A 72,089-nucleotide genomic window follows, 5' to 3' on the forward strand; every position below is an offset into this window, starting at 1 on the left:
TTACCACGAACGGAAATATGCATAGACACAAACGAACACACATAGCGAATAGAGGAGGACTTGATGGAGGCAATAACAACGGGGGTGTGGAGAACACTCCTCGAAGAGTTGGTCGGAAAAGGAAAACATCAGAAGAGAGGTTGAGACAACAGCAACAGCAACAACAACAGGCTGCAGCAAATGCAAGATTACTTAATTCCAAATCATCAGAAGCAACTCGAGAATCCACTAATAAATTCCTCGCCTCCTCCTTCAACAACAATTCCCCACTCTTGTGTCCCATTTGTGAGGATCCCTATTTCTCAGAGATCTCTTTAGAATCCCATATCATTTCAATTCATCCTGGAGTGGAGATGAAATGCTCACAATGTGAATATAAAACCATCAACTATGGGTACTTTAAGGCTCATCGTAGTGTTTTTCATCAAAGCTGCTTCAAAAAGGTCCAAAGGGATCCACTCAACAGCTCTCAATTTCCTCAATTAACCAAGGCATTAACACATATGGAAGAGAAGAAGGAAGATGAAATGGAAGATGAGGAAGAGCCACGGGGCAAAGCTCTCAAATCAGAAGAGTCAGACGACTCTTCCTCTCTCATCAATCCATCCATGAGCGACAATGACCCCCAGATTAAGGATATGAAGCTCAAAGGAGAGTTTCCCTGTCGTCTCTGTCCTGCCATTTACCCTAACCTTCGAGCTCTGAAAGGGCACAACAAGGAACATCTGAACAAGCCACCCTTCTACTGTAATGTGGGAGCTTGTCACTACGACAGCTCTGATAAAGTTGCTCTTACACGGCATATGCGTGGCCACACGGGAGAAAAACCCTACGAGTGTAAAGTATGCTCTTATGGTTTCACGACAAAAGCAAATTGCGAGAGACACTTACGAAATAAACATGGAAAAACATCTCGAGATCAAATAGGAGCCTTTATTGCCGTCCATGAAAACAATAAACGACGTCGACATAAAAAAGTAACCTGTTATAGATGTAAAGTTTGTAAAACATCCTTCCCGTCCAGTGTTGACGTCATAGAACATGCCTTAAAAGAACATCCTGCCTACTCTGAGGATGCTAGCAATATATATGAAGAGATCAGCGTCATCAAGCCTTCCTCTTCTGCTGACGAGGATGATGAAGAAGACTATTTGGATGATGACGAGGATGAAGAAGATGATGAGGATTATGAGGATGAAGAAGAAGAGGAGATGATTGACATCCGGAGCAAGACACATCCTGACTTGTCCTCTTCACACGTTATGAGTTCTCTCCCACCCCTTAAAAAAGCACCCACATATAATCTAGTCAATAATCATAGTCATAGACGAAATCATAGTCGTAATCATAATAATAGTAGTAATACTGACCTTGGACTCGAAGATGATACACCTCTGGATCTGAGTCAAAATAAGAAATATAAAGATCAGGATAATGAGCATTATGAAAATGGAAAGGATGACCATGAGGAACATGGAGCCTCATCATCTCTCATTCATCCTTCTCCTCCAATTTTGCCCAATGCAGCAGCCACCAGCATACCTCTGTTCCCATCTGGGTTCCCCTATATTATTCAACAACATCCGTCCTCATTGAGACCTGCATTTCCCTTCATTTTCCCTCAGTTTGGAGGAGGATCCACTGCCGCAGCCGCCGCAGCAGCGGCTGCTGCTGCTGCCATAATGGGTAATCACTCTTTAGAACCTCGTGATTTACTTCAAAGTGAATGGATGAAAACACGATTCGCACCTTTTAATTTCAACCCCATATGCTGTCCTCCACCGCTGCCGCCTCCTCCTCCAGTAGGAATTCCTTCAATGACAACAAAAGAGCTCAAAATCCCTCCACCACCTCCATTATTTACTTCCAACAACAATAATAATAACAATAGTAGTTCTAATGACCCACTCAGATCTAGTCCAATTAGTAATGGATCCATCACTGGATTAAATGGTCAATTCGAATCTAGTCAAAAAGATGCAATCAGTGATGAAAAGGTTGCAGTGGAGGCTCTCCAACGGCTCTCCAACAACAACAGCTCTACTAATCCTTCCCAAAGAAAGAATTCTCCATCTATTCCCCTTCTTATTCCAAAGGTATCTGAGAAACAAAGCAAGACAATCAGTAATTCTAAGCCCACTTCTCCTTCTGGTCAGGAGTCCCTTACTTCATCAAATTCCATGATTCGAGAAAAGGAGCTTGACGATCAGCAGCAACAACAGCTTGTGGAATACAAAATGGTCATCAAAAACGGAGTACTCATGAAAAAACAGAAGCAAAGGCGCTATCGCACTGAGAGACCATATGGATGTCAACACTGTTCTGCTCGCTTCACACTCCGTTCTAACATGGAGCGACACATCAAACAACAGCATCCTGACCATTGGTGTCAAAAGCCAAGAGGAAACCGTCGTCATCATTCTTCTTCTTCATCATCGACAGGTCGACTTGACTATGATAAAGGGGATGAGGATGGGGGAAGAGGAGTTCATGGATCAAAGTTAATCATTGATGAAGATCTAAAGGGAGATGAAGATGAAGAGGAGTCCCCACTTATGGATTGTTCCTCTCCACATCTCTTGCAAAAGGATGATGGTCTTGCAAGTGTCTCAAAACTTCTGAACGCAGTCTCAAAAAGACAAATGTTTCCAAAGCTTTTTGATCCCTCTGATGATGTGGACGTCGTAGGAAATGGATGCGGATCCGTCAAAACTTTCAAATGTCCATATTGTCGAGAAGCTGTTCCCTGGACATCCAGCTCAGCATTTCGGAGTCATTTAGCCAACACACATTTAGGTGGAAAGTGTGCGGAATGTTGCAAATGGCTCTCGTCCCGAGAGGAATTTGATAGACATTGTAAAAGTGAGCATGGACAATTAGGGATTCCCTCTGAAGATGAGATTCACAATCTCCAGTACTCTTGTCCCGTCTGTGAAATCTCTCAAGGTTTCTCCAAACGAGAAGATGGACTCCTTCATCTCCAAATCAATCATTGCTTTGATTATGAAGCATGGATGGCTCGAGGGGTCTTTAAAGGCGCTCTCAATGATGGAGATGAGTCACCTGGCGAAGAGCTTGAGTCTCAAAATCACCCAGAGGGAGACATCAAACGTTGCTCCCTTTGTGTACAAGGATTTCCCTCCAACTCTGAGCTCAAAAAACATTTTCTAGAGCATTTAGGCTCACTCGAGACCTGTCTCGACTGCGGACTCCTTTTTACTCTCCACTCTTCGTTTGAAAAACATCGTAAGAAAGTCCATGATGATCCTCTACCTCTGAGTCTGAGTGCACTCAAGTCCTCCTCCAAATTCAAGAAAAGAGCCAATCTCATGGATAAAATCAACAAACTCTCCATTTCCATTGCCTCTGGCGCACACACCTCATCCTTTTCTCCTCCAAAAAATTCTTTGCAAACACAAGATGAAACACCGTCTGTTTCTACAGTTGTTGCTGCTGCTTACACGGCTGTAGAAAACAACAAGGCAGACGAAAAAGTAGACGAATGATTTTGGTAAAAGTCAATACAGTTTTTAAGCTATAAATTTTTTACATACATACATACATTTTATCAAAACAGTGCATGTTTTAGTCAAATCAACAAACCAAAAACCATTGCGCCAAAATTGCATGTTATATTATTAACATTATTAAATATAATTATCATTATTACTTTTTATTATAATTAACTACTAGAAGAATCAAGGACAATATTCTATCTATATTCAATGCTCACATTACAAATATTACTATTATTTAATATTACCTACTTACAAACATAGAATTACAAATACAACAATAAGATAATTAATTTATATCTCCTCTTTTTTCTTCTTATTTTTCCGTACTTCTTTATTGATTACTTTTGCAAATTTGAATCTTAATTAATTATTATTTATTATTGATACGAAAATACGAATAGAATTGAAATAAATAAGGAAATCATATACATTCATTGGGTGAACCAAGAGTCTAGATACATGTTTTATTTATTTCAACTACGTAAATTAATAAAACAATAAAGTTGAAAAAATGGTGGATGGGTGGAGATTCTTTTTTGGACTATATCTGTAGAAAAAATGAATTATGCCTTCTACAATCTTCAGAGTGTGTTTTTATTTTGCATGGCTAATATCATTAGTATTTAATTCTTCAGGAGAGATTATTCATGTATAAAGTAATAACGAGTGTGTGTGTATTCATGAAAGATGCTTTAGAATTAGGAGTGTGACTTACATAGAGTAGAATTTTGGACCGGCATGGAGTAGTTCCTTTCTATATACGGTATTGATGGGACGATTAATCGGGATCGGCATCGGAAAAATAATGTGTAATTTGCAATTCCGGTTCTTATGTATTACTAGTATGTAACTATTTATTACTTTTCTACGTTATGGAGAAAAAATAGACCCCAACCCCCAAAGTAAGAATGTTTTCCTCTTTACTAGAATATTTAATATTTGAATTTTTTTTCTCCAAAAATTTAATATTATGAATATATATTTGTGTAATTCTTAATTCATTTTCAAAATTGTGAAGAAATAAATTGTCAATAAGAATATCGTAGTACTGAAGAAAAAATAGCATTTGGAGTTATTTGGTTAACTACCAGATATTTTTGGGCCTTTTATTTCTGTTTTTTTTTTTTGGTGGAAGAGGTTGCATGATACAACACAAGTAACAACGTTGGTTCCAGTTCTAGTTGATCAAGAACCGCTTGAACAGCTATAGCGATAAAGATACAACCTAGCTTATAACTCCTCCACTCGTGGTTATACTTAGATGTTATTTTCCTCAAAGATTGAGTGAATAATGAAGACAACTTTTGAAAAAAAAAAAAAAAACCTTTTCAGGTTACATACAACGACAAAAATCACACGCCAAAAAATGCTTATTATTTACAACTCTATTCATGCCCCTCGCCACAGTTGTAGATGCAGTCCCTTTTTAATTAAATATACATTCATGTCCCTTAATTAATATAAAAGCTTTATTTCCGAGATGAAACATATTTACGAACGTAGACACACACAGACATATAAGTATATGTATAGAACATGGTTGAGTTCCTCCACCCATATTATAAAACAATAGTGGTGATCCGCAATATATCAAATAGGTGTTGTTATTGTAGGTACTCTGGTTGGAATGGAATGGAAGAACATCCTACTTTTCTTTGAATATATGTACATATATTTGATAAATGGAAGAAAAAAACAGTCAATTAACTAATGAGATTCAAACATAATATGTTTGTACGTTGAATTAAGGATCTGTGTATTCAATGAGTACATTTGACCAGGGATTTGGAACCTTTTGCAACCAAAGGCACACTTGTAATATTCAAAACATTTTTTAGGGACACCTTCCCAAATATATGAGTAAATAACCTAAGATGTTTATACAACAATTAATGGAATAGTTTGTATATTTGCAGTGTGCCACTTTCAGCTGTAATGACCAATAGACATATTCTGCTTAGTCTCAGTGAAACACTTGGGCATACGGTGATGGGGTGAGAGGCTGGAACGTAGAGTAGCATTCAAAGTTGCTTCAGTTTGCTCTCTGCCTTTGATTTTGTGAGAGTCCTAATAGAAAATCCTTACTGACCTAAATAGGTACTGGTGACAGGCAAAGGACATTTGGTTTTACATTTTGACACAGAGAGATAATGACTGGCAGCAAGTATTCAGAATGAAGCAAGGTCTACTTGTATGCGTTTTACAAGGAAGTGGGAGAGTTGTTGGTTTTGCAGCAGTTGGTATCTTGACTCCTTTATTTTTTACCTGTTCACTTTGTTAATTAGTAATAACAGATAATCAATTGCACACTGGTTGAGAACCCCTGCAATATATCTCTTCAAATTTAACTTTTGAGGTCAAACTTATATAAACTTAAATTACTTTTTTTTTCAGAAATATAGATTAAATATTAATACCAGTTTCTGAGATCTTGTCTGTAACTATATTTTTGACGTCTTTCTCCCCAAAATAATTGTTCACGAGACACTTTTTTGATAGGTTCAATTACTCGAGTTGGATTGACTTAGTCAAATTTTAACACGACAGTCCTATGTATGTCTGCCATTGTTTGAATCTATTGAAAGGTTACATTTTCAAAATCAAATATTTAATGACAGCTCGATAATCGATTTTTTCCATTTTCACAAAAACACTCATATCAACTTTCTCAAACGACTGTCAAAATGTGCGTCCATAAGTCCCAAAACATTGGTGAGTAACTTTCAACAGATAGATTTAAATAGTTTTTATTTACGAGTGGTGCCGCTTTGTCATTGAGGTTGGAAACTGTTCAGACTACCCTCGTATATATAAAAGATGCAGGGACGTCCCATCTTTTACGACTGCATAGATAGGCATGGAGAGGCCTTTCCCTTTTGTATATCTATATATACAAAAAGACAAAGAAATATCTATGGGACTTTTAGTGTTGTGTCTCCGCCTGAAAATTCGAAACCAATTTTAGACCGTTATAATTGAAACTACGGCCTTGATTGGTCTAGTAGTATAATTCGGTCTTGATCCCAAGTCTTTTTATATGGAAAAGAAAAGTAGAGGAAAATGATGACGTATGTTTTTTGAGATAAGAGGCCAAAAAATTATTAATAATTTTTAGCTCACGGTTTGATTTCGAAAAGAAAAAGAGTCGATCTATAACCGTCGTACGTCCTTGTTTTAGAAAATAAATTTGAGTAAAATATTTTGTATTTTGGTTCACGATTTGATTTCGAACCCGGGAAAAAATTGGCGTTGGACGGAGTCTCCCCAATAGTGTATATATATGTAGATTGAATATTTTTTGATTTCCGAAAATGAGTATAATATGTGCCCTGATCTCCAGTAAAGACATAGGCATGTCAATGGCAAAAAAAACTGATCGATATGTATAATTTTTTTGAATTACTATGGGGTTATGAAATTTTTCTCATAATAAATTTTTTAGAGAAAAACTTAATATTTGTAATTAAATTTTTGAAATTTTTTCTATAAAATTAATTTTTTTGTTAACTTTTTTCAAAAGTTTCATATTTGAAATAAAACTTTTGAAAGTTATTTCTAAAAAATTTAACTTTTTGTTAACAACTGTAGATTTTTGGAATATTTTAGGAATGGCTATGGATTTTAAAACAAAATTTCTAACAATTTAATTTTTTTTAAATAGATGTAACTGTATAAATTGTTTCGTAGATAGCTGTTGGTTTTTGAAATATGTTTCGGAAAAATTTAATTTGATATAATATTTTCAAAAATTTTTACTTTCAAAAAAATTTTTCGAATTTTTTTTTCATAAAAACCAAAAAACATAAGAAAGAAAGAACATAACTATACATAATCCTGCGAAAGCCCCTGAAATGTGATCCACACTCTTTTGAAAATAGTCATTTTAGATTGCTTTTATGCTGACATATATTCATTTGATAGTAATCATCTTAATTCCTCAAAAAACTGCACATTTGTACAAAAAAGATGGAGTGTCTGGGCAAAAGAGGGTTGGTTATCCCATAACTAATTGGTAATAGCACAAATGTAAAGGAATTATTGTTTTTTTTTTGTTTTGTTTTTTTAAGACGAAGAAAAAGCGGAAGAAAAAAAAAAGAAGAATACAATCTTATATTGATAAGACAAATAAAAAAGTTGTTTACAGAGTTTAATCGATAAAGTATAATAGGAATATATCTTCAAGAAGAAAATAAATAAATATACGTACATACATATATATCAAATAACGAGAAAGCTATAATTTACTGACTTGTTTCTTATACCTACATGAATGTATGTATATATTTTAGTCAATCTTTCTTCTTCTATTCGTCTTTCTCTCTTTCTAAGTAGTATTCAACGTCTTAGGAGTGATCATTTTATATTTACACTGTACAGTCACATATACATACATACAACATTCTATAACTATCGACCTTGATACCTTCCTAAAAGACATACATATACAATATATAAATAATATTCCTTTCCATTGGAGTAAATGCCAAATTACAAAAATAGATAGATAGATATTATTTGATGATTATAATTGAAACTATCCATTGCTTTCTATAAATTAAGAATAATAGAGGAAAAAAATGTTCCTCTAAGTACAAGCTCCAATTTACAAATGAGTTTTTTCCGTCACTCCTAGAGAAGAATATATACCGTGACCGGCAATTTTGCGGCCTTATATGTTTTATATTATTTGCAGGCTTGTGAAAGAAACACAAAATTGAACGGCGTTCCATGGAATGTAGAAAAAAAAAGACGTGACAAAAAGGTTAGATTTTTCACCAAAAAAACCAAATTTGAACCAATGATCCTGAAGGACCACACACGCAGCGTTCAGTGGGCGATGAAGTTAGTGAACGAATAGAAGCTTTCCAGGCATTTGTGAGAGTCGGATAACCATTGGCACGAGATTTTCCAACCACTTGGGTAGACTATTTGACATGATTGATTATTTTTTTAAATCTTTTGAACGCAAATTTCAATCATTTTCGAACAACCTACTATTTCTCATGTCAACAATAAAGCAAACTAGCTAGCATGAGTTCTCTCAAAACTGAGTGTGGATTACATTTGTACTTTTTAACGACTTCCCCACATAGCCAACGCCATCAGGCAGTTCTTAACGTGGAGAAAGGTGGAAACGATCAAACAGAGTCCCCTACAGCCAGTATCTTAATCTCTGCAACTGATTTTTCTTCTGTAAGCTGAAATATCTGCTCTGGAATTACGATTTTGATAGCCATGAACTCCTCAAACGCGGTGTTCAGCGGCTGATGAAGTTATTGAACGAAGATGAGCTCTCCAGGCAGGGTTGGGGATTGGAGAACCATTCTCACGACGTTATCCAAGCGGAAGGAGACTATGTGACGTAATTGAGTACTTTTCTTTTTAAACCTTTGAATGTAATTTCTGTAATTACTTGATCAGTCTTAATCATTTTGGAACAAACTAACTTATATAATAGGAACCGATATTTCTGAAGTCTTCCACAAAGTTAAATGGATAAATTAGGAATTGAACACTATTAAAGGCGGCTTTGTAGATCCTAATTATGAAAGTAATTCTTCAAATTTTTTGAGGCTTTAATGATATGTACAATAAACATACTAATATTATGTACAAACATAATATTTCAAGAGAGAATACTTAAAAACAATCGAACTGAAGGAAGAAGATTAGTTATACTTATATTAATTTATTTAAAATCTCGTGTTTCAACAATATACATATAAATTTACTATATTATAGCAGAGAATAATAATATTAGGAGGAGGAAGAAGGAGGTGGGGGGGGGACAAAATAGAAGATATATTTTGTTGATAACTTCTTCTGTGTATAAATACTACTACTGCTAAGGGAGTAACCCTAGACGCACACAACAATACTTAGACGACCTGCGCATTGATGTATGTATATATTTTTATGATTATAATGATATAAACAATACGTATTTATCTATATTCTATCATCTCATGTTATTTACAGGGTGAGGACTCAAAAAATAGAAGATTTTAAAAGCCGTTTTCACTTCTACATATTATTTTGTGGCATTTTTATCAAAAACTTTTGAAGAAAAAGTTGTTAGACAAACAATCTTCTACACTTATTATTCAATATGTCCCCCTCTTTTCTGAATGATGGCTTCAATATGGGGACGAACAAAATCACAGCTGTCCTTGATGAAGTCTGAGGACAAGTTGCTCCGCTCCTCTGTGATCACGGCCTTCAAAGCATCGGCATTCGGTTAAGAAGTCTTGTTTGCCTTGCTCTGCAAGACACACCAAACAACAAAGTCCAGGGAGTTCACATCGGGTGAGGACGAAGGCCAGAAGTCTACCGGCCAGAAGGCAACCATTTTCTCCCTGCAGAAATACTGTACATTCTTGGATGTGTGTGCTGAGGCCCTATCTTAGGTGAACACATAGTTGTTCCTTGAGAATGTGCTCTTCAACTGGGGCAAAAATGGTCCATGAGGACCTTTAAGTAGATGTCTGTGTAGACTTTCTCATTGGCCTTGAAAAAGTAGGGATGCATCTTGCTTAATCGGGCACCACGACACCAAGGACCATGGCCTGAGTTGAATGTTTGGTCCTGAATGTTTCTTTGAACTAAGCTCTTGATTTAGCCAATAAACGATAATTTCTCCTCTTTAAAACAGCGATGGAGTTGTGGGCAGAGGAGATCGCACATCCTCTGCCGTATTGCTGGTTACTCAAACATTTTTGATCGCACAAAAACAAAACAAATATCAAATTGTAGCTTTTGGTCAGTTCTTTCCAATGATGTCAAGTACAAAATTGTCCAACTTTTAAGGGGAGGCTAGACGGTCACGAAGAGGACTCCAATTTTTGAGTCCACGCCCTGTTTATGGACGTATTCATTAGTGTTGAGACTCGGTCCAATACCGAATTTTTATCGTCGGTGTTGGAAAGATATTTTCTTCCAGGCAGGAATCTATGAGTGTGGACCCAAATTTAATCGTTTTCAATCTATTAACCGATTTGCTCCCGTATTCTCATTTATGAGTGTTAAAAATAGGATTTATGCAGGTCATTTACCTTCATATGACGTTAGTGTATGTAGATGTTCACCATTTTCAAATACACATGACTCCAACAATCATTGATCTATAGAATTGGTCTACAGTAAATTTTAAATGAGAGCGATCTAGACCAAGTTTTTGTAATGCCATTTTTAATTGTAGAAATTGGATTTTTGTTTCGAAAAGGGTCATTTTTAGACTTCTTGTACGACTTCAAGCTTGATAATACAGTGCGGAAAGAATTTTACATTTTTACTTCTTAGTATTTGCTTTTTCAGTCCAAAATATTGTAGACCTTCTTTATAATAATTTAATGGGTCTACCCAGATGTGCACAATAAGGGCTGAGAAGCCTCAAATGGTGTTAAAGTTAGTATAATGATTGTCCTAGTAGAAAGGGTTTTTGTAATTTATATATTTTTATTTATGTATTATAAAGATTTTATACAATATATAGAATTGCAGGACTTTGTCAATAAAAAATTGACTTTGCGAGGTGCAAAGAAAATAAAATATTCGAAAAGTTTAATAAAATCATGGAGACAATAAACCTTCGTTATTTTTTTATATTAGTACACTCACCACAAATATATATTCACAGGTTCAGCCATATAATATTTAAGTATGTTAGGCGTAACAGTTAGAATAATTCTGCGTGCTCGTCAATTTTTTGCTAATAAAAAAAATGGATCAAATTTTCTGTAAAAAATTAAATTAAGTTGGTCCCAAAACACTTTAAATGTTGACAGTGGTATATGGTGAAATGTTCAGAGTAAAAAAAAATGTTTGCAAGTTCTACAAACTCTTCCAAGATGGTTCACCAAGTTCGATCAAATATTAAAGTTTGCCTCACTGTTTTTTTCGACAACCAAGGCGTAGTGTATCAGGAATTCTTCCCATATGGTCGTACAGTCAATAAAGAGTATAATCTTAAAGTTATGTGCTCCTCACGAGAAGCAATACAAAATGTATGAAGTAACAGTTTATGGCTTTTGCATAACAATAATACTCATTTATCTTTGGGTTTTATGGATTTTTTAGCCACAATCATGCCTCAGCCACCATATTCCTGGATGTGACCCCATGGGACTTTTTCTTGTTTATAAAACTAAAGATACCTATGAAAGGACGTAGATTTACAGGGATTTGGTTCGCTGAAAGAGTTCACGGTTACACCGAAAAGTACTTATGATAAGTTATTCGAGGATTGGAAAAAATTGGTTACTTTGAAGGGAACAACGTAAATATTGATGAATAAATAATTTTCCTAAATATACAAAGTCATCTGACTTTTTGAACACACTTTCTTAATCGCAATTATTATGAGGAATTATTTATATTTTATGACTATTTTGAAAAAATAATAGCATTAAGTTCTATAAATATAATAAAGAATCTTGCATTCCCTCTGATGCTATTGTTCATAAAAGCTGTCTCACATGTTTATACGTGAGTATATATAGTCTCCGATTAGAGACATTTATATGGATTCAGAGATGATGTAGAAATAATAACGAAGCCCTACTCTACCTCTGCTTATTACAGAGATCTCTCTCCTATTTTGCATCCTGCATTGTTTTCTTACTAACAGATATTAATATTATATTCATCCTTCTGTCAAAGGGGAAATCATGAAACACAGCCTCACATCCAGGGACTCGAGGTCATGTTTAGTTAGTAGCACTAGTAATCTCAGACTCCTTTACTCATCTGTCATCCATCATAATATCCTGGATTTAATCAAGGATTTACGGAGTAGTCACCTGGACATGTGACCCAGAATGTTCAGTGTCACTTGTGCCCATATGGGGCACTCTGATAATTTTGAAAGCAATTATAAACTGTTTTTATCGAAGGTGAAGATTCCCCATAATATGTATCAATCTTTTTAAAGTCTCCTGAGGTGTTTTTCCTTTCATAAAGTAATGTTTAATCAACACACGATTTTTTTTTTCATCCATCTTTTGAAAAATCACTCCACTTCCTCGATTCAAACAAATGCCAAACAGAAAGAAATAGACCGATCTAGCTGAAACTTGTTGTGTGTTCTTTCAAGAGATGCTACTAACTAAATCAAACTTCGATACACTCAAGTAGTGACATCTCTCGGACTTTGATCGGAGTTTTCAAACGACGCTCGTATTATGAGTTGAAAATATGCTAGTACCAAAATACGGATACCAATTTTGATAGTGGAACCAGTAGGAAAATATTAGTATCGTGACATCATGAGTGTATACTCACTTTTTTCCCTCACTGACATAACCTATGTATGTACATCCTTTTTTTTTAAATATTTCTTTTTAAGTATACATTCATAGGTAGTTACATAAAGTAGTAACGATGTAATAACAATCAATTAGGAGAATAACATCTCATGCATGAAATAATTCTATATTGTACATAAATGTAATGTATATTTAAGAAAAGAAATATTTCTTTTATTTTTTTTTTAAAGACGACGCACGTGTGCTGATTTGTTAGTAAGTTTATAACATAAGAAGTAAGACAAATTAATGTTCCTTTAAGTTCCCTTCAGAGAGCCTTCGTAGAAGGACTTGACTGTTCATATACATACATAGATGATCCTCCATTGTTGTTCACCTACAATAAGCAGAACCCTCTTAACGTTTTTTCTCCTTCTTCGCTCATTCTTCTACTTGATTGCTACACCATTTGTAATCTTTTTAAAGAAAAAATATATATCTTTTTAATTCAGTTTTATATTAAGAATAATTACTGAGAGAAACACTCATTTTGTACAAATGAATTCAAGCCAAAAAAGGAATTTATCTTTTGAGTGCAGAATCTACAGCTGATCTCAGCTTTTTCATTCAGTCATCTGAATTCAGAAATATAGTAATTCGGAACTATATACGTTCAGAGTCATTTTTTACCCTTGTAAAACAATCCCCAAATTAAAAGTAAGATTAATAAAACTGATGTAAAAATATTTTTTATGATTTAAAAATGCTTTTATTGATTCTGTATCTTGTTTAGAACTCGATATATTTCCTTTTTTATAACAAAAAAGGATGAAAAACGACACTTTTCTTTAGACCCGTATAGCTGATATTCATAATACAAAGTGATGATAAATATCATAGCTTATAATGAAGAAAAATATTCAATGTATAATTTAAATATATGTATATTTAAAAAATATGTATCTCCAAGGATTTTTGTTAGATTTTGTATTTTTTAAGTGATCCCATTTTGAAAAATTAAAATTCACTACTCATCGCGAATGGATCGATTTATTGTTTTGATCTTGGTATCTCATTCCCAAGGAAGGAGTGTACTCTACTCCCTTATGAAGTCTGGTAGTTTTCTTCCGGTGAATTATCCTCCCCTCGTTCTTCGTGGAATTCGGAATCCGAATTTGAACACCTCTTGAGATGGATGATCAAATTAGAAGTATCTTGCTTCAATTGCCTCGATCTTTCTTTTACAATGCAAGACATTATGAAATTGGCATTGAAATCGGAAAAAAATATGATGATGATAATGTTGACTATTTGTTAGAACACCCCCATAAAAAATGGGATCACTACAAAATGCAACAAAAATCCTTGAAAAAGGCATATTTTTAAATAGATCTTTTTTCTTAATTATACATATAAAATTCTCACAACCTTTACCTGAATAAAAAGTGTACAAAATTGTTAAATTACCAACTTTTGCTTCAAAAGTTGATCATAAAAAGGGCACAATATATAAATATGGAGAGGTAAAAATAGCTTTTAAAATTTTCTAATTTTTGAGTTCACACCCTGTAGAATAAATCACTCTTGACGGAACTGGGAAAAATTAGGTCTCAGGTCTACTATTGTTTTATGTATGTATGGTAGTCATAAGTAGCCATTCTCCCCAACGGGTTTTTAATTTTTCTTCTTCACAACATCTCTATGGAAGAGAGAGAGAGAGAAAGAAAGAACTTCTGTGAGAACTTATCAAATGGATCTAATTAAACCACAATCTGTCTACATACAGTGATTCAACAAAAAGTACTACTACTACTAATAATAATAATAACACACAAAGGAGTAAGGGGGAAGCTGAGGGCATTACCTATAATTTTCAAGTTAAAGAATATGAGGAGATGATAATAAACTGTTATTATTTCCATTCCATTCCATGGTACACGGTGGTATAATGATGGTAATAACGTGATAACATGATGCTACAGGAGTAGCATCATCATCGTAAGACGGTGGCTAAGAATAAAAGTACAAAAGAAAAGAATACTCAGTGCCTATATATATTCTATGGGCTGTAAATCCTAAGTATTTTATTTTTGCAAAAAAACAAAAAAGAAACAGAAAAATAACATGGTGATCCTCAAGGTTAAAAGAAATACAAGGTTATACCGCGTGTACAACTAATGTTTGACTTCCACCACGCTTTCTAATATTGACGTCATAGACTATGAGTGGTTGCGTGTTTTGTCAAAATTCGCCTATCTTGCCCAGCAGTTGGTACAATACATCAGATGGAAATTTCTAGCAAGCCCGATTAACTGATGGTCTAACCTTTTATTTCTATTAACCTTGGTGATTCTGACCATTTAAAGAATGTTATAAAGGAGAGAAGCTTTGTGGGAATTAATTCTTTTTTTAAATCCTCAATTTCACTCTGAATTCAACGAGTACTTACACATTAAACTCCTACACAAATCATTTTTATGACTCTCCGTCTTTCATTTGCAGACACTCTCAAACTTTGCTTAATTAAATATGGAAGATAACTCCACAAGAAATCATCAGAGTTACTCTCCATTTTCATGAGTACACTTTATACAAACCTACTCATTACTTTCATGTTCTCTCGCCAAGAATAAAAGAATGGAAATTGGATTCAGGAAAATCAAATACGAAATTCGTACAACAAAGTGATGAGGAATATCATATCTTATATTATTTAAAAATATTCAATGTATTATTTAAAATAAAAATATATTTAAAAATATGAATCTACAAGGATTTTTGTTCCATTTTGTAGAATGAATTTTGGGAATGAGACACCCGGATCGAAACAATAAAGCGATCCATTCACGGTGAGTAGAAAATTGTAATGCTATTTGAAAATACAGAATGGAACGAAAATCCTTGGAGATGCATATTTTTTAAATAGATTTTTTTAAATTATACATTAAATATTTTTCTTTATTCTAAGCTTTGATATTTCTCATCAAGTGTCGTTTTTCATACTTTTTCAGCCTAAAAGTGTAAATATATCGAGTTCAGAAGAAGATACAGAGTCAATCAAAACACTTTTTTGTATAAGTTTTTATTAATCCTACTTTTAATTAGGAGATTGTTGTAAGAGTAAAAAAGGTATCTGAAGAATAAGAGTTCCGAAGTATAATAATCCCAAATATTTCAGAATTCAGATGACTCTGAGAAAAACTAAGATCCTTTCTGCGCTCAAAGATATATTCTTTTTTTGGCTTCAATTCATTTGTAGAAAATGAGTCTTCCCTCTGTTATTATTACATATTTTGACAATTTTTTCTTATTAATTTGAAAGAAAAAACGAATTCGGTGAAGACGGAATGAATTTATATTTAAAAAGAATAAAATGTTGAGTAGTTAAAAATAGATCCCAATACATATGTAGTTCTTTGTTGTACCTATATAATCATTTGAACATCATTTAAGGAGTCTTATAACACAATAAGTTTCCTGTTCACATATTACTTACTTACCCACAACCTCTGTTTTGTATGTCTCGTCCCCTCTCCCTCCTGTCTTTTTTCTTATCAACCGATTAAGAAAGAAAGAAGAAAAAAAAGACAACAGACGACAAAACAGATAAAATTTCTTAAGTATTATTATTATGTCTTCAAATCCTAGTTATGGTATATATATATATAGAAAGAGAGAGAATCTTAAATACAATCAAGAAAAACAAAACAAAAATATAAGTTATTTCCTTTGGAAGAAAAAAGGAATTTCCTTTGAGAGCCCTGAAAAAAATAAAGATCCCTTTTACTGAGTTTAAATATCATTGCATAGCTATGTTATCTGAGCAATGAATATGATTTGCTTCATGCTTAAAATGAGAAATGAAATTTCTAAGACAGAAACAAAAAACGTTTAATGATTTGTCAGATTAAATTTTCATTAAATTAAAACTATCCTAATCTATCTACATCGGAGAGGAAAAATGGTGCTTGTAAAGTCTAAAAAAGTTCCTGTTTATAACAAAATAGTACTACGCACTTTTACAGGGGCGTCCTCAGGGGATGGACTGGAAGGATTTTAGCCCCTCCATCCACGAAAATGAAAGAATTTAGGCTTTTTACTAAATAAATTAATTTTGTGTGAATAGCTATGGTTTTTTAATTTTTAAATATAATATTTGAAATTTCATTTGTGAAGGGTTTATTCCCAAAAAGGAGTGTCAACTATACTTTAATATTAATACATAAAAAATGATGCACACTGATGCATTAAAGCTTTAAGTAGGCATGTTAATAACGTAGAGGGCGGCACTACAAAAAATTTCATATTCAGATTAAGTAGCTCCATCATATGATTCTTTTTTAAACTAGTTATTCAGTGAATGTTTTATTATTTAGTTACTCAATGCTTATATTTTTCGACTTTCAAGTCTCCCTGGTTGATTTGAGGAATATTTGAATATATCTGTGCTAAAAATAGTCATTTATTTAGTAAGTAGCCAAATTATATCATGCCTTACTTAATTGCAATATATAAAATGTCTACAACAAGACCTGTTTCAAATTCTTGTACCCAATATGTTTCTAATTTTTTCAACTTCCAAGTCTCTCTGATTGATTTGAGGAATATTTGAACATATCTGAGGTAAACTATGGTCCTTTATCTATAAAGTAGCTAAATTGTTTCATGCTGTACTGAATTCCAACAGTCGTAATGTCAACTGCAAGATAAATTATTTGCCATAAATACCTATGCGTTGTTATGTTTGTTAGGACGATGTTTTAAAATTCGAGGCACCATCTCGTGTTCAAATAAAATGAAGAAAAACTCCTGAAAAGTGAGACGATTGCCGGTGATAAAAGGTTTTTTTTTTTTGTTTATATCCAACCACGTAAGGTAATTTTTGCATCATTGCATTTTTCAGCAAAAAACTTTATAATAGTTATTATATAAAAAATAGAAAATTAACCACTCTAGCCTACATAGATTGAAATCGGTCCATAAAAAGTTCAAAATGACCCATTTTTTCCCCTCACCACATACATCATCCATTAAACGTTATTCATAATACGTACTTATGTATATTATTTTAACTCTTTGAATGAATGAAGAAGGTTGAATATCTCCACGTTAGTACATAAGTGCTTAGACATTTCTATATGAAAATATGGATGATGAGTCTCCCTGTCACTAATACTACCTCTAATATTTTTATTATTATTGTTTTTGATATTGAACAAAATGGAATCTGATAAGATTTTTTCTTTCTCTCAATAACTTTTAGTTCCACGACTATTCTCTCTTCTTCCATATTTTGTAATTCACTCAGAAAAGAAAACAATAAGGAGAGATGAATTGTTGATGGGATCTCAAGAAGAAAAGAGAAGTTGTTTGATATCTATGTATGTACGTAGTATGTACCGAATTATATGAAAACCTAAAATAAATATCAAAAAACACTTGTCAACAAAAAAAATGGTCAACTTCGTTGTAAAAACTAAAGAAAATATTATTAAGTAGGATATTTAATTTATTTTATCAATAATACATATGGTATTTATGAATACAATGCTATTTACCTTATAACAAGGAATTTTCTATGCCAAAGCCTATTTATACACTTTGACTTTATCAAGATCAACAAGCCGTAGAAAATAAATAATTGTAATGGATAATTTTTATATTAATATATTCCAAACGTGGTCGTTCAGAGTTTATATATATATATTTTTTTTTTTTGGAGGTGGGGATTGTTTTTGGAATTTTTTGGAAAAAAATACATCACTATTCACTAAATAAGTTTATAATAAATTTATATAAAATTACCTGCAGTACACAGTAGTTTTGTGAAGATAACAATATTTTTGTACTCATTTGGATACGTTAAATAGTATCGACAATAAATATATTTAAAAATGTCATTAATTGCAATTCACACGCCCTTGCTGTGGCCTATTCAGGATTTTTGTTTGGGGTGGGCTACTTAAGACATTTGATGATGATATAAAAGACAGTTTTAATTGTTTTTATTATTAAAAAAAAATTCCACCAGCTACATTTTGTAATATAAATTTAGTATAATACGCTTAAAAATCAACGTCAGTTTGTGCTTTAATCACGGCCAAACCAAAAGATGAATTCTCCTGAAATTTTTCATGTAGGTTCTTAAGGCTTCAGAAACGGTTCTGGTAACAATATTTTGGTCTTTTAGGGTATGGCAGCCTCTTAATATCATTTTTTGGCACTTTACTTGTACAACCTGTGTATCAGGGGAGATTTCGTATATTATAAGGATTATTTGATACTCAGAGAAGCGGCGGTGGAAGAATTTAACTTCTCCCATGGACTAGAAACCCACAAATTATAGGCAGGGGTGTATTTTAGCATATTATAAGGGGTTCTTGGCGCTTAGAAATGCGGTGGCGGTGCAGTTTAAACTGCCTTGAAGCTGTATACTTCACATTTATAAAATTACAATATTGTATTTTGAGATTTGTGGAGATTTCTTTGATGCTCACGGAAATATTTGCGAGACAATGAGTTAGGTGTCTAATACAAAATAAAGTAATTACTTCTTCATTGCCTGAAAGAAGCTTAATATATTAGTATACCCATACTCATAAAACCAAAATGAGTATAATCCTTAAAATTTGACGGTCTATTTTATATTAAATAGAAGATTCTTAATTAATTTTATTTTTTTAATATCCCTGACAACCCCAGGATAATCTACTCTAGTATCGATTAAATATGTGAGTACCTGGGTAACAAATATTACGAGCATAAAGCTCATGAAATTTTGAAAAAAAGTGACAAAACAGAAGAAAAGTTAGATTTTCAGGTTTTTTAATCTGTATTATAATTTTTTTTATTAAATCCATATACATAATATTTTAGATTACAATACAATGGTACAAAAGCATTAGTATCAATTTTTCGGAGAATCACTTTTTATTACCAAAAAAGCGAAGAGACTTTCAAAAAATGTCTATATTTACTTTTATCTATTAAATGATGATTATGTATGTATGTACATATTACGTATGATGCCCAAAAGCCCATCTGACATACATACCTATAAAAACACACGTGCTAAGGCAGTGATGCTTCAAAGTAAATAAATAAGTTATCAACATTTGAAGAAAAAAATAAAAAGTTTGTCGGCAAAATTTAAATAAATGAAATATTTTTTCCCCTTTCAATAACTATAAATATATACAATATTTAGAATTTATTTATGGTCGTGCGGTCAGCTCTTTAAGGGCAAAGAATTTTTATATGTATCTATCTATAAGTAAATATGTAGATGATGAATAGAAATAAAGAGTTTATCATCAAAGTATTAAAGTATGTCTATATGCCTGTATCTTGCTACATGGAAGATTTTCAATTGAAGTAAATAGGAATGACTTATGTATATGAATACAAGGGCGTCCGTAGTACCCGCGCCCCAAAATAAGAAATTTTGGTTTTTTACTAAAAAATTTCATATTTGAAATTTAATCTTCCAATTTTTGTCACAAAAAAAATAATTTTCTGTGAATAAATATGGATTTTTGAAAGAAAAATCCATAAAATTGAATGTTTAATTTTTGGTTTTTTAAAGAAAAACTTGGTATTTAAAACTTTTTTTTCAAAAAAGTTAATTTTGAATTTTTTTTTTTAAATTAAATTTTTTGGAATATCAATGATTTTTGAAATTTTTTATGAATAGCTGTTGATTTTTGAAATTCTATTGGTTTGTATCAGAATCGGTGGAAAATTGTTACATATATTCAGACCAAAGAAATCAGTCCACGATTTAAATTCGATCTACGCACAGAGATCGGGGTCTGGACCAATATTCGGTGCAAAAGGCTCTAGAAAAAAGTATTTAATACCAAACTTGAATAAAATTTTGGTCTGAGACAGAGTCTCAACTAGTGATGGGACAAACACAAAAAAAATCCCGATGCCGATACTTTGACATTTTAAATAATAGTTCAAAAATACCATTTTTCAATAAATTTCTAAAATTACAATCGATAAAATAAAGGAATGTGATTCTTCCGTCCGGCGAGCTTTTATGAAGGGAATTTTCCCAGGGCGAGTAATCCCACGGCAAACTTTCCAAAGGCAACCGTTCTTAGATCCCTTTACAAAACTTATCCCCCAAAAATAACAATATCTGTACAGACCGCATGTGCTTAGAACCCTTTTGTTCACAAAAAGCTTGTGTTCAATTGATTTTTCCTGAGTTTTCGAGCATTTCATAAATTATTTTATTACAATATTTGTAAAATTATTAGACTCAAGTAACAAATTCACATGATGGTTTTTTATATCTTGACGGATTTATTTGATAATTTTTTTGTCATAACTGAAAGTAATAAATAATAATATATAAGAATCGCAATTGGAAAGTAAACATTATTTTGCCGATGCCAGAATAAACACCAGATTTTCCATTTTCCGATTCTGATTAATAGTACCGTCATAACTTTCAAGCCTATTATATACATCTCTATGTTTGATACTATATATTTGAAGTTATCAAGCAAAGACTATGTGACTTGAATATTAAGTAGGGCTTCTTTTTTTTTTTTTATATCTCAAAAGTTTATTTTAATATAAATATACCTTGAGTAGAGTAGGTAGGTATATGAATATTTTATAAGAGCTATAAATAGATTGAGTATTTTGTATTTAGTTTGTTGGACTTTATTCGATATTCAGGGGCGTCTGCAAGAATATACATATGTATTATTATTATTAGTTTTTGAATTTTTTTTGAAAAACAGTCCAAAAATTGAAATTTTGAAAAAATTTTTAAAAAAAATTGAAAAATTAATTTTCGTATAGTAATATTTTTTTGAAACTTAAAAAGTCTAGAGCTTTTGACAAAAAATTAAATTTTTTGTCAAAAAAATTTCGATTAAATTTTTACGAAAAAAGATTCAAAAATTGAAATTATTGGGAAAAAATTGAATATGTAAGTTTTTTGAAAATAAAATTGAAAAATTAATTTTCGTATAGTAATTTTTTTTTTTTTAAAAAGTTTAGAACTTTTTGAATATTAAATTTTTCAGAAAAAAAAATCAAAAAGTTATAGCTTTTTATAAACCAAATTATTTTTAAAATATTTGGTATTATTTTAAAAAATTTTAAAAGTTAGTTTTCATAAATTATTGTTATTATTTTTTTTTAAATGAAAATATCCAGAACTATTCAGAAAAATTAAATTTTTTCGCAAAAAATTTCAAATACTAAATTTTTTAGAAAAAAAATTCAAAAATACACAGCTATTCACAAAAAAAATGTAATTTAACAGAAAAAATTATATATAAATTTTTGGAAAAAAATTCCAAAAATTAAATTTCAAATATTTAACTTTAAAAAAAAAAAAAAAATTTCATGTAAAAAAAAAAAATCATTAATTTGGGGAGGGCTACAACCCTTCTAGCCCACCCCCTGCGGGGACGCCTCGGATACTGTTTCCACTTCAAAATGACCACCTTCCTATCAATGCAATTACATGTCGTCAAAACATATTGATGTATGTATTGTTGATCTCTCTCAGAAAATAAATATTAAAAAAATAAGATAGGAGTAAATCTTTCATATGTCTTCTCCCCCTCCCCCCCATTTGATGATGATCGGTCCATTGTTTAAATTCTAAAAACCCATGGAACAATCACAATCCTTTTTATATCAAGCCTCATATCGAAAATATATAGAAATACATTTTCCAAATCAATCTGTTTACAGGGTGTTACAGCAGACGGTGAGAAACTTACTTAAACATGGACTTAGCACGACCCCCCTCAACGTGACGTATGAGTTGTTTATTTCACACTTTTAACTCATTTGTCATATCTCTCCAATTTCGAATCATCACTCAATTAAAAGAACATCTAACTACATATATAGTACACACAACGATCCATTTCGAATCTGTTCAAATCTTATTTGATTTGCGTCTGTGGCTTGTCAACAAAATAGCAAGCTAGACAGATTTTTCTGTAGATCAACAATTTATGACTAGAAGGAATATTTTTATGAACGCTTCGAGTGTGTTGCAAATTACACTCTTAAAGTAACCCAAAATTCATCATGACTATAAAATATGAGAAATTGACAGACCAATATAAATATCTTAAATCAAATAAAGGTCCTAAACTATAGCTACAGTTATCGGGTATCTTGACTTATCCCACAAATTTGAATTTGACTCGTCTTTGTAACATTGGGCGATTTATATAGTGGAATATAATTAATTTTTTTAAATTTTTGTTCAAGGTTATTTAATACTGACACACCAAATAAGTGGTCTATAAAAGTACCCAACGTATACTTTTCATATTGATTTACACTCACGAGGAAGTAGACGATTACTTTTCGAGCTATTGCTGTGTGGTCCGGGCCTAGATCCCCGAGGTGGAGTACAATACAGGCATCCTCTCCTCATCTGAGTCCACAATTCCCAGCATCATCGTGGAGACTGGGAACTTATTCTGGTTGACCGGCAGAGTCTCCTCAAATCGGGTATCCTTTGCCCTCCATCTTGACAATGAATGACCCGATTTTAGTCAGTTACCGCTCATTTGAACACTAATATTCATCAAATTATAATGTTAAACAATTTTGAAACCTATTTCTCAATTGAGGCCTTCTTGACAATATCAAAGTGGAAGTTGGGATTGAGTTTCGTACGGTGTAAATTAACCTTATGATTGAAACTCTGAAAAGAACGATTGGTCGTTCATGTACCTACAATACAAATCACAGGATCCCACTCTTTGTTTCAACAACCAGAATAAGCAATAACAAACGATATATTGATGATGGTGAGGATGACGAAAAAGTCATTACCTCACTTCCGTTAACATAATAATAAACAATTATTATTTATGAAACTTATATGAGTATAGAGAAAGAAACCAAAAGAAATACTACCACATACATGAATTGCCCAGTTCACATATATACATACATACATGCTCCTCGTTCTCTCAATCTTTAGCCAGTAGGTACCTTTCTTGGGAAAAGGAACCCCTTCTTGCCCAGAGAGTTCTTGACGTGAGAAACGGAGCAGCATCGAAAATAATAATAATAAAGAAGAAGGTAATTTGCTACCTTGTGTCTTCTTCAAATGGTTGGAAGGATTATCATCAGAGAAGGAAAAAAAAATCTGTTTTGATTCCTCTTCTTTTTTTTTTCACACACACTACAAAAATCCCCAAGTCAAGAACTACAATAAAAACAACGTCAGCAGTAGAAAAAGTCGTTGGTTTGGGAAGTAACAAATTATTATTTCCATTCTTTGTTTCTTACTTTTTCCCCCATGACGTCACATTGTACATATTAATGAGCTTTTAAGGAGGTAGAATCCTCTGAAAATATTCATCATAATATTTATGTAGGTATATGTACAATATAATAGTATAATTAGAGGTTGAACAATATACATACATTGAGTAAATACTGTATATATATACAGAGTAAATCCTCTTTGTTACAAACTCAGTAGTGAAACTCACAAAAATAGAAACATACAAAAAAACAAAACATTTCATCTTTATTTTAACGCCTTCAATTATGTGTCGGATTACGAAAAAAAAACACTCACAAAAAGTTGGCAAGAGAGAGAGAATCAATCATCTAAACTGTTTACACATTTCTTAGATCTGAGGGTCAGAAGTTAACCCAATATGTGTACATACATTAGTTTAAAATTAGTGTTTAAACCAGGGGTTGGGAACCTGTGAACTTGGGAGCTTATAAATGTTCCTCCATACATCATATTAGGTCTGATCAAAGATAAACCCTCATTTCCGAATTCAATTTTCATTCAATTCTCAAATTTTTATTATGTTTTCAGAGATGTTCACAAGATTTGCATTCGTAGTTTGATTTCATATATTAAAAGTGTAGAGGTTTTTTGGGTTTGTTCCACAATTTGTATTTGGTAAATAATGGAAAGGAAAATGATGAATTTACTAAGTCTTTTGATATTGGTATATAAAAATCTTATATATATATATATATAATTATGCGGACAACCCTCACAATAGAAATTTCTTATATCTTTATAGCCCTTATTTAAAGTAAATTAGTAACTACTTTACACATATAAATCTATAGATTAACATTCGTTAACTTTACAAACCAACAACTTTTATGCATTCTGTTTGGTTAATTTAAAAGGGAATATCTTGAGCCTTGCCTCCTGGAGAAGAGCTTTAAAGTCAGTAATTTCGCTATAATGTATCTTTTGATGTCATTGCTAACTTGATCAAAACATAATGTCAATGGTGTGAATTCTTTAGTAAGGTTCCCCAAATGTACTTAGAATGCCTTCATTCGTGTATTTCCACAAGTTTTATAGATCTTCCTAGAACTGATCAAGTTATTCACGGGTATGAGATCATTCAAAGGTGCTGATAAAGGAAGTGGAGCTGTAAACTATCAAGACAGGTAACCTAAAATAAAAAGACGTACAAAACAATTTAGTTTCTGTTGCAGACCAGTCCGAAATACAGTTTCCTTATGTCATTCTTGAACAATATTTTGCAATTGCATCATTCTATTGTAGAAGATTCTGTCCTAAGTCTGTTCGATTTACTGTACATACATGATTTGAGTTAAGATCGAAACACAGTCAGATTGCTTTCTATTTCCAGAACTTTATTTAATTATTAGTATACAAATATATATTAGTTTGAACCCTTTATTAAAGTTAACTGTTACGCTCAGACTAACTATGAACAAGAGTTGTAAGAATGATTATATGTAGGTTAAGTCTGCTTAGATTCAATAATGACCGCAACCATAGTATGGGCTCTCAAACTATTCCAATAAAGACCACACCAGAAAAAAAAGTTTGATAGGAACCAAAGCTTGCTTATTAGCCTATTTAAGATGTTGGATAGTCAAATCCTGCTTCTACCTATGGACAATCAAATAAATATAGTAAATACGTTTTTATATATTTAATTATATGTACGTTCTCCAACTTTTTAATTTATTTAACAATGCTGCATGGAAATGATATTTAGTGGGTAGACATTATATAAAGGAATGGTAAAGAATGATGACGTAATAATAAGGAAACAAGGTCATAAATGTGTAAGTATGTACGAGTTTGATGATGAAAGAGTCCCTTGAAGAAGAATAAAAGTAAAATAAAAATGTCCATCCATTGTTTGGGGGGGAAGAAATGGTTTTATAATCATGGTTGTACATACATTGTATGCATTACAGATATTAGTGTTGGGTTTTGTATCTGGCGGTACTAGATCGGTCCAAGACTGTTATAACTTTAGTGACGAGTTATTTTACTGCCTCACATACTTCCAGTCTTTTTCTATATTATCAATTTAGACTTTATCTTTTGTGTTTACAGTTGAAAACTTCATCTTCTAAGATAATGACTATTATTTATTACGGTGGGTCTACAAAATTATATTTTGGGGGTGGGTTTGGTTTTTGAAAATGAATATTTTGGGGAAAAAAACTGAAATATTAAATATTTCGAATTTTTTTCCACAAATTTAAATTTTTCGATCAACAAAATTTAAATATTAAATTTCAAAGATTATATTTTTTATGAGAAACATTTCATAAATACAAAGTCTTTACAAAAAATTAAATTCACAAAATTAAATTTCAAATTTTCGAAAATAAAGTTTCAAATTTTCGAAAATAAAATTCAAATATTAAATTTGTTGGAGAGAAGCTCAAAAAATTCTTAGCTATTCACAGAAAATTTAATTTATTGTAAAAGAAATTTCAAAAATAAAATATTAAGTTTAAAAAAAAATTTAAATATTAAACTTTCTAGTAAAAAGGCAAAATTCATATATATATATCTTTTTTTTTTTTTTTTTTGGGGGGGCTACAGCCAAGTATCGAGGTTATGTTTAGTTAGTGGCATCTTTTGGAAGAACATACACCTAGATCAGCCTATTTCTTTCTGTTTGCCATTCGTTTGAATGTAGGAAGTGAACGAAAAATAATCTCGTGTGTTGATTAAACATTACTTTATGAAAGGCATGTATAGGCCTCAGGAGACTAAAAAGAAGCTTGATTAACATTTTGGGGACTCTGCACTTTCGATTAAAAGAATTTATAAGAGGTTTTAAAATTTTCAGTGTCCATATGGGCACAAGTGACGTTAAACGTTCTGGACGTTGAGGTTACTACTCGTGAAATCAATGGTAAACTCCATGATATGGTGATGGAGGACAGAATGGTGAAGGTGTGTGAGATTGGGGACTTTGGGGATCTCGACTTAGAACCCTATTTCCCTTAATTTTGCCACCACATCTGCTGAGGTGTGAGCTGGCGTATTATAGTGCTGGAACAGGACTTTTTTGTGGGCAGATCCTGGTGTTTTTCTTGCAGCTCGGTTTTCAAATAGTCAATAACGATGAATAATATGTACTGGTATTGGTCGATGAGGATTATTCAAAGAGAATCCATAGGAAAGACTCCATAACTTTTCGAGCCGATTCTTCGATTTAAACAAATAACAAACAGAAAGAAATGCACGGATCTGGTTGAAAGTTGGTGTGTGTTCTTCCAAGAGATGCTACTAAGTAAACATTACCTCGATACGCAGCAGTAGTACCATCCTTTGGACTTTGCACACGGACTTTTCAAGCAACACTAGTAAGTCATATAACTTTATACGACATCATGAAAGGTCGATGTTCAGAATCATGAGGCATAATACAATCAACAATTCATGTATATTCTAGGTTTACACCAAATTTTAAATGAGTCCGATCCATCCCTAATTTTTCTTTTGGACCGGTCTAAGATTTTTAGACCGAAGCCCAACATAAATAGATCTACGTATCCCAGTCTTTTCGTTATCATCTTTCTCTCACTTTCTGATGATATATTTATGTACATACATAGGTGAAATATCTTCTTCTTCTCATCCAGTCTAATGGAATTAAGTGTGATAAGTGGGTGGAGATCCTTTTATACATAAATGTATTATTTGTTCTGTCTTCCATTTTCGATTTTTTTTTTACTTACAAAAAAAAGTTGTAACCTGGTGTTATTTTGTTTATATAGTAGCATGACATATGATTGTATGTATATATGTAGATGTGTGTGTTACGATGGTTGGTGGTTGTTAAAAAGAAGAGACAATATGGGCGTTGTTTCCACATGTTCTTTTCTTTATCTCTTGACTGTGAATTTAATATATACTTTTTTCTCCTCACTCTTTACATCACAAGAACTACAATCATATTTGCTACGTCAACACAAAATCAAACTAGAATGATTTTTCTTAAAATTCAGTATGGAGTACATTTCTATTCTTTGTCAAATTACCATAAATTTCTTTCAAAAAATATTCTTATTAAACCTCTGAGTGTGTTGCAAATTCATATCTCTAATTATATATTAATGAGTTATATTATTGTGGGTTTTAAAACATTTTGATAATGTGCCATAGAATATCTTATCAAAAGGTAATTTCTATATAAAAAGTCTAAAATGATGCCATAAATATATTGACTATTAAATTCAATATATTTATGATTTAATTTTTGAATTTTCCTCTCAAGAATTCTTACTTCTTTTTCAAAAGTTAAACATCGTGTTTGGAAGTTGAATCTTGTACAAAGAGTTTATACAAGTTACAATTTCTACGTCTTATTTAATTAGATATCCGTGATTTTAATTAGTAACTACTAATTGAAATAATCATTTCATTTTGATATATAAAAAATTACGCATTTGTTATATATTTACAATCTATATTTTTGCAAGTTTTTGAAGTTGTTATTAGTAATTTTTATTGTTGAATTAACCATCCATGACGAAAATCAAATTATACACTCTAAATTTTTTATTAGACTTAGGATTTTTGAGTGATTTTTTGGCCAAAATGAACCAAAAAAGGAGCCCTAAATTTTTACAAAAAGAGCATCCAAATTATCAAAATTGAGCAATTTGTAAATAAAGAAAAATTCAGTTTTATAGGAATGATTTATACTAATTAGTGTTGTTTTATATTTATCAAAATATATTCATGAATGTTGCTAAATTATATAGACAAATCAATATTGTAGAAAGATTTTCTTTTGTTTATTTTGTCCTTCCATTAGTATTGGTAGTTTTAAACATACTAAAAGATGTCCACATTAGTAGATGAAGGAAATTTGAAGTTGGTAATATTTTCAGGTGACTTGTTAGACAGAGGCATCTGTTCATCACCACCTCTGATATTTGGTCTAACCTTTTGCATAAATGGAATCATAATCCATAATCAGAATTTGGAAGTTTGGCAAAAAAGTATTTTCCATGTTTTGCAGGAATCAATAGGGATTTTTCAATAGTCAATTTTGAGACAATTTGATCCTTCCTCTAATTGACTATTGTCAAAATCTGGCTCCTTTACATATCCAATCATGTAATCATAACTCTGATTTCATTACATACATATTTTACCAGGAAAAAGAGTGCCTAATGAAGGATAATTTTAGCAGGTAGATTTGCCCTTGAAAATATCATCAAAAGCTGTTGTGTAATCTAACTAGAAACCCCAAATTTCTATATTTATTTCATAACAGTTTAGAAAAATGAACCATTTTCACAAAAAAAAAAAAAAAAATTATCCCTCACAAATCCTAAGTCTATTCATTATTTAAAATTATTCATCTCATTTTGATGAAGTAACTTCCAATACTTGCTTATACAATCTACAAATTATACACGACATCTGATACTATTTTTTGCATCTCTATGTATTTTATTATCATAACAATACTATTATTGCGTCACAGATCTTATATATACGTATAAATATAATGATATATATGTAAAAAGATATACTAAGACATTCCTAGTCCAGGTATTTCTTTTGTTACAAATATGTATGTATATTTATAAATATATAATTTGTCAAAATACATCATAATTTTAAGATAAATATTTTTTTTATCTTCCTCCTCCTATTATAAAAACTAAATACATTTATATCGTTTCAATATCTATTTAACATAATATAATATGTATGTATATTGTACGTATTTATCGTTTGATTGTCTCTTAATATGATGCAAAGAACATACATCATGTGTTGCGTCAATATAAAAACAATTTTGAACAAAAATCAAGAAAAATCCCATTTTATTTATTTAATTCATATATAGGAACATACAGCCACATTTTTCGTAGACATATGAGTCAATTAGAGACTTTCTACTTAAATTTGTAGGATGAGTTAAGATACTCAATAATTTTTGCTACAGTTTAGAGCCTTTATTTGATTTAAGGAGCTTATATTGACCTTATATTGACCCCTTTCAAATATATAAAATTTGTCCATTTCTTATTGTTTTATTGTGGTTACTAACTTCGGCTAATTTAAGCGCAATTAGTTGCACTCCCAAATTGTTAATAAGGAGGATTTGTTGATATAAATGATCGATAATTCAAGGAAGAATAGAAATGTAACTTACACTTGATTTTGGGGGAAATCATCCTTATGTTAAAATCCCACAAATGTTCAATAGGGGTTGTTATTTTAGTTATTAGTCTTGGTATTAGACTCCAATCCCATATTTTTAGTGACTCCTTTGCTTACATTCCCAGCCGAATGCTGAGCCTAAGCCCTATAATTCAGAAACTTTCTCAAAAAATTATTTTTTTTTCAAAAAAATTTAAAAAATTAAATTTCAAATATTAAATTTTTTATACAAAAATTAAATTTTAATTCACAAAAAATTCCAAAAATTAAATTTCAAATATTAATTTTTTGGGAAGAAAAATGTCAAAATCTATAACTATTCACTTTAATTATTAAATAAAAAAAATTTATTTTTTTTTCTCGAAAATCTACAGCTATTTATACAAAAATTAAATTTTAATTCACAAAAAATTCCAAAAATTTAATTTCAAATATTAATTTTTTAACAAAAATCTACAGCTATTTGCAAAAAGTTAAATTGCAAATTTAAATTTTTTGGGAAGAAAAATGTCAAAAATCTATAATTATTCACATCAAATATTAAATTTAAAAAAAAAGAGTCAAATATTTATTTATTTTTCAAAAATCCGCAGCTATTCATACCAAGAAAATTAAATTTTTTGAATTTTTTACCAAAAAACCATAACTGTTCACAAAAAAATTCCAAAAATTTAATTTGAAATACTAATTTTTTACAAAAATCCACAAGAAAAATTTCAAAAATCTATCATTATTCACAGAAAACGAAATTTTTTTGAAAAAAATTTTAAAAATATAAAGATTTCTAGTTAAGAGTAAAAAATATTTTTCTTTTTTTTTTGGGTAGGGGATAAAGCCCCTCCAGCCCACCCACTGCAGACGCCCTTGCACACCCGTAATTACAATTTATACAAATATAAATAATTAACGAATAATGATCACTTTTACAAAAAAAAAAACACCATTCAGGTTGCCAAGAACTGCAACTGGGAGTCGTGGTATCAGACTGGATGAGGATTCCCCCATCATAGTTCGCGAGAGGAAAACTATGTGTTCCAGCAGAACTCCAATCCCATATTTTCAGTGACCCTTACATTCAAAGCCGAATGATGAGCTTCAGCCCCAGAATGATTCTCAAAAAATGAAATTTTAACAACAAAACTCGCACTCTACAAAATTCCTTGGTTTTACAACTCTAGTATGATGATGGTAGTAGAGCTAAAATGTCATTTCCTAAACAAAGAGAGAGAGCGGGAAGAACAAAAAAAAAAAAGTTTCTCTTAAGTAAATATGGGTTTGGTTTGTTCTTCACATGGAAGTCTACTCGTGTGTGTGTGTGTGTCTGGTTGAACATCATTGAACTAACATCATCAACAACAATAATCTGTCACAATAGAGGAAGATTCAAATTACAGAGATTTTTGCTCTCTTCCCATATATGTATGTATCTATGTGAATAAAGGTAGATAGTGACTTGTTTATAATTAATTCTTTGGTTGAATCAAACGGTGACATATTATTATTATAAGAATTGAGAAGATTGAATTTGTGGTACAGAAGGAACGTTCTTTGTCTTTTGTTTGTTTGGTTCCTCACTGGAGAGAGATACACTCAAGGGGAATACACTTTATATATGTGATCCGTCAACACAAAAGCATGCTAGAATGATTTTTTTCTCAAAATGTAGTGGGGATTAAATTTGTATTCTTTTACTAATTAATGTCAATTCGTTGACTAAAAATTATTCTTAATACAAGGGCCGTCCGCAAGGGGAGCACTGGAAGGGGCTTCTGCCTCCCCCCCCCCCCAAATAAATATTTTTTTAAAATTTTTTCTTTTTGCTAGAAAAATGTAATATTTGAAATTTTTTTCAAAAATTATAATATTTTAAATTTAACTTATTTTTCAAATATTTTGTTCCAAAAAAATTAGTTTTTAAAATATTTTTTTTCAAAAAATTTAATTGATATAAACAGCTATAGATTTTTTTATTTTTTTTACTCCAAAATTTTAATATTTGAAATTTAATTTTTTAAATTTGAGTTTTTTTTCCAAAAAATTTAATTTTTCTGAGTAATTATAGTTTTTTGAAATTTTTCTTCAAAAATAATTTTTGTCAATAGGATTATTGACTTAAAAAATAAAACACAAAAACCAAGATCCCCCTCCCCCCAAAAAAAAAATAATTCTGAGATCGCCCCTGTATTAACATAACCCTTTAAATGAGTCACAAAGTATTTGAAATTAAATTTAATTTTTAAATTTGAATTTTTTTTCCAAAAAATTTAATTTCCTGTGAGTAATTATAGTTTTTGAAATTTTTCTTCAAAAAATTTAATTTTTTGTCAATAGGATTCTTGACTTAAAAAAATAAAACACAAAAAACCAAGATCCCCCCCCAAAAAAAAAAAAAAAATTCTGAGATCGCCCCTGTATTAACATAACCCTTTAAATGAGTCGCAAAGTACCTGAAAGCAGACCCAACTTCTTCGATACATTTGAGGTGTTGAAAGGGGTCTTTGAATGTAACTCATATAACCCTGGTGGGGTTCATCCCTTTTTGGAACCCGGTAATACATGAAAACATCCAAAGTTTGGGGGTAATAATGGGGGGAGGTATTGGGGTCATTAATACTGTTCATATAGGAGGAGGGTTGTCTCGGGGGGGGGGATATCTGCAAAATAAATTTTGCAACACCTGAAAAAAGAATATCATAAAATATATACATAGAGCCATCCATTTTTGGGGCCTTCTAACATCCCAATATTTATCTTTAAATTATATTTCTTTTTCTATGAATCACCTGGGCGCAAAAGTATACACTTTAAGTTCAAGAGAATAACTTCTCCCGAGCGCAGAGGGGATTTTTTTAACACCAGATCATGTTTTTTACAACTATAGTATCATAGTTTGAGAATCACTCCTCTACATAGTAGTCCTAGGATGGGGCTTTAAAAAATGATTTAAAAAGAAGTAGAGATGTACAGATGCAGAATAATCGGTACAAGAACGGTCTTTTTTGAAGTATTGGAATCAGTTATCGGAACCAGATCAAAACTGCCAATCTTCTCTAACAACTATCATAATTATTTATATTGATAATATGGCTTATTTGAGCTCAGTTTTGGAGATAGAATTAAGTTTACAAATCAATAAAATAGCTAGGCTAGAGACAAAGTCCTTCAGACAAATAAAAAGAAAAAGGGGGGGGGGGTGGAATTACATTGAAAGATTGTTCAAATTTGCAGATTTGTTCAGGAAATTTACTTGAAAGTAACAATAAAAAGTAGAAATAATCATATTTTTAATGCCCCATACATTTAAATTGTATCATGAGTCGTTCAAAATTCCGTAACGGTAGGAAATGGGTCGATTTCTTTACTTTCAAACTAATAAGTAACTTTTTCATTAAACATTTCTTTTTTGTTGTATGTTTCTTGATTAATATTGATTATACCAGAACAAAAAAAGTTGAGTCCATGTATTCAGAGTCAAGGTTCGAGTCATGAGTATCCGTCCCGGGTCTATTAAAAACGACAGGAGTACGGGCTCGGGCACTGCTTTATACATATTTCAATTCCTAGGGGAAACATATAAAACTTAGTTAGGAACTAAAGATAGTTCAAGTTCATTTGATCTCATGTAGGCCAAACCAGTAAAATAATAGAAAATAGCCTTTTGTTAGTGTCGTATATATATTTTTTTAGCAGTGAGGCAGTTAGATCAGAAGGCAAGTGGCAAGAAATATCAAACAAAAAAGAAGCATCAAACTCCCTAATATGAGCAAACCAGAAATTAATTGACTCCTGAGGAATTAACCTATTATATTTAAATTTTTGATTGATAAATTTATGTATTTTTGATCCCTTTCCGTAGTTAATAAAAAGTAAACAATTTTTTTATGAGTTTATGAAATTCCTTTATAAATAGTAAATAATTGGTATTGGAATCAGAGTTGTCCCTTAAGACAGAATCGGAACCGAAAGCGGCTGAAGATTTGGTATCCCTACATCATAGAAAAAGGATCTTTAGAGTGATGTTCGCTTATTGAAAATCAAGGTGTAATGAAAAGGACACTTGTTTTGATTATTTTTCAGCAATCTCTTCTACTCTCCCTCCATTATACAGACATTGTATATGTATAACTTAGTTGTACATGAATGTACATAGGCCATACATACATATATCTATATACGTATGTATGTATTTAGGCCAGAAGCATTTTCTAAAAAGAGAGTAGTAGACCACTTCAATTACATTTTTATTTTTTCCAACTCTTTGTTCCATTATGATTATTTTACAGTCAATAAGATTTCTTATATTGAAATTGATGGCATATACAATATACATATATGTACCTATCTACCAAGGTATATATAGATATAATTCACGCATATCTTTCAAAAACGAAAGAAAAAAACCAAAGCCTGAGGCAAGAATAATTTCCTGCATCCATTTCTCCTTCCAAAATATCAAAATCTACTTCTGATTATTTCATCACAATGGAAAATGTTTAACAATTCATGTATATCAAAAAGGATGTATTTCCATTAAGCCACACGTTACTTTTGCAAAAAAAATGAAATTCACTCCAACAAATATATGCCCCTCGTCAATACAAAAACAAGCTGGAATAATTTTTATCAAAATAGAGTGTAGATTACTTTTTCCTTCTTTGAAGAACAAATAATTTTTATTAACCCTCTGCTAATTCCACCCTTAACTTTGCAAAAATTGATCGTTGCAATAAAGGAAGAATAAAATTGATAGATTTTATATGAATGTGTTAATTTTGGGCGCCATATAAGTTTCTTACATAAAATAACGGGTTTAAACTGTAAAGCATATTTAGTGACGTATTAAATTACATCAAAACTGAAGTAGACGCCATTTTTGGTGATCCAAATTGATATTTCAAAGACAAAAATGTATAAATTCCCAATACATCTTGATGAAACTTTATCAAATGGCTTTAACAATGATAAAATACTCTAACAAATGCAATGAATACAATTTGATGCAAATTTAATACAGTCTTATTTGAATAAAATTGAATTAATACGTTCTATATTTGTAGACTTTTTTTTTGATCAGAGACTAGAAAAATATGATCATTACAAAAAAGGAAATATTATTATTTCCATGTTAATTGATTGTCTACGATATGGAAATAAGATTATATAACGATGTAATAACAAACTCTAATTACATTTTTGCATAGCATATACCTAAATGCAAAAAAAACTAGAAGTTAGAACTATAGATTTTTGATAGACATAAATACATAAGTTCTTTTATTTGTTGGTTTCATTTTGATATCCTATAGTTCACTATTTTATTTTAAAATATTTAACAAAAAGGTTTTTAATTATTATAAAAATGGGTTATTTAAAGACAAATAACAAGGGCGTCCGCAGGGTTTACATGTAAGGGGTTGTAGCCCTTCCCAAATTGAGGAATTTTTGCTTTTTACAAGAACTTTTATTGGTCAGTATAAAATACAAATACGCGAGAATAAAAACATTTTTTCATTTATTTTTAAAGATTTATTGTCTTAAAAAAATATACATTAAAGCTAAAAATAAAATATTTCAATTTTTTTTTGCCAAAAATTTAATTTTGGAAAATTTCTGTAAATGGCTGTAATTTTGAACTTTTTTTTTTTTGCAAAAAGTACATTTTTTGTTAGTAGCTATGGTTTTTTGAAAATAAATTCCAAAAAATTTAATATCTGAAAATTTTTTCAAAAAAATTAATTTATTGTGAATAGTTGTTGACTTAAAAAAAATTGTGAACAGCTAGGGATTTTGAAATTTTTTTCCAAAAAAAATTAATATTGGAAATTTTTAAAGTTTAATTTATTGTGAACAGCTTTGAATTTTGATTTTTTTTAATAAAAAAATTGATTTTTAACGAAATTCCAAAAACAACTCCCCCACCCAAAAAAATAAAAAATATATATTTATAATCCTACGGACGCCCCTGAAAATGGACCACATTAACATTACTGGCTTTTGTGAAACTGCCAAATAGCTAAAATTATTAGGAATCATATAATCCCTCAAATTTGAATAAAAAACCTTATAATTCACTCAAATACATATGTCTATGAAATATTGGCCAATATGTATATTTTTTTGTTGACGCACTACATATATTTTGCGTCAAAAGATGAGGGTGGGGGAAGGAAGTTTTTCTATCCATGCATCCTTGAGAAGGTGTAGTACCACTGACTGAGCCACCCTGAAAGGAATTTAAACAAAGAGCTGCTATTACGGCATACATCCGAATCACTCTCTCCCAATTCCATTCCTTTATTCTAGTCTTCTTCTTCTTCTCCTCCTCTTCAATGAAGGAGAAGAATAGCATTCTTGATATCCTTGTCTTTGTTGTGTCTTTGTAAATACATACATACATTGTTTGTTGTCTTGAAATTCATAATCTATCAAAAGTACATCCACAGTCATGAAATATCCGTGTACATTTTATATGTATTTAATGTATTTCATTCCATCAGCTGTTCTTCTTGTGCTTTTTTATTATTATTTAGGACTATTCAATTGTTGCATGCCCGAATTAAAAAAGAACAAAAATAAGCTATTGTCCTTTTGATAATAGTTCACTTCTAATGATCATCAAAGGAAATATGCGTTAAACATAAAAACAATCTAGAACAAAAATTAAGTAAAAGAGAAACCCCTTATAAATCATTTTACTTAATATAAACATACGACCTTCTATTTCATAGAGATATTGAAGTCAATTATTGGCTTATTATTCAAATTTCTGGGATGAGTTAATATACCCCAGAATTTTACCTACAAAGTTTAAACTATTTATTTGATTTCAGATACATATATTGAGTCCAATATGGACTTTTCAAATTAAATCAATCAATTTAACATTATATTATTTTGGGCCGATCAATTTTGACTACTATAAGTACAGTTGCATGGCCTACAAAGGCTTTAAAAAAATAATTTTTTAATGGAAATTGAGGAATAAAATGTTATCCACAATCAATTTTGAGAAAAATTATTATTCTTGTTTTTGTGTTGATGGGCCACATATTATATGTATACGTGGTGCTCTTAGTAATATGGCGAAGAAAGACAAACGAATCCAACTTCGATCAACCAAATGCTTTGATTTATTATATTAACTTATGGTTGATAATAATAATTATATTCTTATCCAAGCGGGCGCGTGCTAAAGTTTCTCCTTCCACATAAAAATACATGATGTGTGAAGAAACCCCTGTTTAATAGTCATTAAAGACGTTTGAATCCATGTTCTACGTCTTTATAGCAATAATACTCACTCCATCAAAAAAGATTGAAAATGTGTTTATTTTCTATAGAGTTTAGTTATGTTGACAAAAAATTATAATTTTGTATTTTTTTATACATAATAAATATTGTGATATTTTAGCTGACAAATGCTATTATGCAAAAATTAACTTACTTGGTTGGATATAGACAGAGATATTGTAAATTGTCTTGGCAACAAATTAAAACCTTTTATCAACTACAATCGTAACGCTTTTTATGAGTATTTGTTTGTTTAGTCTATTTGACCAGTAGATGGCGCATCAAAGTTCAAAACATCTTCATTACAAACATAACAAAGCATACTCATAAATACAAAAGAAAGTATCTTGCAGTTGACATTAAGACTACTTCAATTCCGTATAGCATGATAGAATTTGGGCACTTAGTAGATAAAAGACTATAGTTTACCCCACATATATTTAAATATTATTCAGATCAAACAGAGAGACTCAGAAGTCGAAAAATATAAAATATATCTGATATAATTAATGACTAAATAATAAAACATTGACTAACTAACTAATTTGAAAAATAATCATATGGTAGAGCTACTTAATCCGACCGTGATTTTTTTGTAGTGACACCCTTTACATTTTTTAACATATCTACATATATAGTTATTCATGTTGGGGTTGAGTCTAAAAATCCTGGGATCAATCAGATTTTATATGCAGTTTAGACTGGTTTTATAGATGAATTGTTGAAAACCTATTGTGTATTTCAAAATTTGGCAAAATAGTGTCATATAAAGTTAAATATATTGCATAAATCGTATTTTCACAGCTCATAGATAAGGATATGGGAGAAAATTAGTCCATACATTTAAACCGAAACAATATATTCACCACTTGAAAACGACGAAATTTAGGTTTAAGGCCTGAGTTTGTCAGTCTGAACTAAAATATACGACCAAATCGGTCCAGAAAAATCAATTAAGACCGAGCCGAAAAGAAATTTGATATTGGACCAAGTCTCAACACTATTATTATGAATATCTTAGATAAAATAAAATAATAACTTTTTTTTTCAGTCAGATTACAAATGATATATTTTGCAATTTCTTTATATGTTCCTCTTAGAATTTGGTAATAAAAAATGAATATGACATCATGAAAACAATCCATGAAAAAAAAATACAATTACCCTCGGGGGGACTCGAACCCCCAATCCCCGGTTTAGGAGACCGATGCCTTATCCATTAGGCCACGAGGGCTGGGTGAAGAACGGGTACCTTAAAAATAATACTTAAATGCTGTACCGAAAGTGATTGAACAATGTAAACACTGTAACTTGATTAAAAGTAAATTGACTTCAATATTCCTATAAAATATTAATATTATTTATTATAGTAACTGTGATTCCTTGGAAGTTATATCTTGTAATTCCCTCTATAAAAAAACAAAATTACAACCTATATTTATAAAATAACATAAGAAATGTTGATTTTATCCATTCAACCTTTGTCAATTCTTCATTTTAAGCTCTCAATCTTATTATTTGATTAATAATAATGTTATTAGGTATAAAAGAACAAAATCATGACTTGTTGCAGGAGACATAAAACATTCTTCACATAAATATATTAAACAAATCTACAATTTGTTCATGTTCATTTTTGCGTAATATATATCTATATCAATTTACCTCAATTTAAACAAGATTTTCCTCTCGTATTTTTCAACCTCAAACCACGAAGAAAAAAGAATATATATGTATTGAAAGGAGAGAGAGAGAAAGAGAGGCTTAGAGCATGTACTAAATATATTTAGTTATTAAAAAATAAAACATATAAAATAAATTGCCTTAAGCACCCATTTTTTTTTCCTTCCTTGCTTTAAATTTGGTATACCAATGTGTACATACTGTACATATACTCCCATCATAAAAAAAAAAGATATACCCCTATATATATATATTTATAAATAATAAAATGAGAGAAATTTTCCCAAGAATTTAATATTATTATAATTTACAAAGTGTAAAAATTAGTGATGGTACAATTAATCGGAAGCGGAGAATTGGGTTTTTTTTTTTCTGGAACCAAGATCCCCAATGGGGGAAAATAATATTCCAATACTTATATATTACTCATATTTAACAATTTATTACTTTTTTAAATTATCCAAAAAATAAAAGGATTTCTGCATTTTACTAGAAAATGGAATATTTGAAATTTCATTTCATTTTTTAATTTTTTTTCCAAAAAAATTAATTATACAAAGCTGACAGGAGAGTATACGAGGGTTGTTTGACCGTACTAAGTCCAAGAAACTGCACTAAGTGCGAGTATCGAAGTTATGTTTAGATAGTAACATCTCTTGGAAGAACACACACCATCCTTCAACCAGATTGGTCTATCTCTTTCTATTTGGGATTTGTTTAAATGGATGAATCGGCCGGAAAGATTATGGAGACTGTCTTTTGGATTTGCAAGGAATAATCCTCATCGACTATCTGGAAAAGTGTAAAACTATTACAGGTGTATATTATTCATCGTTATTGAACTGTTTGAAAACCGAGCAGCAAGAAAAAATACCACGATTTGCTCACGAAAACATCCTTTTCCACAAGGACAATGCACCTACTCACACCTCAGCAGTTGTAGTCGCAAAATTAATAGAAACAGGATTCCAACTCCAGATGCCCAAAACAATAACAATCTCACTCTTCTTTGATCTATGAGCATATCATGGTTTTAAAACTGATTTCTGGAGAAATAACCTCAAGAGGGCGTCTAGAACATTTAGTGTCACTTGTGCCAATATGGTCGCTCCGAAAATTTTGAAATCCTGAGGCGTTTTGCCATTCATAAAGTAATGTTTAATCAACACACGAAAATATTTTTCGTCCATGTTTGGAAAATCACTCCACTTCCTCGATCCAAACGAATGCCAAACAGAAAAAAATATACGGATATGCCTGAAAGTTGGTGTGTGTTCTTCTAAAAGATGCTACTAACTAAACATAACCTCGATACATCTCAGTAGTGCCATCTCTTGGACTTTACACGGACTTTTTGAACGACCCTCCTATTGAAAAATAAATATTTCCCCAACAAATTCGATTGTAATAGCTCGTACATATACGATTTTGTTCATAGCTGAAATTAAATTCAAGGCATTTCCCAACTTCTGTACACTGTATATTTATTTAACTTCAATGGTTGGAGTCATGAAATCGTTGTTGCTTTTTAGTATTCCCATTTATATACAATTAAAAATAGGGAATAAAAGCATTGAACCCACCTCGGATTGTGCTTAAAAGTCACGTTTCTGCAAATTAAAAAAAAAGCAGGACGCCTTTCTATTTTTTGCTCCTTCTTATTTTTGTTTATGCTGTAATGTGTATGTAGAGCTCCGTTCCATAAAGTTATATATACTTTTTTTATTCATTTATCGCATGCATGCATATTTTCCACATCTGGAATGAATAATAATAACAATAATAAACAGACCAAGTAAAAGATTAGTAGTCGCATTAGTGATGGAACAGGCTTTCATTATTATGTGTAAGTCTAATGCTTAAGTTTATCCATAATAGTTTGGGGTTTTTTTAATAGTTTTGTTCTATTCAGCTGTAGAAGGTACATACTGGCATTGAGACTCCTTCCAAAATGGATTTTGTCTCTTCTAGTTCTATCTTTAGGGATTTTTCAAGACAAAATTCACGATCCAAATGACGATTTTATATAGTAAATCAAAATTTAATTGTCTTTCAATCTTGGACGGATTTTTCAGTCTCAAAAACCAGACAGCAAAAAGTGGACTCTTGACCGTCCTGGCCTCCATAAACTCTGTCAGAAAGTGACGTGGGATCGTTGTATATGAGAACAATCCCTGCACCCCCCTTTATGGCCTTTCTGATAGTCTTATCAGCCGCGGAGATGTGGTTGGCGAGGCAATTCATCGATTTGGTGTGGTCTTCCTTTATCTTCTTCTGCAAGCTGCTCAGGAACTTCGAATGCCTCTTTAAATTTTGCCCCACCCCTCCTAATTCCTAAAGAGGTCTTTTCTATCAGTCTACATCTAGGCCACCTTGAAAACCAGGCTCCTAGAGCCCTTCACAATCTTCATAATCCTTGCATCCTCTACTTCAATATTTAGGAGATCTGAAATGCACTGCCTTTTCGCTTTTAGCTCACTCATGATGACGAGATGAAGAAATGTTTATTACAGTTTGGTTTCGCAGAAAAGATGGGTCACTCCGAATATCAAAAGTATTTACTAAATTTTCATATATTCATTATTTAAAAAAGATATTAATTAAGAGAGGACTCCTGATTGATGCAATACATTTAAATTTATATGACATCATTATAAGTCAATCTTCACAACTTTGGAGCACAAAGGACGTCAACAATTCTTTTATAGAATCAGCTTCGACCCAATTTTTAATGAGACCAACTCTTTTTTTAAAGTATCTAATTAGTTTTGTCGTTCACTAAACATAATATTGTACTCAGACCTGTAAAGGATTTTCTTGAACCTGTGCTGTGTCTCTCTCCAAAACTGAGGGTTTTTTTTTTCTATTCGGTCTAACGGTTTTTTTCTTTTTTTTTTTTCAAACCCGAAATTCAAACCGCGGATCAAACTTATTTTCTTTTTTACTTCAAACCCCTATTTTTGACCTGACAGATTGTTTTTTTTATTTATATAAATCGAATTTTACTATGAAATCCGTCCATATCAGAGTTTGATGAGTTAGAATTAGAACGATGTCAGACCGGTCCAGGATTTTCAGACTGAAACTCAACACTTTTACATATATAGTCCTGATAAATTAATTTACTTTTTACCAAATGAATATATATACTGTTCATATACCTACGTTATGTATGGACGGTATAAAACCAAGGAAGTCAGAAGGGAGAGAAAGCATAGTTTTGAGAGACAGAGAGAGAGGGGAAGAAAGAGGAATTTCCCCATTGCGTGTCTTACAAAATATCCCGTCGACATCATTATCATCATCGTTATTTTCATCATCTATGTAAAACATCATTTGACTGAGTGAGGGAAACTTATTGTGTTTTTTTCTTTACTTTCGTGGTATCCCGAGAGTCTAATGAAATGACTTTTTCTCCCTCCTCCTTTCTTCTTTTATGATTATTATGCATAGTATACAATGTATATATATATATATATATTAGGGTGTACCCTAATGGCAAAAGTTGAAAATTTGGTATCGCCGGATATTTTTTATGTTGCATACTATTCCTTTAAACAAGACAAAAACCATCAAACCCCCAAATAATAAATGGTCCTTCATGAACGTGTTTTGATTAGAAAATCGGTATAATATAGAAAAAAATGCAATTTTGAAATTGTTTCTTTAAAATTATCGAATAGAATTCAGTTATTTGAGAACGTGAAAAAAACAAAGAAGTTTTAAAGAAACTAAAAAGTATCACCATGCAATTTGTGGAGAAAGATTCGTGGGATGATCACTCCTGACATATGCTAACATCTTGACTATCAACCTCTAAGTAAGAAGATATACAACTTGGGATATCAAAAATAAGAGATGGAATAAATTTTGGAGTTACTAACCTACTTCAATTATTAATATCCAGGATTGGAACAACGCCACGAAGCCTTTTATCACGGTTGACATTCCTCAAAGTAACTGATTAGTTTGATTGTACAAAAAAATGAAGTTTTGAATAATAAAAATGAAAGAACCATCAAAATATATACGCGTCATATGCGATACCCAGAAAGAATAGTTATTTGTTGAGAGCATGTTTGGAACATAAATACTCATACAATACGGCAAGTTAGAGAAAGATTGTTAAATTATTATTTCACAATATATGTGTTTCATCTATAATACTTAGTAAAATACTTTAACAGGATTCAAATCAATAATTTGAAAGAAACAACGTCAAAATTTCATTTTTTTTTTTCGATATTGTACAGATTTTCAAATCAAAAATCGTCCATGAAGGACCTTTTTTTTTGGAGGCTGTGTTTTTATTTTCTTGTTTAGAGTAAGTTTTTTCAAGGTGGTACACCCTAATATATGTATATACAATGTGACATACATGAAATAAAAATTGTTTGTGTTACCGAATTTTTATTTTTAATATTCATTAAGCATGGAAAGAGACTAAGTTGTAAACTCTACGTACTACATAATACCTTTGTGGTCGCGACGTATCTAGGACTGCCTTAACCCAATGTTATGCCCCTCTTGAAAATATTTGTATGCTCTACTAAGAGGATAAATAACAACAGCAACAAAAATCAGCGCATCAGTGGGCCCCTATGTTTGTAGTAGGATCGTTGAAACGGAAATCTATGCATTTTATTATTCATAAAGAATTATTCGTTTTTCAAATCTTTTTCTAGAAAAATGATTTTGAGAAATAGATGGAAATATTACTTTAAAAAATAACTTCAATAAACGACATATTTTCAAAATAAAAGTCACCTCATATCAGGGAAAATTGAGATGTCATTTGTAAAGTTTGATAAAAATATACACCGCACACCCTCCCTGAAAAAAAATATCATAGCACCGGCCCGGATCCCAAGCTATCCCTTGCACTTAAGTGACCTTAGATGTATCGGTCCCACGTACAGTACCGTACTAAATCTTATGGCCGTATACAAATTAAACATAAACGTCGTCCATTATAATTTTTTTACCAAATGACATCATCATATCAACTACTGATTTCATCCGTCTATACCAATTTGTATCAGATATAAAGTTAATTACAGGGAATGAACCAATTTTATGTCACCTCTTAAGGACCTATAAAACCTACTATGGACATACGTGGTGTAATAACATAAAAACAATCTTTAAAAAAAGTTCAAGAAAAGGAGAAAACCTCTTTATTTTTCGTGCGCGAAAACTACCCTCGAGAAAGTTGCCAGTCGGGAAAATTGCCCGTATTTTGTTCAAACATCATGATGAATGATAACACTTTATAAATAGGACCTCTTAAAATGTAGTTAAAGACTCTCCAACCTTTAGAGGCATTGAAACTTTTTTTTCGTAATTAGAGAGGTTCCTTGGATGCATTGGTTGAAGGTGGCGGTTTTTAGCAATCCCACTTTATCCCATTTTAACTGGCAATTTTTTCGAGGGCAGTTTTCCTAGTACACTTTTTATTTTATTTGGCCAATAATTCATAGACATATTTGAGTCAACTAAAGGCTTTCTATTCAAATAAAATCTATCAATTACACATTCTTCTATTGTGACAATCAATTTAGGCTACTTGAAGCACATTTTGCGCCGTATACCCAAAGGGTCAATAAGAATAACTGATAACTTGATAGAAATTGACGAATATTCTTGTAAGAATATACACAACTATTTAAAGAAAAATCCTTCTAGCTTGTTTTTATATTGACGGGCCACATATAATCTCCTCTTTGCAAAAAGTTAATTGTGGAGCATCTCATATATTACAATATGAGTAGCAGCTACCTACATAATGAGCGCAAGAAGAAGGCAGGATTATGTTGTATGTATAAATATGTAAAGGCGGTCATCATCTCTCATGTAAATGAGAGATGCTGCGGTGAGCTGCTCATTGAAAGAGCCAACCCAATCTCTGCGTGTTTTTTTTTCTCGCTTTTTTTTCTTTCTTTCTTGAAGAATATGGGAGATGAATAAGAATAAAGGGAGAGAGAGATAAATTGAAGAAAAACAGAAATCTCGGCGCTTTAAATAAACGAATGAATTAAGAAAAGAAATAATGCGGCGTTTACGCACATCTATCCATGTAAAATGGTACAAAATATACAGATGAACACGCACCAAAAAAGATTTATGTCCAACAATGCAATAATAATAATAATAATAATCATTACCTTATCATAAAAATTATGTGATAATATCATATATAAAAACAAAAACAGATGGTTACCTACCTAGGAACTAAGGAACGACACAAGGAAACCAATGGTTGAGACAGGTGTACATATACACATTCATCCATCTAAATATTATACATATATATAATATTAATATGGCGACGATTGCTTTTACTTAGTCACTTTTTTTTCTTCTTCAATGTATTTTTTGCATGGTATTGCAAATGATGCAAAAGTTAATGAAGCCAAAAGAAGAAGAAAAACAACCTCCCTTTGTGGTTATTTACAAATGAGAAATTCCATGTAGATTGTGTCAGAAGGTTGAATTAGTGTTGTGAGGATTTGAATTCATTGAGTAAATTATAAAGAAGGAAAAAAGAAGATGAAAAAAAAAAATGATTGATTGACACCACTCCATAATTTTAAAAGCCGTTTTCACCTCTACAAATTCTTATTTTCTCCCATTTTTATGGCAAACTTTTGAAGAAAAAGTTGATAATACAAAAAATGTATACACATTTTATTCAATTTGTACAGCCTCCTTTCTGAATGATGGCTTCAATACGTTGACGAACAGAAGCACAGATGGCCTTGACGAAGTCCGAGGATAAGTTGTTTCACTCCTCCATGATCCCGCCTTCATGGCATCCACATTCGGCTGAGAAGTATTGTTCGTCTTGCCCCCCAAGACGCACCAAAGAGTGAAGTCCAGGGGGTTCACATCGGTTGTGGACGAAGGCTAGAAGTCTGCAGGTCAGAAGGGAGCCATGTTCTCCCTGCAGAAATGTTGCACCTTCTTGGACGTGTGTGTGCCGGGGCACTGTCTTGGGTAAACACATATTTGTCCCTGGGGAACGTGCTTTTCAACCATGGCAAGACATGGTACCTGAGATTCTTTCTCGTTGGTCTAGCAAGAGTAGGGATGGAACTTGCTGCCGTCAGACCACGACGGCGGGTACCATGACCTGATGTTGGATGTTTGGTTCTGAAGGTTCCTTCGATCTGTGATCTTGATGGATCCAAGAAGCAATCTTTTTTTTTTTGGAACAGCGTCCACTGTGAAGATCTTCTTGCTTAGTGCGCAGAGGAGATTGCGCACACTCTACTGTTTTGCTTGTTCCTCGGTCATTTTTGATCTCACAAAAACAAGACAAAACATCCAATTATAGATTTTTGTCAGTTCTTTCAAATGGGCCCAAGTACGAAATTGTCAGACTGTTAGAACTGAGACTAGATGAAGATGATTCTAATTTTTGAGTCCTCAGAGTCTAGGAGCACTAATATTTTTCAGGATACCAACTTATACTTATTTTTAAAAATGTATCCCATATCGAGGATTAGGGATTTATAAAATAACGTAAAAATACTGCTCAGCTTACCAACAACAAAAAATTCACACGTTAAAAATGCTTAGGATTTACAACCTTACATGCTGTGCTTCCTAATGTACTTATATTACAAAATGAAAGAGTTTCTCTATCTCTGGCTCTCGGAATGGAATTTTAATTCGATGAATGAAAAAATTAAAGACCGAGTTGACATTCCATCATGGGTTGACTACTCATGGCGATTGATTCAAACAATGCCTTTCATTATTTCAGACTCATTAGATTCGTTTTTGTTTCCCTTTCTTCTCTCACGTAACTCAACGTATGTATGTTATAGTGGTGAACTATCACGTTTTTCTATCTCTCTTATTGATTTGATTTAATTATAAAATATGTAAATTGAGAGCCACTATTTTCTCCGCATATTAAGTACATTAGAGTTGTTTTTAAATAATTTTTCAAAGATGAAAGTTCATTTATTTTATATGTTACAAAATGTCGATTTACGGTGCGAAACAAACTTGCAAGCTGCGTGCGCAAAAGTCCAACAATGTCTTCGTCATATCCTTAAAACTACTGCATTTTCATTAATGAAATGAGAAAAATCAATTTCACGTCATTTATATTTAATATAGATAAAATTTTAATCTTTCACGCAATATAATTTTTTTTTCAATACGATGCTTTGTTTTATCGCATCATTTGCTGGAAAATAGTTCATCTTAAAATGGATTTTAAAATTACAGTTAAAATGTATGGATTTAATAAAATCTATAATGGATGGTTAAACATTTATTTATCTAGTGGTTTAAAAAGTTTTGCAATTATTTGTAAATGCGAAGTACCTAAACATTAATTCGACAACAGCCCCTTCTACTTTTATTATTGCGCGATATGAAAGTATATTGTCTTAGTATTATAATTTTTTCGTTTCAATTGCAGGTTTTTAAAATTAATAACTTTTGCATCATACTATACTGAGTAATTTCTGAAAATTATATTAAATTCTCTTGATGTTTAAAAAAATTGTGTTATTTTATTAAATATCTTATTGGATTACAAATATTGTTGTAGGTTGTAACAGTAACGGTAGGACAAAAAGAGATGAAATTCCGATGATAAATTGTTCATAACTCCTTTAATATTGAAGTTAGAGACATTATTTTGTTATCAAAATCTCGTTCATCTTTTTACTTTTTTAAAAGGAAAATATTGAATTTGATTTTTTTTAAACATACCTAATTCATTTATAAAATAACATAGATACCTATATTAAGTAAACATTCATGGACTGAATATTTGTATTTCATTAACGCGAGTAGCACATATTATGGTTGTTAATGACATATGATATGAACAATAAGAGGGTTTTAGTAGCTATTATCCCTTATTTTCTTGGGCAGAGGCACTCCAACAACAAAAAAGTTTAGCCGTTGTGGAGGAAAGCATATACTATGCTAGGTGGATATGAAATATGATATATTAATAAAAATGGGCAATTTTTCATTTTGAATTTTTTTTTAAAGTTTGAATTGTATGATTTGCCTATTATGTACAAGTTGTAACTTCAAAAAGTTCAGGCTTAACAGTATTTGAAATGAGGTTAATACAATAATTGAATATGCATGATCAGTATATTAATGCTATAATTCCTGACTATTTTAATACAAATTACCAACAAATAGGTATTCTGTGGGACATATTAAAGTACAAATGCCCAGATTTAAAATACTCATAAATGAATAGTAATTTCAGTAGACTTCAAAAATCTACTACTATTCACAAAAAATTATTATTTTTTGAAAAAAATTTTAAATATTAAATTTTCTTTAAAAACATTTTGAATATAATTTTTTTTTTAATTCAAAAATTAATAGACTCTCACAGAAAATTAAATTAAAAAAATTTCAATTTTTTTTTTTTTTTTTGTCAAAAAAAAGTATTGTGGATATTTGAAAGGTTCTTTGATGCTCAGGGAAGCGGTGGTGGAAGAATTTAACCTGCCTCTGACCCAGAATAACTTCCTCATCTCTTGAAAGAAAACTGCCTATATAAGGCCTATATGTTAGTATCCTCATACTTATAAAACCAACATGAGAATAATTCTTCAAATTTTATGGCCTTTATTTTTTGTTTTATTGTAAACAGAAGAGCTTTTAATTAATTTTAATTTCTTAATGTACTGGGCAACGCTGGGTAAACCTATTCTAGCTAATCATCTTTATAAAACTCATAAATCAGGGAGATTTATAGATTGAGACCGAAAAAATTTGATCAATGATTTGAACACGATTAAATGACCACTATCTGGATCGAAATATTGCTAGAAATCAATCCATAAAAAATCCATTAAGATCGAAGCGGAAAAAAATCGGTCTTGGACCAAGCCTCAACACTAACATAGAAGAAATGGATGCTATTATAATATTACGATGTATTTATTTATGAAAAGTAACAACTACCTTCCTATTTCCGCTCAGTGATTCGGTCAAGACATGATCTTGATGATGAATGAACAGGTGATTTGCTATTTATTATTTTTATTTTTGTGACTATGCTTGGTAAATGGCTTCTACAATATAGATATAATATTATGTATGTAATTTGTAAAATCCGTTTAAAGAGAAGGAAACTGTTGTTTTTGTACAAAAAAAGTTAATGGTTGCTATTTTGTATAAAGTAATCACCTGGAAGAGAGACTACATTTGATGATGGAGAATGTATTGTACATATATAGAGTTTTTGACAAGAAACAAATTGTGGCATGATCATTATTTGGTTAGGAATGACGATTTGTTCAAGAAACCCAAATTACAAGGAATACCCCTAATCAACTATCTTGAAAAGGGTCAAACTATTACAGGTGCATATTAGGTATCGTTATTGGACCGTTTGAGAACCGAGCTGCAAGAAAAACGACCGCGATTGGCCGTCAAAAAAGCCATTTTCCATCACGACAATGCACCAGCTCACATCTCAGCAGTTGTGGCCGCAAAATTAATGGAAATAGGTTTCCAACTCGAGATACCCACAGAACTAGCAATCTCACGCGCCTTCATTATTGTGTCATCCATAATTATATTATAGGTTTTATCACTGATTTATGTAGTAATAAACTCAACAGTGCGTCTAGAACGTTCACCGTCACTTGTACCCATATGACCGCTCTGATAATTTTGAAACCCACTTATAAACTGTTCTAATCAAAAGAGCAGAATCCCCATAATGTTTATCAACCTTCTTTTTAGCCTCCTGAGACGTTTTACCTTAAATGAAGTAATGTTTAATCAACACACGAAATTTTTTCTCGTCCATTCTTTTCAAATCATTCCACTTCCTCAATTTAAATGAATGCAAATCAAAAAGAAATAGACTGATCCGACGGTAAGTTGGTCTTCCAAGAGATGCTACAAACTAAACATAACCTCGATACGCGCCTTTAGTGCCATCTCTCAGACTTTGAACGGACTTTTCACAGGACCCTTGTACATACAGCCCTCTATTTCATCGACATATTTGAATCAATTATACATAGGTGTTGCATTCAAATTAGTGGGACATATATTGGTCCGATATGACCCCTTTCAAATAAATAAAATATGTCATTGTATCATTATATTTTTGTGACTATTCATTTTAGCTACTTCAAGTTCAATTGACGGCACACCCAGAGGGTTCATAAGAATAGTTTGTCTATAGAAATTGATGAATATTCGTACAAGGATACAAATGTTATCCACACTCAATTTGGAGAAAAATGATTCTAGCTGGTTTTTATGTTGACATACCTTATATTAAGATATTTTGACGAGAAACAATTTGTATCATTATTCGGTTAAGAAGGATGATCCGTTCAAGAAATCCAAATTAAGAAGGGAGGTTCTACGGAGGGATCAGTAGATAATATGTAATTATTGTTCAAGAATAACAGAAAAATAAGTAAGTGAAAAAGAAATCAGGAAAACGGAGTTTTATCTATATATACAACTTGATACACTTAATATACCTATATATATATATATGTAGAAGAGGTGTGTAAGTCATAAAATAAAAATTAACGGTTTTTACGTGTGTCTGTATGTCCGTACAACATGCTTTTCCCCTCTACATACGGCTATAGGTGGCTTATTATATATTTGGTCTACTATATGTTCTGTAGGGCTCAATGCAATTTCTTTTTATTCTTTCTCCTCTTGTATCACAGAAAGAAAGAAAGAACAATACGAGAAGAAGAAAATAAAAATGGCGATGACGACTCCCTATCTTTTATTTATATTATTATTTATTTTCTGTTTAAGTGGGAAAAAAACACATTTTATTTGTAAAGAAAAAGGAATTTGACAAATTCTTATTGAATATATGTACATATATATTGTTCTTAAAATGTGTGGCACAAGTGTTTTTGTTTTATTTTCTGTATTTTCATTCCAAGGTTTTCTTTTTTGAAGGTGTATCTAGTAGTGTTGGGTTCTGGTCTGAAAATCAGAGACCGCTATGATGAGACCCTTGACCCTGAAGGACTAAACTAATCCAGTCTAATTTTGCTCTGGATTGACCTCAAAGAAAAATTTGCTCTAGATTGGTTTCGTTTAGAATTGGGTCAAGACAATTCTATAAACGTTCTTCAGTTGTGTTTCAAAATTGTGAAGATGGACCTACAATGACATTTAGTTGTATAAATTATATTTGGTCAACTTATAGATTAGCTCGTTCTTCAAAAAGAAAGAGAAAAAAGGCCAAAAGTCATATGATAGTTAGCCAAATAGGCAATCATACCAACAGTCATCTTTATCTCATATAGATGACTATCAGCCTCAATTAAAACTTTCTTCACCATTTTTAAAATGAATTATATATTAACAAAATCTACATAGTATTTTATTCGAAACTGTATGAATTTTATATAATATTGCTTAGTAATATTTATTAAAAGATTAGTTATACATTTGTATTTGTGTATCATAGCCATAATTTCTTCATAGGAATAATAAAATGGCCAATGTATACATATATAGTATAAACGACGAGAGATCAACAAGAAATCGTATTCCTGTTTCTTCGGAAACGGAGCAACCGTATAGAATAACTTATTACTTTGTGTATTTAAAAAAAAAGAATAAATTATGGAATAGCCATGACGTATCAAGGAAGTGGAGGGAATCGACAGCTGACTACAAAATACATAGGGATTTTTTTGTTAGCGAGGTAACGCCATGTAAAGGAAGGAGAAAAAATCAGGTCATAGATTGAGACTGGAAAAGATTGGCCAATATATTGAGACCAAAAAAATTGTCCAGGGTTTGAAACCGATTACATTTTGGTTTACGGTCTGATATAGAGGTCTGAAATCGGCTTACAGAAAATAACTCAAAGTCAATGGGATTTTTTTCTTTAATTTAATAGGTCCCAAAGATAAATTCGGCCTAGATCTGCGTTACAGCAAAATCGCTCTAATGTAATATTTACTCTAGATTGATTCTATAGATGAATTGTTCATGACGTCATGAAACCAGTAATAAATCTGAATAGTGGAGAAAATTGGTGCGTAGACTGAGACATAAGAGATCGGTTCACTATCTGCAAATGATTAAATTTCTGAGATTTTGAGATCTTGTCCTGGACCAAAATATTGGTTCAAATCAGTTAAATAAGTCATGAAAGCCAAATTGGAAAAAAAAATAGTTTAGAACGATTTTCAACACTAGTAGGCGTACGATAGAAATTATATTTCTATAAGTGTTGCTAAGGGGCGTCCGTAGAGGATAGGTTGTAGGGGCTTAAGCCTCCACGGGAATTGAAGAATATTTGATTTTTAATAGAAATGTTTTTGGTCAAGATGAAAAAATTTAATGCAAAACTAGGAGTACATGTTTTTTTAAAGATTTATGATCCAAAAATAAGGTCATTCGGTCAAAGAGCAAAAAATTCAACATTTTAGCTATGGCTTTTTGAAATTGTTTTCCATAAAAATTAATAAATAAAATTTTTTACTAATATAATTTAATTTTTCAAAGTTTTTTTCCAAAAACTTTTTAATTTTCTCTGAATAATTATGAATTTTTGAAATGAAACAAAAAAAAAAAAATATTTGAAATTTAATTGATAATTTTTTTTTGGTAAACAGCGGTGGATTTTTGATTTTCTTTCAAAGATAAAGCTCCCCTTAAAGTATAATCCTATGGACGCCCTTGGATGATGATGATTATATCAGAGGCGGAGTTGGTTCGTGGGAGGTAGTATACTTAGTCTGGAGAATATCAAATGAAATGGGCATAAAAATTTTAATTAGGGTTCATTTCATTCCTTTTTTGATGTGTCATATGCCTTAGTATACATGTGTATATGATATGAGGATGCTTTTAGACATTTCTCACAGGGGGTTTCTCCCTCTGCATTTCCTTTCCTTTCGAACGTACATGTTTTTTTTATTTATTACTACAACCATACACTGGTTTTCCGGCAAAAAAAAAAGAGTAGACAATTATGGATTTACGTTTCATATGATTATTACTACATGTTCTCTTCAAGAGTTTGAGAGGGGTGATAGGGACGATGCTATGGATGCGATGGTCGATGCTACAACATACATTCTCCTAGTTCCTACTCTAATGATTAATACGAAGAGGAATTCACCTGTCCGTTACAAAACTCCCTCCTTTACTTCACTTACTTACTTCCTCATTCACAACACACCCCTTTACGACTTGGTTGATTATGATTATCATCATGTTGATAACAAGAGCAATATTTATATTAATAAATATATAATCAATACTTCCTCCAATCCTGCTATGGAGAGTTTTCATGTGACGTCATATATTATAATGAAAATCCTTTTTATCATTAATACTAAGAGCGTTAAAAAGACTTGCTGTCGATCAAAAATCTATCACTTTATTGCCTCTGGTCTCCAAAAGCGGTAGGTTGAAGGAGTTGGAGGTCCCAAAAATTTATGAATTTTCGTTTCTTATTAGAAAATTTAATATTTAAATTTTTATTACAAAAAATTTAATTTTCTGTCAATAGCTATGGATTTTGAAATTTTTTTCAAAAAAATTAATTTTCTTTGAATAGCTTGTATTTTTTGAAAAAAAAATTGGGAATTTAAAAACAAAAAGTTCAAAAAAGTTTAATATTTGAAATTTTTGTCCAAAAAATTTTATTTTTTGTGAATATCTATGATTTTTTGAAATTTTTTGTGAATAAAGTAGGATTTCAAAAAAAAAAAAAAATTCAAAAAAGTTTAATATTATAATTTTTTTTTTAAAGATGTCGATTTTTAAAATTTTTTTTTCTAAAAACTTCTAAACTCCAAATTCCTTCTCCCCCTCAAAAAAAAAAAATATATATATATAATCATGCGAACCCCCTTGTTTTATTACATTTCTGACCCTAAATTTATGTTTAGCTAACTGAAACTAAAAAAAAAAAAATATTTTAAGTCATACTTATGCCTTAATACCATTAAATTATAATGTAGACACCGGATAATGTAGGAACATTATCTCGTGTCAGCAGTCAGTCTATTGTGCACAGATACCTTTTTACTAAGGGCATGTGTGGGAAACTTTATTGATTAATTTTCCACCACTCATTTGTCCATCTCAAACCTTCGTTCAGCATTAATTTTTCTCATTTTCACCTTAATTGAGGCTTTCCCTGCAAATAATGTAAATTAAGCCCCACAAAAAAAATTTCAAAGAAATAAAAACTGCTTTAATATTCGGAATTATTATTGAAGCTGTTGCAAGGCAATTTTTCCAAATGCAAGCTTTCCTATACCCTATGCAACAACATGCATTACATTTACAAAACTTATTCCCCAAAAATAACAATATCTTCACCCACCCCAAGGGTTTAGAAAATGTTTGTTCACCTTGGGTTTGTGTTAAATTTAGTTTTTGAGCATTTTTTATTATAAATTATTTTATTACGATATTTTATAAAATTATACAACTCAAGTTATAAATTCATGTTGTAATTTTTGCATCTTGACAAATATATTTTATAATTTTTTTTCATAACTTAGAAAAGTAATAAATAGTTAAATAAATACCAGTAATAAATAATAATACATAAGAATTGGAATCGGAAATTTAACATTATTTTTCGATGCCGATTCCATTTCCAGAAAAAGTACCCGATTCTCCGATTATTCGATTGATTCCCATCAATAATCACATTGTTACATAATCAGATTTCCATGTTGTTGATAAAAATTAGCTATTACAATGGACAGAATAAGTTATTTCCCCTTACTTTTCTTGTCTCTAATCGATAAAAAAAGTACAATTTTGAAGAGATTTTCAAGGCATATTACTTTGAATACATTCAAACATCACTATTTATCATAGACATAAATCAGTATTCATTGCAGGTGTTAAGTTTTTTTGCACAGTAAAAATATCAATTTTGAGTCCCTTCCTTCAGTTATATTACAATTGATGAGGTTAGTGAAAACGGTCTATAAGATACATTTTCACTGACGTACAAAATTTGCAACATTATGAATGACGGCATGATCTTAGGACCAATCATCTAATGGACACATTTCCCCAAAACGTCTTGATGAAACTTCATCAAATGCCTTTCAAAACTTAAAAAAGACACCTGCATTGAATATTACTTAATGCTGAATATAAACAGTAATATTAGTTTTATTAAATCATAGATGGTAATTATGCCGAATAAATGGTTAATTTAATTACAGTTAATTAAATATCTTTTTAGATTTTTTTATGTATAGATCATTAATTATAATTAATGAGCATTATTTTCTTTACATGCTGTTTTAAATACGTGTTTAAAGTTGTACAAATCGATTTAATCAATACTGCATGTACTAAAAAACAGTGGAAAAAATAAGTATGTGATCCCTCACAAAAAAAAAAAATAACACTTTATAATTTTAATGATAGTTTTATTTTAATAGTGGAGGATGAAGAATTCTGAGTATACCGTGGAGCTGGAAACATGAAGGTTTAAGGAAACTTAAAATATCAAGAAGCAAGATTGTGCCAATATCGTTCTAGCGGTTCTGCTTCTTGAAATGCTAGAATTGGAATTGACAAAGATGAACGGAGATCGAAATTTCTTGTCTTTAGATCTCGATTCGTGTACTTATTTCTGTTTGTTGTATTTTTTGGTATATTGATAGCCTTTTAATATAATTGCAAAGTATTCCAATGATTTCTTTACGTCGTCAGGATGATACAGTTGTATCTGAGTTCCAAATCAGGTAAGGGCTTGTTAAGGATATAAAAAAGTGGTTTTAGGGAACAGACGGTGTACATAAAAGAGGGAAGGGGTGGGGTAATTTATGGATCCATATTCGCTATTAAGCTTGTCGGAGCCCTATAATATGATAAGGCAGGGTTTTCCATGCCAAGGCCCCCTTACACTAATATATTTTTAACTGAGTCCCCCTTTATACAAAACATGTTAAAAATATCAATTTTGAGCCCACATCTTCTTCAATTATAATGCAATTTATGAGATCAGTGATAACGGTCTATAGCATACATTTTCACTAACGTACAAAATTGCATCATTATGAATGACAGCATGATCTTAGGGCCAATCATATTTGATATTTCTATTATAACTAATCTTTTTAACTGAGGCCCCATTTATACAAAAAATGTGTACCATATATGTGTATATATCTAATATCATTTCATGGGCAGGGATTTTCTAGCAAGCCCCTTGTTTTAAGTGCATGTTATTAAACTGAGCATGTATAAAAAGACTGGAACCGAGGCCAGGGGCCATAGAACCGCCGAACCTGAGGCAGGCCAACAAGGGATGTATTTTTGATCAACTGTAAGATGCCCTTGTATTTGTTGGCCTCATTTTGATATCCAAATACGTGGCAATTGATAATGATGACGTCACATGAAAACGCTCTAACTATATAATATATAGTTTCTTCGTCTCAAAGAACCACACACGCCATTATAATATATATGATCAGTATTGCCATTATGATATATTATGATACTATTATTATTTATGTAGTTATATTTTTTTTTAAATCTGGCACGTGGTCCTTGGTTAAGAAAAAAAATAAAATATTGCTTCACGTAGTAAGTATTAAATGACTTTTAATAGAACGCGTGTACTCCATGCGGTTTCTCTCTTTCTCTCTCTTATTACAAGCATATATTAATAGTCAAAGATACATACAATATATACTAAATACGTTTTCCTTGTATTGTAAAACATAGGTTAGAGCAATTTCAACAGTATTCAGTAGTGATTGGAGTTGCAAATATCTGTTTATTAAATAATAATATATTATCTACTTATATGGATAAAAGCAGGGTACCCCCCCCACCCCCCACCCCAAAAAAAGAAGGATTTTTGCTTTTTAATAGAAAAATGTAAAGAGTTCTGGATTGTAAATTTTTTGAAATTTATTTTGAGCAGCTGTGGATTTTTGAAAAAATTTCCATACAAATTATTTTTTTGAGAATAGCTCTGGATTTTCAAGTATTTTTTCAAAAAGATGGAAAATTTTAATTTTTTTTTTTAAATTTAATTTTTCATATTTTTTTCATTAAAATTTTAGTTTTTGGATTTTTTTTTTCCCAAAAAAATCCAAAAACCAAGCCCCTTCCCACAAAAAAATATATAACATTTTGCAAGTAGAGTTGTGCTTCGTCAACACAAAAGCACGCTAGAATATTTTTTCCGCAAAATTCAGTGTGGATTGCATTTGATTTCTTCTACTACGAATTAAAATTAATTTATATCAACAAATTCTTCTTATTAAACATTGTGAGTGTGTTGCAAATTCTTCTTAAAATAGTCAAAATTAATAGTCACTATAAAAGAATAAGAAATTTATCAATTTTATTTTATAGGAATATATCAGAGCCAATATAAGTCTCTTAAATCGAACCAAGGTTTGTAACTATAGTTAAAAACATAGGTTTACGACACTCATCCGACCAATTTAAATACAAAATCTATAAAATATTAGTTTATATCTACATAATATGTGAAGTCAAATAATAAATTGGGATTTCCTCCTGCTTTGATTTTGTTCATGATGGTCTTTATGTTGACACACCACAAATGTAGTTTGTACTTATAATACTAAAGTTTCAAAAATAAAAATTAGTTGTAAATTATGTAAATAGTATTTTTAAATTTATATTTTATATTTCTTCTCATATTTAAATATATGGGGGTGTAACTCAGTGGTAGAGTGTCCGCTTCGCATGCGGAAAGCCGCGGGTTCAAACCCCGTCACCTCCAAATTTTTTAAATCCTTTTTTTAAGGAACACGTTTTAGAGGGTCTATTCATAGGGTACATGATGACCCATGTACCTCAAAAAGGCCCTAATTAATGATATAAAGTGTTTAAGGATAACAATAGCGTAATATCTATATAAAAACTCTTCTTAAACCAATTAAGGTTAATGACTAACAAAATGTTATTTTGTTATTTTTGTAGTAGTTACGTTATTTTTATTATTTGAGAGAGAGAAAAAAAAAGTGAAATGTTTATTTATTTATTTCTCTTGATTCTCTAGCCACTCTTCCCATTTTCTAACTGAATAAATATGAACTATATAGACTATATAGTGTATATACTTGTAAATATATATTCATGCGGTGGTTCAACCAAGCAACTAACCAAGGCAGAGTAATAAATTCTTGGTATCAATAAATCAAAACATTTATGCATACACTTGTATAATATATATGTATGTACAAACACAGAGCTATTTTTTATGTGAAGACTAGAGAACAAAACACACACACACTCATGGAGAAAAGTAAAAATAATAACTGATTATATCTCTACAAAACAAACAAGTAACATTTATATGTATTTAAAGCTGGTGAGTGGGTTATTTATTGTTACATTTGTACAACATGGGATTATGTACAAGTTGAAACCACGAAATGTGATGAATAATTTAAAAAAAAGAAGGATTTACAGTCCTTGGGAAGAAGATAATGCAATAATTGAATTCAAAACTGATCTCAGTTTTTCTCTCAGTCATCTGAATTCTGAAATATTTGGGATTAAAGTCATTCGGAGCAATTTTCGTTCAGAGTCAAATTTTACACTTAAAACAATCCCCAAATTAAAAGTAGGATTCATACACCTTATGAAAAAGTGCTTCTGTATCTTGTTCTGAACTCGATATATTTGATCATTTTTAGGTTGATAAATGATGAGCCTCACCACTCTTCTTCAGAGCCTTATAACGTATTCATAATACATAGTGATAAAGAATATCATAGGTGATATTATACAAAAATATTCAATATATATTTTTAAAAAATCTTTTTTAAAATGCATCTCCATTTTGAAATTTTAAGATTATCTTCTCAACTTGAATAGATCGCTTTTTTTTCCGATCCTGGTATCTCATTCCCAAGGAAGGAGTCCACTGTACTTCCGTATGAGGTCTGGTAGTTTTCCTCGGACGAATTATCCTCCCTGTCGTCCCTTGAGATGGATGATCAAATTAAAAGTATCTTCCTTCGATTGCCTCGATCTTCCTTTTACGATGCATGGGGTCATGAAATTGGCGTTAAAATCGGAATAAATATAATGATAATGTTGACTATTTGCTTGTACGCACCCATAACACAATTGGGATCACTACACAATGGAACAAAAATCCTTGGAAATGCATATCTTTTAAATATATATCTTTTTTAAATTATACATTGAATATTTTCCTATATTATAAATTATAATATTCCTCAACTCTATGTATTATGAATAAGTTATAAGGGTCTAAAGATGAGTGTAGTTTTTCATCATCTTTCAAATATTAAACTTTTTGGACAAAACTTTGAAAAGTTAAATTTTTGGTACACAAATTGCAAAAATTCATTTAATTGATGTAACCCTCCCCCTTAGCATACCCCCTTGAGCTTAATTTTACCATTGAGAGTGGGCCTGACCGAATTACTTTGGTTCTCTTAAAATCATAAGGCGTATCAGACCGGTATAGGATTTTCAAACCGAAAACCAACCCCAATACACAATAAATAAAAAGGAATCATGAAAATGAAACGTCATGTCGATATAAATTGTAAAAATTAAACATATTCCCGGAATAAATTATTATTAACTAATTAGTTGAATGAAAACTTCATAAAGACCACACGTTTGTATATATATCACATCAACACAAAAACAAACTATGATTATTCTCAAAATGTATTGTGGATTACGTTTGTATTCTTCAACGATGGATTATAGTCAATTCCTATCAATAAATTAATCTTAATTATCCTTTGAGTGTGTCGCAAGTTGGACATTTAAAGTAGCCCAAAATTGATCTTTACAATTAAAGAATGATAAATAGATATATTGGGTGGATTTCAAAAAAAAAAAAAAAAATCTTCCCATTAGATGCCATTCTTGTAAAAATTTCCAATCCAATTTCAGATTCGTAAATATTTTTAATAATAGTTAAAAAAATACAACTTTGCTTTCAGGGATGTACACAGGATTATATATATAAATATTATTATTATTTGTTTATTGGGATTTTTTTTTTTTAAATTGGGGAAATTAAATATTTTAGAACAAAAAATTTCAGATATTTTAATTACCTATAAACATTGATATACATTTCATCTTAATTTATTAAAACTACTTGCCTATTATGTATGTATTAAAAGTTCTTGATTTATGTCAAAAAAATTAAGTTTGGTCGTGTTTTTTTTTTAGTTCGTGTAAGACAATATACCAATTTTGAAAAGTTTAACAATTTAACAATAAAGGAAGATCATCATTTTGTCAACATTTGTCATTTTATTAAGTCACTTGTTTTAGCTCGTCATTGAGCGTACACTAAACTGTAGCGCAATGAAAAAAATAGACAATTTGGTATTGCCAGATATTTTTAATTTTGCGTTTTATTCCTACAAACAAGAAAATAACCATCAAATGTCCAAAAAATATGGTCCTTCATGGACGTGTTTTGATTTGAAAATTTGTAAAATGTCGAAAAAAATGAAATTTTGACATTATTTTCTTTGAAATTATTAATTTTAATCCATTTAAAGGATTTTCATTTTATTAAGTATTATACCTGACACATATATTTTGAAATAATAATCCAACAGTTTTTCTCTAACTTGCCTCACAGCATAAATATTTTAGCTTCAAAGATGCTCTCAATAAATAAATATTCTTTTTGGGTACCGTGTGTAACGCGCATTTATTATGATGTTTCTCTTCTTTTTTACAACTCAAATCTCATTTTTGTTTATACCAAGTGTGTAATATATTATTATCAAATATACTTTTGTTGTTCATTTATGGCAATTCAGACACCTTATATTACCAATTTATAATTTTGAACCACGAAAATTGTCTATTAATGTCTTAAAAAGACGACTTTTCCTCCTTAATTCCTATTATTCCTTACTTTCTAGAGTTGATTTTTTCTCATTTTTGTAATGTGATAAGCATTAAATGGATCATTAAAATAAGCATCAACGACACTTCAATACATTTCATGCTGGGGGAAACTTGTGATTTTTTTTTCTAAATTTATAATCATACTATGTGACAAAGCGGTAATTCATTAGTATGAAGTTCACATACGATTCGTACAAGTTCAGCTGTCATAAATTGGGCATGGACCAAAATATTATCATTAGTTGCACTATGAGCATGTTAAACTAACAGAACAAAATTAAAAATTGATTTTCCCTATTAATCAAACAAAAAAAACAATTAGAAGCAATTATTCATTCATAGTTTCTTTTTGAAAGGTTATCGAGAAAAAGAAGTAATTAAATACATCATAATAAATGAAAACTATCAAACTTTCTTTATTAAAAAAAAAAAAACATAATCGTGGGTATGGATCGTGTCAACTATTTTATACAGAATTTTTAAAGAATAATATTGATTATTGAAAACAATATTTAAACGATATTTTGAATACCCTTATTGCATTGGTTCTCAAATGGGGGTACGCATACCCCTTGGGATACTTGGAGGCACCCAAGGGGTACTTAAAATTATGATAGAATGTTTTATAAGTATTAAATAACTCAGAAGGGTTCTCAGGAGTTGAGCTGGAGGGGCTCTAGCCCCCAAATTAAGGCATTTTTGTTGTTACTAGACAATTGAATGTTTGACATTTTTAATTTCAAAAAATTTAATATTTAAAATTTAATTTAATTTTCCGTGAATAGCAATGAATTTTTAAATGCTTCTCGAAAAAATTTAATATCTAAACTTTGTCAACAATAAATTTAATATTTGAATTTATTTGAATTATTGTTCATTTCTAATCGAAAAGTTGTTTTTATAAACCCTTTCTGTGTGGCACAAATAGAACTTAAAGTAGCTTAAATTGATTGTCACAAAAACAGAAGATAAATTAATAAGTGTTATTTACTAAGGTCAATATCTGGGCTAATATCAAGCTTTAAAATCAAGTTTAGGGTTCTAAACTATACCTAAAGCTGTAGCTTGTTTATCTTAAGTCATCCCACAAATTTGAATAATAAGCCTATAATCATTGGTGTTAGTAAGGGGTGGGGCTGGAGAGGCTGTAGCACTCCTCCCCACCCATCCCCCTAAATAAAGTAATTTTTGCTTTTTAGTAGAATGTTTTGGGAATAGCTGTGAATTTTGGATTTTTTTTTCAAGAAGTATAATATTTGATATTTCATTTTTGTAATTTTTTTTCCCAAAAAAATGAATTTATTCTCAATAACTTTGAATTTTTGAAATTTTCTTCCGAAAAATTTAATATTAGAAATTTAATTTTTGAAATTTTTTTCCGAAAAAAATTTTATATTTGATTTTTTTTTTTTTTTGAAATTTGTTATGTGAAATTTTTTTCTAAACAACTTAATTTTTGAAATTTTTTTACAATAAAATTAATTTTATTTAAATAGATATGAATTTTTAATTTTTTTGCTAAAAAATTTAATATTGGAAATTTCATTTTTGAAATTTTTTTCCAAAAAATTTAATATTTCATATATTTTATCCAAAAAATTTAATTTTCTATAAGTAGTCATGAATTTTTTTAATTTTTTCCAAAATAATTAATATTTCAAATTTTTTCCAAAAAATTATTATTTCAAATTTTTCCCCATAAATTAAATTTTCCTAATTTTTTTTTTAAAAAAATTAATAACCATGAATTTTTAAAATATATTTGAAATTTCGTTTTTGTAATTTTTTGTTAATAGCAATGGATTTTTGAATTTTTTTGTCACAAAATTAAATATTTGAAACATTTTTGTTTAAATATTTTTTCAATAATTTTAATTTTTTTGTAAATAACTATGGGTAAAGTATATATAAAGTTAAAAAAATATTAAAATTTTCTCATTCTCTTGATTTTTCTACGATATTGTTTTTGTGTTAACTCACCACACATATGCTATTGAATATGTGCAAAAAAGCAGCAACAAAAACAACTCAGAGGAATAAAAGAATCAAATTTCATTTATATATATATATTTTTTTTTTCTTCTTTTTTGAGGCACCGTTCACTTTGTGCATTTTTCACAGAAAATTAATTTCATTTTTTTATTAATCATCTCACTAAACACGTGGACGGGTTATGAATGATATTTGAGGTGTCTGAAGCTGTTCATAAAGACAGGTTAAAGGATATAAGGAGGGCGTTGAAGAGCACCTTGAATATATATGTATAAATATATAATTATATTGATTCGTCTTATTGCTAATCGCGTTGTTGTTCCTTCTTTTTAAGTTGAACACTAGACGTTTCAAATTACTTCCAACGAGAAACGTTGTTGCTCTGTTTCTGTGATGTGATGATTGACTATGACGTAGATCTTTGTACATATAACATTTGTATGTCGTGTAGAAGCCGTGATTTCGTACAAGTTGTAATTAAAAAATGTGATGAATCATTTTACAATAGTACTTTTAATTGTTAAATATGTTATTAATAGTGTCCTTTTTAATTTTCCTTATGTAAATGACTAATTCATAGTATTTTGTGGCAAATTACAAAAATTTAATTCCCACAGTTACATATCTTGTATAAAGGAATTATAAACATGAATAAGTCCTATAATCTGAACCTATATCCAAGGCTGTTCCCGGTTCAGGTTCAGAGGTTCTATTGATCCCGGTTCCGGTCTTCGGTTTGGTAACATACATTTTAATTAAAGGGCTTCGATAGAAAATTTGGGCTCAGGAATTGTTATAATTTATGTAAACCAAACTTATTTATAATCTAAGGCTTATATTATGTACTCGTATATTTATTTTCTAAATGGTTATAAACCATAGGTATTCAGTACTTAATAGTCCATATAATCACAATTCCCAAACACTTCTAAAGTCTAAATAGTTACATTGGGTAGAACATAGCCACTAGCCGTGTTAGTTTATTAATTAGACTTGTGAATAGTCAATATCATCAGAAAAAAGTATAACGTTGCAGTGAGATGTTGTGTGTATAGATGTTGTGTTCCTCAGTTACGAGTAGATAAGTTATTTTCTGAAACTTGTGAATTTACGAGCAATTGATAGATTTTGTTCCATTTCATTTCTTGTTCATCTAGTTAAATATCCAAATATATATAAAACATATTATCAAAAAATAATAATGTGTGTTTGAGTCGGATTCGGTGACATTCAAAGTACTGGAGTCGGGGTTGGAATCGAAGTCGGACATTTTATATACCACCTCCACATCCCTGCCGAAAACTAAGGTTGCTTAAGACAATGGGTTTCAAAGTAGAGGCCGTGAGAGGAAGCTAGGGTGTTGGTGTGCAGGAAGATAGAGAATTGAGGATTCGGACCTGGATCCATAATCTACCTCATCCCTTCCTTCTTTTATTTACACCGTCTGGAACCCAATACCACTTGTCTATTTCCATAAGAAGCCATTACTTATTTGGAACTAATTAATATACAACTGAATCATCCTGGTGACGGGGAAAAAAACCAAAAAAACATTGGAAAATCCAGCAATAGTAAAAAAAACAACAACAAAGAAAATAAACTTATTCAACATCGCTATTTTTTTATAATATACATCAGTAGTCACAAATACACGACTGAAGTAAAGGAACATGGTCACAAATTCTGTAGTTTTAGTAGTATAACTAAATGGTGCCTTTGTTTCTAACTATAATTCAGTTGGGCACAAATGTAATTTAAAAGGGACACAGTCCTAGTGCCTCCTTGTATTTACGACACTGAATTGATCAAAACGAAATTTTATTAGGAGTTCAAAGTAGGTTATTAAAATGCGGATCATTATTATTATAAGATAAAAAATTATGATGCAGACTCATTGCAACTTGTGCAAGATACTAATACACAACGTGTGCTGCGTCAACATAAAAACAATCATGAACAAAATTAATAAAAGGTATAAATCCCAATTTATTTATTTTTCTATATATAGAAGTCTAATATTTTATAGACACATTTGATTCAATTATAGGTTTTGTATTCAAATTTGACGGATGAGTCAAGATACTCAAGAATTTTAATTATAATTTAGAACTTTATTTGATTTAAGAGACGTATATTGCTTTCCGAAATTGATACCTTTCAAATAAAAGGTATCAATTTCTCCTTGTGACGATCCGTTTTCCCTTTTCAGTGCAATTTGCAGAGTACTCAAAATTTAAATAAGAATACTTTGTTGATAAAAATGAACAAATACTCGTTTTCAAAGTATTCAAATGCAATCCACACTCAATTTATGGAGAGATCACTCCAGCTTGCTATTGTGATGACGGGGCACACATGTTATTTATATATTTATCATTGAAATCAGTAAGGCCAAAACACAGTGTTAATATCTAATCTCTCTAGGAAGAAGAAGCTAAAGAAGAAGGAAAAGTAACAAGACCCTTTTCATAACAAAATTTGACCTTTATCTGATAAATGTATCAAAACAAACATTAGTCACTAACAAAAAGTTTTCAAACATAATCATAATAAACAGAAGAAAAAAAAAATTATCTATATTTTCTTCACACTTCAGAAAATGAGGGATTGGGGAAAGAGAGGCTCAGTCAAGGAAAAGAAAAAGAGAAGGAGGAATGATAATTACCAACAACTCAAATGAATTCCTTTTATGAACTTGGTCACAAAAGAAGAACAGGAATCCCGAAGAAAGAAACTCAAATTTGATTTTTTATTATCTACTCTTTTTTTTTTTTGAGAAAATCGATGCTCATTTCATTTTTATGGACCTCTTCACATATTTTGAAATAAAGAGGGGGGGGGGGAGAATGACCACAGGAATGATTTTTACCCTATCTTACTAGTGATAGACTAAAACTCAGACTCTCATCTACATATGTTGTGCCTCAACATAAAAACAATCTTAACCACAAATCAAGAAAAATAGGAAAACCTAATTTATTTTTTACTCTCCATACATAGGCATATTTGAGTCAATTATAATCCTATTATTCAAATTTATGAGATGAGTTAAGATACCCAAGAGTCTTTGCAATTGTTTAAAGCCTTTAACCCAATATAAGAGACGTATATTGGCTCCGATATGGCATTTCATATAAAATTTGTCCATTTCTCACACTGTTATTGTTACGATCAATTTTTGCTACTTTAACTGCAATTTAAAGAATAATTTCTTGATAGAAATTCATGATGATTCGTTGGAGAATACAAATGTAATCCATATTGAATTGTGAGAAAAATCATTCTAGATTGATTTTGTTTTGATTGGTCAAATATTATTGAATGTATGATGTGTACATATAAATAAATATATATTGTAGGGTAAATTAGATTTTTTAAAAGTTTGTAAACTTTTTTCATTCTATCACTAGTACCTTAAAACTTTGGGAGGTTAAAAAAGGAGAAAAAAGGATAAAGAGATGTGTTTTTTTTTTCTATTTCTTTTCCTCTTTCATAAAAGAAATTGGTTTGAATACAAAATTAACTCTTTCTTGACAAGCATTTATTTTTATTTTTGCTCTTTTTCTGAAAATCCATAAATTCCCCGAGAAATTTTTACATTTTCTTCTCGGTGGGAAGCCTTCCTTGATCTCTTGACCAGGTCTCTTCTTCCTTCCTTCCTTTTAGGGAGGTGGAGAAGAAGAGCTGAAGAAGAAAGGAAGAGGGGAGAAATATTGAATTACTTGGCGTGGATTATAAATAACCTTTAATTTGAGAGAGAGAAGTCTTTTATGCAAAAGGAGAAGATTTCTTAGAGGTACATTTTGTGAAAAGCTATTATCCTGACTTTGAAGGATCGTTTGTTACATGCTCACACAGGAGATAGATACTACCTATTTAGCCCATACCTGAAAGAAGAAATTGAAATTAAATTACATAATGATCAACCATCAATTCCAAATATTTAACATATGGAATTTCAATTCTCATACAGTTCTTTTTTTGGAGGGGTAAGTATAAGTTTTCTTATTGCAAACTACGTTTGAAAAGTCCGTGGAAAGTCTGTGAGATTGCACTACTGGGTGCATATCGTAGTTATATTTAGTTAATAGCATTTGTGTTGAATGTTTGCCATTTGTTTTTGTCACAGATTCCCCTTTGAACACCCATTGTTTAGATTGTTGTTTAGTTTCATGGAGGTAGTGATGCATCCATGTTTTATCCACAGTGACGAAACGATGCTTAAAGTTCTGCAGATTCTTCTAGAACAACTACAAACCCTCCTTGCAAGACTTCACACAATTTCTTTTTTGTTTTAGAGTGAGGACCCATTTGCAGATAGCTTTGTAATTTCCAAATATTGATGAAAAATGTTATGTATCCGTTCATTCCAGATGCCCTCAACACTAGCAATCTCATGCACCTTCAATCTTCTGTCATCCATCACCATATCACTTTCTTCTATGATTTCTGGAGTAGTACTCTCAACAGGCTGTCCAGAATGTTCAGCGTCACTTGTGACCATATGGTTACTTCGAAAATTTAGAAACTACTTGTAAACTGTTCTAATCGAAGGTGCAGAGTCCTCGTAATGTTTATCAAGATCTTTTTAGTCTCCCTGAGGCGTTTTGCCTTTCATAAAGTAATGCTTAATCAACACACAAAATTATTTTTCGTCCATTTTTTGACAATACCTCCATTTCCTCGATTCAAACGAATATCAAATAGAAATAAACAGACTGATCTGTCTAAAAGTTGGTGTGTGTTCTTCCAAAAGATGGTACGAACTAACCGTGCTCATAGTTCCTTCTCTCGAACTTTATACGGACTTTTCAAACTACTTTCGTACTTGGCTTATAATAATTTTGTACACGAACTGTTGTTTAACAATTTTGACAAGGATACTTTTCTTGAGTAAGTAAAAAGTAATAATCGACCCCTCTCAATCCATTTTATGAGTTAAACTATTCTAAATCACGAATAACTAATTTTGTGATGGAAATACTTTTTTTTAATAAATGACAAATGCAAGAAACAAAATATAATTGATTCAAATCCGGATCTTCGCTCACAATGACCATCCCAGTTGTCTGTACAGCCAGAAGCCTTCTACCGACTTACCAATTGTTTCTTCGTCGAAGTCGTTACAGCTGGTTGCATGGAATTCAAAAAATCATCCTGTGTACATTTCGTCCTGTGTTCGATGCTATTATTTGACTCATCTTGTGGACGGTGTAGTTGACTGAGCTATTTCATGTAATTTGGATACTTTTAGAATGTCAAAAATGCCACCTTGGCTTGACATTTTTCTATTTCGAGAACTTAAAACTCTCTTAAATATTTTTCGAAAAAAACGGTAGAACTGAAACTGATGCTTCAATCATGTGAAAGCTGAATCAAAGCGTGGATTTAAAAAAGTTGTAGTAAATCTTGCAAAGCCTAGGTGGTCCTAAAACATATTTTGTGGAGCTTGTAGAAGTCACAGATACGTTACGTTGACGCATTGGTGGTAACTTATAACAATGGAATGAATCATTTATGACTGTCAAACACTTTTCTGATAGAAATGCTTCTCATAATCAAAGGTTCTTCCTTATATACATAAATTATTCGTAAATGGTGTGCAAAATCTTTTAATATTTGAGTACCTTTACTTATTAATATCTAAATTCCGAGAAATATCAGTTTTAATTAAGCATATGCATGTTTAAAAAGAAAAATACTTTTCAATGAATATGATGAGAAGGTAAAATCCTAGCAAAAAAAAAAAAAAATGTAATCTAAAAAAGAAAATAGTTCCCTACAAATTTATTCAGAAGAGATAATTAAAATTGTAATGGTTGAATATTTAATTCAAAGTGAAATTCGTAAGAAAAAATAAACGGTTTTTGGGATGATTCCTTTTCAACCATCCTCCTAACTTCATTTAAAATATACGACAATGATGAGATTTATTGGAAATGCTGATATATACATTTTTTTGTTAGAATTTGATAGAACATGGAGAAAAAAAAATACGGTTATCTCATAAAATACAAAAAAAAAAAAAAAAAAAAGTATAAAAAGAGACCCCAACCATTTTTATGTGGTTTTCTCCTCTTGTTATTATTATCTGGACATGGACTTCTTTATTCTTTCCTTTCTTTGGAAGATACTATTTAGGTGGGTAGGTATATAGTACTTACATAATATTAGGCTGTTCCGAAATGATTGAGACAGGTTCGTTTGAAGGGACGGGAGAAGAGTTAGCCTCAAAATTCCACGAGTATCGATTTTCTCATAAATTTTATAGTAGAAAAATATTCCCTAACCATTCAAAGACTATATAGCAAATGCCTACATACCACATTTGCATATGTTTCTCCATTCGTCACTGAACATGGAGACTCACAATTTTTGCTAGTACTTTTTGATAAGCTACAAACTAGGCAAAACAGTCTCTGAGACCCACGCCGACCTAACTGTTGTTTACCTTGATACCTGTCCTAGTTCTGCAACGATCATTATGCGGTCTGGTGAGATCCGGCATGGCACTTTTAAGCTCTATAAAGGTGTTTCATCAGGACGTCCTGATCTATGATCCTGATGGGCTTTACTTGAATCTCAGGGAGTTTCTGTCCAAGCCCTGCCTGCTAGGACCACGGCCAGCAGGGAGACGATAATAGAGTACCTGCAGATGACAGGTAACCAGGTTTCTTACCCAAAGAAGATCAAAACTCACCTGAAGGAACTTCTACTTATGTGTGACAAGGCGCGTCTCCACATAGCCAACAAGACCAAGCAGTTTTTAACGCGGAGAAAGTTGGAAACGATCATACAGAGTCCCTACAGCTCGGATCTGAATTTGAATGACTAATTTCTCTTCCGTAAGCTGAATCACCTGCTCTGCGATTACGCGGTGTTCAGTTGGTTATGAAGTTAGTGAACGAAGAGGATCTTTCCAGACAGTTGTGGAACTTGGAGAACCATTGTCGCGACGTTATCCGAGCTGGAGAAGACTATGTGACATCATTGAGTATTTTTAACCTTTCTTATCCTACGGGGACATTCTCAATAATTTCCGAATAACCGAATATATGTCCTGTTAACACAAAAGCAAGATAGCAAGAATTTTCTCAAAACTATGTGTGAATTACTTTTACATGTTTCAACGACGAATTATGGTCAATTTTTATTCACAAATTATTCTTATCAACACATTGTGTGTTCCACAAATTACACTTTAAAATCCAAAATTGATTGTCAAAATAAAATAATGAGAAATTGTCAGACATTATTTGAAAGACCATATCGGAGGGAATATTAATCTCTTAAATCAAAAAAAGGTCTTAAACTGTGGCTTTTACTCTTCGGCATCTTAGAATAATGTGTATAATTAATAGATTAACGCTGTATTTAATCTTTATTGATGAAATAAATAACTTTTGTCTCCGTCCAATCCTTAATCGAGATTTGCGACCTAAATATGACGTCATATAACTACAAAATTTGGAATAGGTTATCTTATTAGTAAAACACAACTTTGCCGAACCAGTTGTAATCGAAATTCGAAATAAATTGAAAAACAAAAACACACTATTGTACAATCCCATTATAAATGGTTCAACTTGTACAATTTGAAACAATCGTTGACACAAGATTTGATATTTAATAGAAAATGTAATATTTGAAATTTAATTTTTATTTTCTGTGAATATCTATATATTTATTAATTTTTCTCCAAAAATGGACATATTTGAAATTTAATTTTTATAATTTTTTACAAAAAATTTAATTTTTTTGTGAAAAGCTGTGGGGTTTTGAAATTTTTCCCTCCAAATTTTTTTTTTTTTATAGCTCTGGATTTTTGGATTTTTTTTTTCCAAAAAATATAATATTCGAAATGTTTTTTGAACACCAGTGGATTTATTAAAAAATTTCAAAACATTTAAAATTTATTTATTTATTATTATTTTTTATTTTTTTTGAATTTCCAAAAGCAAGTACACCCCAAAATATAATCCTGCCGGCGCCCTGAACTATATCAGGAACAGAGTTGAGGAAATCACTTTGATATGATGATGCAACTTTCAACATTTACAAACAATCAAAATATTTTTTTGTAAAAATAAAAAAAAACCTAACCCTACTTTTTAGTAAATAATTATCAATTATCTTGGACACAATGTATTGTATATTTATTGACTACAAGTTCGTTTGTCGGGTTCTTTTTTTTTTTTCAATTGATGGCTGCCAATACTTGTATGTATATACTTGCATTCATAGCTTATTTTTAATGTGACAATTGAGCCAATGGGATGTCCAACACCAACAAGGGAGCCACAGCATGTGATATTTATTTAAGTTATTTCACCTTTTATTTATTTTTCATCTTTTTTGTTTTGTTTTTTTCTGTACTCCTCCGTTGTTCACAACAAATTCTGACTTGAACTAGGAGAGTAAAAAAAAAGTCACATATTTATGGGTTATTCTCTATATAACTGCTAGTGTTGAGACTCGGTCCAGGATCAAAGTTTTTTCGGTTCGGTCTTAGGGGATTTAAAAAAAAAAACCAATTTGGACCAATATTTCAATTCAGACCACGATATTAGGCCGTATACCAAAATTTAATCGTTATCAAATAGTAGACTAATTTTTTTCGGTCACAAATTATATATTTACCAATTTTCGCACTATCCGTCTGATTTAAGAGTTGTAGAAATATTGGTTAATCATCCAAGTCATTTAACTTCCTATGACTTCATTGTAGATCAATGTGTTTTGAAATTCAACTGACATCATACTCAATTCATCTATACAATTAGTTCAGACTGAATGATAAATTAGACCGATGGTGACCAATTTTCTTTATAAAAACAGATCCAGGCTAAATTTGTCTTTAAGACCGATTTCATGGTGATTTTTTCTCAGTAGCACATAAATATAAAGTGTTTTTTTTTGTCAGCTGTCGATGTTTATGCTTTTCCCACCATAAACAATACTTTGACCTTTGATTGGTCAATATCAATTTGCTTTTGTGAAACTCTTATCAAT

General features: G+C 30.9%; 1 protein-coding gene and 2 non-coding genes across 4 annotated transcripts in view; 2 read left to right on the forward strand and 1 right to left on the reverse strand.

Moving 5' to 3' along the window:
• The window catches only part of LOC121118287 (uncharacterized), a 16,072-nt gene extending 12,126 nt beyond the window's left edge, over positions 1-3,946 (forward strand). For both annotated transcript variants that reach the window (XM_040712855.2, XM_040712856.2), the window contains exon 3: positions 1-3,946. This exon is cut by the window's left edge and continues 490 nt beyond it. In XM_040712855.2, the coding sequence (XP_040568789.1) occupies positions 1-3,506 (3,506 nt within the window). In that variant the 3' untranslated portion in view covers positions 3,507-3,946.
• A 34,717-nt stretch (positions 3,947-38,663) lies between these two features.
• On the reverse strand, positions 38,664-38,736 carry TRNAR-CCU (transfer RNA arginine (anticodon CCU)). The gene has a single exon. It is a non-coding gene; the product is annotated as a tRNA-Arg (tRNA).
• A 19,134-nt stretch (positions 38,737-57,870) lies between these two features.
• Positions 57,871-57,942, forward strand: TRNAA-CGC (transfer RNA alanine (anticodon CGC)). The gene has a single exon. It is a non-coding gene; the product is annotated as a tRNA-Ala (tRNA).
• Positions 57,943-72,089: the final 14,147 nt, after the last annotated feature.

The sequence above is a fragment of the Lepeophtheirus salmonis genome, chromosome 5 (assembly GCF_016086655.4).
Source record: "Lepeophtheirus salmonis chromosome 5, UVic_Lsal_1.4, whole genome shotgun sequence".
In the NCBI taxonomy this organism is placed as follows: domain Eukaryota; kingdom Metazoa; phylum Arthropoda; class Copepoda; order Siphonostomatoida; family Caligidae; genus Lepeophtheirus; species Lepeophtheirus salmonis.